Source organism: Musca domestica, unplaced genomic scaffold (genome assembly GCF_030504385.1).
Source record: "Musca domestica strain aabys unplaced genomic scaffold, Musca_domestica.polishedcontigs.V.1.1 1, whole genome shotgun sequence".
NCBI lineage: Eukaryota > Metazoa > Arthropoda > Insecta > Diptera > Muscidae > Musca > Musca domestica.
In genome coordinates this window covers 27,919,593-27,991,681 of record NW_026712114.1, presented here as the reverse complement: position 1 = coordinate 27,991,681, position 72,089 = coordinate 27,919,593, and the positions used below count along the sequence as shown (strand labels likewise).

Genomic DNA, 72,089 nt, shown 5'->3' with positions numbered 1-72,089 from the left:
GGGTGTATTAAAGCCTTGGGCTCGCAAACATTTTGGTCGCAGACCTTGGACATTCCAACAGGACTCAGCACCATGGCAATTAGCACGCGCCAAACAGAATGGTTACAAAATTTCATTTCTAGCGCACAATGGCCACCAAAATCTCCGGATACCAATCCGTTGGAGTATTGTGTCTGGAGAATTTTGAAAAGCAAGGTTGGCACTGAAAAATACCAAAAAGTCGATCACCTCAAGCAAGCGCTTCGCCGGGAATGGGCCAAAATACCGCAGAGCAACTTTCGGGTAGCGTGTGACGGTTTCTTTGCCAAAGGCGATCAACTGAATGTTTAAAAATCCAACTTTTCTGAGGTTCAAATTTTAATAGTCCTTAATATTTTTTTAAATCGAATTAACGTTGAGTCATCCAAACAATAAAAAATTCCAAAATATTTAAAAAAGTTAACGTGTACTCCTTCAAAAAATTTTAGAAAAAATCCACTTTTCAGCAATTAGAAAAAACCCAATTTTAATCCAAAAAAATATAAAAGAAATTCACGTTCAGCCCTTCAAACAATATAGTATTTAATCCATCAAAAACATTTACAAAAATCCACGTTTGGTCCTTCAAAAAATATTTAAAAAATAATATTTAAAAAAATAATGTTAGTCCTTCAAGAAAAATTTAAAAAAAAAATAAAATTTAAAAAATTTAAAAGAAATCTACGTTTAGTTTTTTAAAAAAATATTTAAAAAGATGAACGTTTAGTCTTTCCAAAAATATTTGAAAAATCCATGTTAGTCCTTCAAGAAATATTAAAAAAAAGCTTTAAAAGATGTGAAAGAAATCTACGTTTAGTTTTTTAAAAAAAATATTTAAATGTCCAAATATCCAAAAATATTTTCAAAAACCCATGTTAGTCCTTCAAAAAGTATTTAAAAAAATAATTTTTATAAATCCACGTTTAGTACTTCAAACAATATTTTAAAAATATCCACGTTTAGTCCTTCAATGGTTACAAAATTTCATAAAAATAATATTTAAAAAAACAATGTTAGTCCTTCAAGAAAAATTTAAAAAGAAAATAAAATTTAAAAAATTTAAAAGAAATCTACGTTTAGTTTTTTAAAAAAAGATTTAAAAAGATTAACGTTTAGTCTTTCCAAAAATATTTGAAAAATCCATGTTAGTCCTTCAAGAAATATTAAAAAAAAGCTTTAAAAGATGTGAAAGAAATCTACGTTTAGTTTTTTAAAAAAAATATTTAAATATCCAAATATCCAAAAATATTTTCAAAAACCCATGTTAGTCCTTCAAAAAGTATTTAAAAAAATAATTTTTATAAATCCACGTTTAGTACTTCAACCAATATTTTAAAAATATCCACGCTTAGTCCTTCAAAAATATTAGAAATCATCCAGGTATATTCCTTCCAAAAATATTAACATCTAATCGTAGATTAGCACTTAAAAATGTATTTACAAAAAATCTACTTTTAGTCCTTCAAACAATATTTACAAAAATCCTCTTTTTGGTCCATGTTTAGTCCATCAAAAATATTAGAAAAAAAATACGTGTATATACCTTCCAAAAATATTTAAAAAATCAACGTATATTCCTTCCGAGAATATTAATAAAATCCACAACTTGCAATTCAAAAATATTAAAAAATCACTTTTGGTCCTTCAAAGAATATATTCCTTCCACGTATATTCCTACCGAAAATATTAAAAAATCCACAAGTAGCACTTCAGAAATATTAAAAAACACTTTTGATCCTCCAAGAAATATTTAAAAAAATCCACATTTATATAGTTCTTCAAAATATATTAAAGAACATGATTAGTCCCTCAAAAAATATTTTAAAAAGTCCATGCCCTTCAAGGAATCTGTTTTGAAGCTAAGTCCTTTAAAATTTTAAAAACTTGTCCTTGAAAATACTTAAAAAATGTGCGCCCTTAAAAAAAAGCTCTAAAAAATCATGCCCTTTAAAATTAATTTAAAGCATTTACAATTACCCTCCTCAGAAAATAATTTCAAACAATTGTGTCCTTCAAAAAATTTAATGAAGAGTTTCAAAAATATGTGACCTTCATCATATTTTTCAAAACATCTTCGTCCTTTTTTTTTTTTTGACAATCCACGACCTTCAAAATGTTGAAAGCAATCACGTTCTTTAAAAAATATTCCTTAATAAAAAATCCACATCTTTCAAAAATATATAAAAATTCATATTGTATTTTTTTGTTCGTAAGCCAAGCTATAGGGGAGCGGAGGATCAACAATTTGTCCATCGAAAACAAAGTAAGTTATAAAACAATTTTTATTTTACATAAATTATAATTTTTTGTTTTTAAATTTTTTAATCGCCAAGTGTGTATTTGCAATTAATTGGCGCGAAAATAAGCGCGATCACAAGATAAACCGATCAACCTCGATTATGTTATTTTTATTAATAACTAGCTGGCCCGGTCCGCGTTGCCGGCCAGTAGTTTTTGTCTATTATGCATATTTGTCAAAGCATAATTATTCACAGATATGACTGATATAAGTGTTCCCGTACTGGTCGGTTAAAAGTGTTTTAAAATACCTGTACCCATATTTAAGCCGTGGGCTTCAAAGGTGTGGATGTGCTATACAAATCTATTAAAAAGTATATATCAATCTTATCCCCATGTAAAGGATCAAATTAATTTTTAGTATGATAAAAATCGTAGCAAAATTTTCCAGTCAAATGAGCAGTAATTTGGAATTTGCTGTATTTGGAAAACCTCATAATTGAGCGCTGAATGAATTAAGAATAGCCAAAGTTAAATAGAGACCAAATCAAAAATTTAACAGAACAACATAGCATGTCAAACTGAAAAAAATTTCGCGTGATTTAAATGAGTAAAAATAGTTTTATCCACCATATTATCATATAGATGTATATCCCAAATCTACGTTTCCAACCAATATTCTCTTGAGAGTTACAAATTCAATAGAATACAAAATTTTCTTTTCTGACCACACATTATATGTGAAAGTGGACTTGGGGATACTCCAATGTGGGGACTTTACTTAAATAAATTCCTATGTGGCAATTATCTGTATGATGGTTCCCTAACCCCTTAGAGACAAAGATGCCAAATAAGGGCCAAGCAATGAAAAAAGTGGCCAAGACCCCAAAAATAGCTTAAATCATATGATGATTATATAAATATGAAATCGGGATGTACCCTTATCGTGAGTTATGATCGATATCATGACCTGCAAAAGTGATTTAAGGTATCTTGAATGTTTGTGAAGAATTTCTGGAAGGATAGAAATCCTTTTCTTACTAAGAGTCTCATTCGCTCTACTATTTTCCGTCCTTTATATTTGGTATTTTACTGATTGTACTCCCAAAGAATTTTGCATTTTGAGCTCTCATAGGACGGATTATTGTCACATGAAAGAAGTAGGTCCACGCTTTGAAATGAGCTCCATTAGGCTTTTTCTGTCATTTTTGGTTGTTTAAATGTGTTCGCATCTTCCATCTGAACCACAATGTCGGCCCTATAGTTGAAAGGTAGATGTCAGTTAACATCGTATTTCGCACTTATTTCAGTTCTTTGTTGAAAAATTGAAAAAATTATTCTTTATTTTGTTCACAAAAAAATCCACTGAATTCAATATGATAATACAAATTAAAAAAAAAATGCAAAAGAAGAATAACAAATTGAAAAAATCTTCAACTTGTTCGCTGATTTATTACAGCAAATGTTTAAAGACCCTTACTATTATTTTAAAATTCGATTCCACTGAAAATCTTTTCGATTTTTTCCCGATTTGAGAATTTTTGCAATGAGATCCCTTTTTCGTGATTTTGTTAGCGAATTTGAAAAAGTAATTATCTTTTAATTTATAATTATCTTTCTTTTGGTGTGACCGCGTTAAATCATTTCGATATCATCTATTCCGTTTCGCCACCATATAATTCGGTATTACACTTCCATGTAACCCGCCATCAATTTCAGTTCTCAAGAAATCAAGTCAATTAAATAAATTGGTTTTGTTATTCGAATTCAAAAATAAAATATAAAAAACACTACAAATGTAAATTAGAAAAAAGCCAGTCAAAATAGAAAAAAATCATGCAAAATAAAACATTACTATTGTACGTTTGAAAAGTCAAAATGAAAATGTTAATATATCACATTTTTACGCGATTTTTTTTTGGATATTATCCTTTTCGGAGAGGAGACAACTCCGAATTTGTGTGAATCGTTAAAATCAGTCCAGTGGTTCTTAAGTTATAAGCGTAGTAACTAACACAACTTACATTTATATATATAGATAACATTCAAAGATTTAATGTAAGGTGAGAAACAAAAAAAATCCTATTCGAATCATTTGTCATGCGATCTATTGACTCTGAACGATTGTGACATGAAACAAATAACAGTTGTACAAATCTACAAATGTCCATGCCTAAGCCATGGCTATGATTGTTTATTTATTTATTTATTTTTGTTGGTTTGTTACCACAACTTTGTTGTTGTTGTTTTCTTTTTATGATAACGAAATAACACAAATTAAAATGCATTTGGAACAAATATTCGAGCAAATCTCAATGACATGGCCCAAGTGTAAATTTCAAAAAAAAAATTATTTTAAATTGATATCCATGCAGCAATTGAATCAATGAAATGTTGTGGCATTTGAAAAAATTACCATTCATGCGAAATGGTCAAAATTTGTTTTTTTTTTTATTTGCATAACATTCAACCAAACAGAAAGTCTGATAACATTGAACTAACGATCTGCGTTGTATTTTTTTTTTGGTTTAGCAATGAAATCACTCCCTAAGGCTGGATGAGAGGGGGTGCCATGACCATTAACAAATTGCAAATTAATTGTCATCAATTATTTTGTGCGTACTCGCTCATTGAATTGATTATTTTCTGCGAAACGCATATTTACCATGCATATTTATGGTTAATTATGAATTTAATTCAATTAGATTGGAGTTGAACAAAATTAAGTCATTAACTAGGCAAAGAGGCAAATATTTTAGATACTTTGCATAAAATCAGAATATTATTTTGCAAATAATTAACGCAATAATGACCAATCACACATATATCTCCAATATACAAGGTGAGATGAAAAAACTGCAGCCAAATTCAAACTGCTGTCATTTCTAAGTCACTCGTCCGAAAACTGTTAAAATTATTCCAGTGATAGCTCATTATATTGTTTACAAGCGTACAAAAGCATTTTTTCAGCAATTTTTCCAGAAAAAAGCTATTCGTGATGGAATTCAAGCGTGATAGCGTGAATTCTTTATATTCAACTTGAAAACCACAAGCGGCTATCGTTAGAACACTACAGCATTTAAATGTGAATAAATCTTTGGTGTCTCGTTGCCGTGATACTGGTAGCGTAGCCCGACGTCAAGGAAGTGGACAGAAGAAAACAGCAACATCAGCAGAAAGGGTTCTAAAAGTAAAGAAGCGACTTGATGGAAACCCGTGTCGCAGTGGCCGAAAAATGCCTCGCTAGCTGAACATATCTCAATTTTCCATTCGGCAAATATTGAAAAATGAGCTCGGGGTAAGGCCATTGAAATTCCAAAAAGTGCAAGAACTTACACCGCAACAGAAAGAAAATAGACTCAAAAGAGCTAAAGAGGTTCTTCGCTTGGCCGAAAGTGGTGAACTGCCGAATTTGTTTTCTCCGATGAGAAAACATTCCTTCCATCCAGTCAGTAAACAAACAAAATGATCATGTTTACTTGCCAAAGCGGTCAGCTGAAAATGTGCACCTTCGGTTGGCCACCAGAACTTAAGCGCCAGCCATGGTGATGGTGTGGGCCGCCATAACAGCCGATGGTCGCTCTCCGCTCGTATTAATTATAGCGAAAATATTAATTGGCTTCGTAAAACATCGGCTTCAAAAAATCCGAAAGAACAAATCTAAAGGTATTAAATCTACTTTCGGAAGTAAAGTTGATACAAGCAAGTGTTTTTGGAAATGTGTACTAATTGGTACTAAATTCGGTAAAATTTGGTTTTGGTTGAACGGATTGATCTGGATATTTAAAATTTTGGTATTGGGGGTCTCTGCGGGTGGGTAGGATAAAGATAAAGTACAAAATGATATTAAATTTTGTTATTGCGTGAACGCATACTGCTTGAAATCTGAAATTTAGCATTAGGAACACTGTTAGTGTGTAGTGTTGAGATTTGGAGGTGATTTTGAAAATACGTACTAAAAGTACTTAATTCGGAATTTTTTGGTAAAGGATTGAGTTGGACCACTAGGACCATCTTTTTGCGGTTGGGTTGATACCTGGCGGGAGATGAAAAGTACTAAATAGTCTTAACTTTGATATTTTGGATGTAATGGAGCTAGAAATCTTAAATTTAGAGTGATAGCCTTTGATTTTGTGAACCAAATTAAACAGCAACATCCGCAGAAATGGTTCCAAAAGTATATAAGCGACTTGAACATATCGCAATATTCCATTGGGCAAATATTGAAAAATGAGCTCGGGGTAAAGCCATTGAATTTCCAAAAAGTGCAAGAACTTACACTGCAGCAGAAAGAAAATAGAGTCAAAAGTTGTTTCGCTTGGCCGAAAGTGTTGAACTACCGAATTCGGTTTTCTCCGACTAGAAAACATTCGTTGTCCAGCAGTTTGTAAACAAAAAACATGATCGTGTTTACTTGCCAAAGAGGTCAGCTGAAAATTTGCCTCTTCGATTGGCCACCAGAACTCAAGCGCCGATGGTCGCTCTCCGCTCGTATTAATCGACCGTGGCATTAGAATAAATGCCGAATATTATCGCGAAAATATTCTGTAGGGTGTATTAAAGCATTGGGCACGCAACCATTTTGGCCGCTTACCTTGGATATTCCAACAGGACTAAGCACCATCGCACTCAGCACGCGCCACCCAAGAATGGTTACAAAATGAAGTTCCTCGCTTCATTTCCAGCGCGAAATGGCCACCAAAATCTCTATTGTGTCTGGAGTATTTTGGAAAGCAAGGTTGACATTAAAAAAAATACAAAAGTATCGATCACCTCAAGCAAGGGCTTCGCTGGGAATGGGACAAAATAGCGCAGAGCGAAATTCGGGCAGCGTGTGACGGTTTCATTGTCCGTTTGAAGGCCATAATTCGTGCCAAAGGTGACCAATTCGAACAAATCTAAACTTATTTTAAAATTTTATGCTATTTCCGAAATTTTTTGCTTTCATGCAATAAAATTTTTTAAAAAAAGAGTAAAAATGATGGCGTTTGACTTTGTTGTAGTTTTTTTACCTAACCCTGTAAAGTTTCCCATGTCGGGGACCAATATTTCGAGGTGTTACATAATTTTAGGCTCACACATACTGTTGTAGGGTATAATTATTTATGTGCAAAGTTTTAAAGATTCAGCTTTAAAAGTTCAGTATTTTTGCAGTTTTTTTATTTGAAATGCCTTAGAAAGTAGTTTCCCCCAAAAAATCACAAATTGAATTAACATGAATGGACAATTGTTAGCAGAACAAACACTTTCCGCTGAACAACTGACTCGATTTTTTGCTAACGAAATAACATAATTAAAAATGAATTACGAAGATATTTTTATGCCCCCCAAATAGTCAACAATTAAATGTAACTGTTTTTATCGTACATCCGCCCTGAAGAGAAGGAATTGTTTTATGTGACCAATGAATGCAAAGAAAATATGGTACCAGCCATCAATGCGTCAGTCAGTCAGTCAGCCAACACCTAACACCTTCTGACGTCGATCGCCGGTACTTTGGCATGCGTTAATTACTTTCAAATTGAACAGTTGTTTCGTTTTTTTGAAGGCCTTGATCTGCTTTTGTTAATAGCAAAACCGTACTAACATCACATGTACGGCCTGGCCAGACCAGACCAGACATCTACATTTGTTTTTGTAGACCATATTGACAAAAAACAACAACACAACTTTGATTTTAAAAAAAATAATTGCTTTTTATTGCAGAATTGAAGTTGTGTTTTCTTTTTTCGTTTTTTTTGTTTGTTTTCTGAGCAATTTAGGATGAATACAATTTGACATGGCCAGAAGCCTAGTCATTTTGGGTTGACCATTATTTGGTGATTTTTTATGCGTTTCTTATGTAATTCACTGATTGCTTTCAGAGGCATAAGTAATGGCGAAATAAAAGAAATATTTCAGATGGAGCCTTAGGCCTTTCTAATACAAATTTATTTGATTTAAAAGTGATAACAATTGGATCAAATGTTGGGTGAATGTTAAATGAAACACCTATCGGTGAGTTTGTGAACGTGATGAATAATATGTATTTTTATACCCTACACCACAAGGTGGTCAGGGTATTATGTCTTTGTGCATTTGTTTGTAACAGGCAAAAGGAAACGGGATAGACCCATAGTTCCTTTTGATGATGTGCATAGAATCAAATTCTGAGTCGATTTATGCATGTCCGTCCATCCGTCTGTCCATGTATTTTTGTAAACAAAGTACAGGTCGCATTTATTGCCCCATCCAGATGAAAATTTGCATTTGCTTGGCCAAAGGACGAACCCTATTGAAATTGGAGATAATCGGTCAAAACTTAGATATAGCTCCCATATATATCTTCGTCCGATATTATCAGCCCGAATAGTATGGAATTTTGCATATAGATCCAAATTAGGCCTAAAAATAAGTATGCCAAATTTGATCGAAATCGGTTCAGATATAGCTATAGATCTCATATATATTGTTCATCCGATTTGTTATTTTTGTCCTTCATAGCCGTAATATGTACTCTGCAACAACAATATTTTGGGATATATATCAAATACAGCTCAGAAATATCTTTGCCAAATTTTATCGAGACAACACATGTCCGAATCTAAAAGATACAAATGCTTCGGCATATTTAGTCCTTTGAATATTAAATTATAATTATAATCATAGGGTGTATGATTGAATTCTCCCATAAAAATTTTTAATTGTTATGATTTTCACAATTCTCATCAATCCGGAATGGTCTCTTGCCAGAAAATGATAAAATCTAAGAAAATCGCGTATAAATATTCCAATAAAAAAACTGAATTTGACTTACAATTTTGAGTTGTACATTTTCTAAAGTTTTTGTACACCCCCAAAACTATGCGTTGAATGTATTATTTACAGGTCGCAATAATTGTCCGATCCTTACGAAATTTTGCGTGGGGTAGCGTTAGGTTAGATATGTAAATTTAGTGGTTCAATGGACAAAAAAAAATCCTGATTTTGCAGTCGCTGTACATAAGGTAAAGTTAGTTAGAGGAAAGAAGTCGAGCATTTTGGATGCCCATTGGATTGTATGTAGGGTAAGTGTACCAGTACTCGGCACTTTTAGGATTTTCGCGTTTTTAATCGCTCACCATTCAGAGTGGAACTTTTCAATTATTACAAAGTTAATTTATTCAGATTCGAAATTTTGTATAGTGTTTGCAATAATAAATAAAGTTTTAATAACTTTTTATTAAATTTCATAAATTTGTAGTTTTATTAAAACAATGCTTTTTTGCCAGTAGTCGGCACCACTTGCCAATTGTCGGTATGGCATGTTCCAACAGTCGGCATATTAATTTTTTTGTAACAATAATTAATAATAATAATAAATTAATTCATTAAAATATAATATTTTTGTTTAGTTAAACTGATTCGACGTCTTTATTGTACTTTTCTTAAGAATATATATTGTTGAGGACCTTCACAGACAAAAATTTATTTTTTTATTAGAATAAACCATCTTTTCTTAGCGAAATTGTACACAAAGATAGCTGACAATATATTTGAAGTAAATAAAATACATTTAGTTATAAAAGTTTCATTTATTTGGGCTTAAAAATAAAAAGTGCCGACTACTGGGACATGCCGAACTTAGGCACACTTACCCTAGCTATAAAATGGATCACGACTTTTGTGAATTTTTTTCCGAATACATAACAACTCGATGGAGTGCGTAAAAAATTGTAACATCAGGGCAGGGCTCTATGACATTATTTCAAAATCGAAATTAATTTGGGGGCTTCTAACATATTGTTGTAAGGTATCACATGATCGGCCCCGCACGACTTTTGCTTACCTATTGGTAAATTTGTTATTTCCGATTTAAATTAGTATCAGCCAAATACAGGGTGAGATAAAAAACTGCAACAAAGTCAAACGCCATCATTTTGACATTTTTTTTAATTTTATTGAATGAAAGCAAACAATGTCGGAAATAGCATTAAATTTTAGAATAAGTTTAGATTTGTTCGAATTGGTCACCTTTGGCACAAATTATGGCCTTCAAACGGCCAATGAAACCGCCACACGCTGGCCGAATGTTACTCTGCGGTATTTTGGCCCATTCCCGGCGAAGCGTTTGCTTGAGGTGATCGACACTTGGGTATTTTTTAGTGCCAACATTGCTTTCCAAAATACTCCAGACACAATAGTCCAACGGATTGGTATCCGGAGATTTTGGTGGCCATTGTGCGCTGGAAATGAAGCGTGGAGCCTCATTTTGTAACCATTCTTGGCGCGTGCTGAGTGTGATAATGCTGAATCCTGTAGGAATGTCCAAGGTATGCGGCTAAAATGTTTGCGTGCCCAAGGCTTTAATACACCCTCCAGAATATTTTCGCGATAATATTTGGCAATGTTTTCTCATCGGAGAAATCCAAATTCGGCAGTTCAACACCTTCGGCCAAGCGAAGCAACTCTTTAGCTTTTTTGAGTCTATTTTCTTTCTGTTGCGGTGTAAGTTCTTGCATTTTTTGAAAATTCAACGGCTTGGCCCTGAGCTCATTCTTTCAATATTTGCCGAATGGAATATAGAGATATATTTCGGCCACTGCGACGCGGGTTTTGATTAAGTCGCTTCTTTACTTTTCGAACCATTTCTGCTGATGTTGCTGTTTTTTTTTTCGGCCACTTCCTTGACGTCGGGCTACGCTACCAGTATCACGGCAACGAGCGATGGTACGAGACACCAAAGATTTATTCACATTGAAATACTGGAGAGCTCTAACGATAGCCAATTGTGGTTTTCCAGCCAAATATAAAGAAATCACACTATCACGCTTGAATTTCATCACGAATCACTTTTTTTTTTGTGGAAAATTCTCATCAAAATGCTTATGTACGTTTGAAAACAATATAATGAGCTGTCACTGGAATAATTTTAACAGCTGTGGGTCGAGTGGCTTAGAAGTGACAGCAGTCTGAATTCTGGTTGCAGTTTTTTCATCTCACCCTGTATGTATATTTACGTTAAAAAAGAATAAAAAACCAGTAAAGAAAGTCCTAAAGTCGGGCGGGGCCGTCTTTTTGATACCCTACACCACTTTGCTAATTTAGTAGAGATCCACATAACAATTAAAAGTTTTTATGGGAAAATTCAATCATACACGCTATGATTATAATTATAATTGAAAGTTCAAAGGACTAAATATGCCGAAGCATTTGTATCTTTTAAATTCGGACTTGTATTGTCCATGTGGTGCTTAATTAATTTAAAATCGGATAAAGATATATATGGGAGCTATATCCAAATCTGAACCGATATCGATAAAATTTGGCAAAGATATTTCGAGCTGGATTTGATATATTTCCCGAAATATTGTTGATACAGAGTACATAATACGGCTGCCGAGGACAAAAATAACAAATCGGATGAACCATATATATGGGAGCTATAGCTATATCTGAACCGATTTCGATCAAATTTGGCATACTTATTTTCAGGCCTAATTTGATATATTTCCCTGAATATCGTTGTTACGGAGTGCATATTACGGCTGTGGGTAACAAATACAAATCGGATGAACAATATATATGGGAGCTATAGCTATATATGAACCGATCTTCACCAAATTTGAAATACTACCTTTTAGACTCAATTCGGTTGTAAGTACCAAATTGCATCCCATTTGGGCAAATATTAGACGTTTGGTGCACAATAAAAAGTAAATCGGACGAAGTTATATATGGGAGCTATATCCAAATCTGAACCGATCTCGAAAAAATTTAACAAAGGTATTTCTGAGCTGCATTTGATATATTTCCTCAAATATTGTTGTTACAGAGTGCATATTACGGCTGCGGAGGACAAAAAGAACAAATCGGATGAACAATATATATGGGAGCTATAGCTATATCTGAACCGATTTCGATCAAATTTGGCATACTTATATTTAGGCAAAATTCTATACTATTCGGGCTGATATTACACGTTTGGTGCACAATAAAAAGCAAATCGGACGAAGATATATATGGGAGCTATATCTAAATTTTGACCGATTATCTCCAATTTCAATAGGGTTCGTCCTTGGGCCAAACAAATGATATGTGCAAAATTTCATCTCAATCGGATAATAAATGCGACCTGCATTTTGTTCACAAGAATACATGGACAGACGGACGAACGGACGGACAGACGGACGGACATGCATAAATCAACTCAGAAAGTGATTCTATGGAGATCCTCAAAAGTAACTATGGGTCTATCTCGCTTCCTTCTTCATGTTATAAACAAATGCACAAAGACATAATACCCTTACCACTATGTGGTGTAGGGTATAACAAGTAAAGAAGCAACTAAGATCGGTGGGGACGAACTTTTATTATGTTAAGAAAATGTCTTTGAAAAGTACCGTTTAAATGAAAAACTTTATATGAAGGCTATACGAAGACGAGGACCTGCGTACGCAGTTTTTTTTTTATCATAGGTTGAAGTATTCACTACGAACTTCAGGTATTGAATTTCCTACAATTCCATTGAATAATATGTCTAAAATCATCAAAATACCGAATATCGGAAGGTACCGTTAATTTTGAATTTTTATACCCTCCACCCTACTAGGGAGGGTATAAAAATCCAAATTTGCCATAACCTATCTATCCGTAACAAAACTTAACATCTAACATATTCAGAATAATGAACGATTTTTATTAATAACAGATGTAGCCCAAAGTCATCTGCACCAGTCATTGCTGAGAATTTTTGATAAAATCATTCCCATAACCCTTAAATGATATTATCATCCTTTCATAAGAAAAAACATGTTTTAAGCTCAATCAAAAAAATCCTTACAAATGAACTCATATTGCATTTCTTTATGCTGCGAATATTGACACTTGCTACTGTGTGCGCCACCAAAAGTTGCAAAACACCGCATTCTCACATCGTGTTAATTTCTTATCGATTTTCATTTACTTTTTAGTCGCCTTAGTCAAAGTCAGACGGCGAACAAATATTGCGCAATATCTCAAAACGATAATAAACAACGAACAGTGGACAGACAGAACGACACATAATTTAAAAAAAACAGATTTTTTCAATAAACAAATAACAAAAAATTGCACCCCACCAAACCAACCTCTGGTTGGTAATCTTTTTTTTTGAAAATCTGGCGAAAAAAATAAAATTATCACTAAGAAACCGCAACAATAACAACAACAAATTGCCTCTGAACCCATACTCGTATTTCGGGCCAAACCATTCACAAGTTGGGGGCAACAAGAAAACAATTTTGCGAAACTCGATGCCGGGGCAGAAACACAGATTTCCATTATGTTGCACTTGATAAGAGTTGAGTGTGCGGCAGACAGAGAAATAATAAAGCTCACAGCCAAAGGCAAAACTAGCCGGCCAAACATTGTTCGAAATGAAAAAGTGCAGCATTTTTGTGAGTAAATAAAAAAATATGCGTACGAAATGAATAAATGTTCGAAATGATAAATGAAAATAATAATTTAAGGTGCAAAAGACAAGTACAGGCTCAACCAGCAACCAACACTTTTTGTACTTGAATCTTGAAAGAGGGGCGTCGTACGCACTTGCATTTCTTGACTTGAGTCAAATCAAGTCGATTTTCATTCAATACTTTGCACGATCTTAAGTCAATAACATTGTCAGTTGGCTGAACACAAAAAAGACATCAAAAAGCGGTAAGGAAAGGACAAAATTTGTGTGAGGTCGACTTTATGGTACCCTACCCATTTTACATATTATACAAAGCGCTTCGTAGCAAATGTACGTTTGAATTGAAGATTTGTGCAAAGACATAAAATGGTAAAGACTAGACAAAATGCATTCTGAGCAAAAGGTTTGTGGCTATACTACCTTGAATAACAGCTCATGACAGAGGCAAGTTAATATAAAAAACACAATTATAGGAAAGAATGACAAATAAAAATTTGAATAATCCAAAATATTGGTTTCAAAGTTCTATTCCATATACCTTCCCAAATAATTGCATACTGTCTTAGCGGTTTAAATTGCTTAACATTGGTAACTATGTTGTTACGATATCATAACAACAGAGGCATTTTTCACAGGGTTGCCATATTTTACTCTGTCTTGTCCTATCTTTACACTTCTATGTCTTTGATTTGTGTAAAGTAAGTCATACCAAATACAGGTTTGCCCATATTCGACGGACCAATCGACGAGGCTTGTCCGCAGGCAACATTCTTTGCGTCAATTGAATTTTGTACGGGAAAAAATGCAAATCAATGCGAATAATCCGTGTAAAGTGGACCGAGCCATGCCCAAATGCTGAGAACGGCGTTTTTGGGATGTTCTTGGGGACCTCTCAACACTGCAGCGATATTCTCGGCCGATCGCCTTGGTCGACTTTTATATGGCCTCTTCGGATTAGAAATAGCCTTACCAGTCGAAAATGTTTCGTATAAACGCTTAATGGTGTTCTTAGAAGGCGCACTTCTCACATTTTTTAATGTTTTAAAAGCACGTTGAGTTTTCACAATTGACTTCTTGTAAATTTCAACTATTTCAGAGCACTCGCATGGCGTGTATTGGTTCATGATAAAAATCTGCTTGGACTGACGCTTCAAACGCGGTATGTCATTAAGCGATGTGACATTTCTGTCAAAAGTTATGGCGTTGCCAGATGGGTCCGTCGAATATGGGCAACCCTGTATGATCGTTAGTAAATTAATATTACGACTTTAGGGTGGTGGAAATTTGAAATCGAATGGACGTAGCCCGATGTCAAGGAAGTGGACGGAAGAAAACAGCAACATCAGCAGAAATGGTTTGAAAATTAAAAAGCGAGTTGATCGAAACCCACGTCGCAGTTGCAGAAAAATGGAGTGTGAGCTGAACATATCGCAATATTCCATTGGGCAAATATTGAAAAATGAGCTCGGAGTAAAGCCATTGAAATTCCAAAAAGTGCAAGAACTTACACCGCAACAGGAAGAAAATAGTCTAAAAAGAGCTCAAAAAGCTAAGGAGTTTATTCGCTTGGCCGAAAGTGGTGGTTTTCTCCGATGAGAAAACATTCGTTTTCCAGCATTTTGTAAACAAACAAAATGATCGTGTTTACTTGACAAAGAGGTCAGCTGAAAATGTGCACCTTCGGTTGGCCACCAGAACTCAAGCCCCGGCCATGGTGTCAGTGTGGGCCGCTATAACAGCCGATGGTCGCTCACCGTGGCATCAGAATAAATTCCGAATATTATCGCGAAAATATTCTGGGGTGTATTAAGGCCTTGGGTACGCAAACATTTTAGCCGCAGACCTAGGACATTCCAACCGGACTTGCACTCAGCACGCGCCACCCAAGAATGGTTACAAAATGAGGTTCCTCGCTTCATTTTCAGCGCACAATGGCCACCAAAATCTCCGGATACCAATCCGTTGGACTATTGTGTCTGGAGTATTTTGGAAAGGTTGGCACTGAAAAATACCAAAGTGTCGATCACCTCAAGCAAACGCTTCGCCGGGAATGGGCCAAAATACAGCAGAGCAACATTTGGGCAGCGTGTGACGGTTGCATTGGCCGTTTGAAGGCCATAATTCGTGCCACAGGTGACCAATTCGAACAAATCTAAACTTATTCTAAAATTTGATGCTATTTCCGATTTTTTATGCTTTCATTCAATAAAATTTAAGAAAAAAATTTATAAATTATGGCGTTTGACTTAGTTGCAGGTTTTTCTCTCACCTTGTTTAAGATATTGGAAGGGCTATAGGAAGATGAGGATCTGCAAACGCAATTTTTTGTGATAAGCTGTAGTACCTATTTCGAACTTTAAATACGAGATGTAAAACAACTCCGGTGAATATTGTCGCTAAAATCATCAAAAGCGAATATCGGGGGTACCATTGTATGGTGGCAAAACACAATTAAACAATTTTCAACTTTTTTGGCTACAATCATCGAAATGCCGAATATCGGGAGTTACCATTAAATGAGGCCTATACGATATTGTGGTCTGATATAGCCCATCTTCGAACTTGGCCTGCGTACTGGCAAAGTACACATTTGTGAAAAATTTTAGCCTTCTACCTCAACTTGTTCGAAAGATACTGCGACAGGCGGACATCGCTAGATCGTCTTAGAATTTTACGCTGATCCAGAATATGTATACTTTGTAGGATAGCGTGGTCTGATATAGCCCATCTTCGAACTTGACCTGCGTACTGGCAAATTACACATTTGTGAATAATTTTTAGCCTTCTACCTTAACATGTTTGAAAGATACTGCGACAGACGGACATCGCTAGATCGTCTTAGAATTTTACGCTGATCCAGAATATGTATACTTTGTAGGATCTATTATGAATATTTCGAGTAGTTACAAACGGAATGACAAAGTTAATATACCCTCCATAGTATGGTGGATGGTATATAAATATAGAGTTTGTTTTTGTTCAATGCAACAAGTTTCGGAACATGTTCACCATGAATTCACCAACAACCAATATGGCCTGCCACACTTTTCCGCCAGCCTTTTAAGGTTTTCTTCTTATCTGCAGCGACAACTGAAAGTGAAGTTATTTATCATAAAATGAATTAAAGCGGTTAATGGATACCAACCATCGAATGACAGGTGGTTGGTCGGTAGTTGGTCATATATTCTGCCCAATGCTGTTAGCGAATTAAGATTGATTCAATGGACAGCTAAATATTTGTTTGTTGCTATGTAAATAGATACTTCTAATTTGAATATTAATGCGATCATTAATAAATTTGGATTTTATTAATGCAAGTGACTAAATTTTGGGTAGCAAATATTAATTTTTGTTCGGTTTGACAATGGACAGGTTAAGAATCCTTTGCAATGTGTTTCTAAAAAGTATAAATTTACCCCACATTATTAATACATATTTACAAAGGAAGGGGATGTTAGCTAAGATGCTTATATCTCAAGAATGGCTGGACCGATTTTGACAAATTTTGTTAATTCAGAATGCCCTCTTGGGATAAGAGAATAAAATCTAAAAAAAATCCCATAAAAATGTGCCAATAATGGTGTTATTATAGATTTTGTAGCATATTGTCACATATTTTTTATACCCTACAACACTATGTTATAAGTTTGATTGGGCCAAAAATTATGTAACACCACGGAATATTGGTTTCCCACATAGAAAAGTATATATGGATCTTCCTATCTCGCCGAGCTGAGTCGATCTAGCTATGTATGTCCGTCCGTCCGTCTGTCCGTCTGTCCATGTTAATTTGTAATCACTCTACAGGTCGCAATTATGACCCGATCTTCACGAAATTTAGAATGGAGTTGATGGTCATCGGGTAATATTTAGTGGGTGAAATAGGCCACAACATTTGTGTTAAATAAAAGTAAAATTTTCCATTAAACCGCGAATATTTTAAATCCCTACGAAATCACAAATAGACGAATAGGTCAATTCTGACTTTTACTTTAGTAAATATATCGGTTATATATAGCGAAATATATACAATGTGTATATACAAAGGAAGGGGATGTTAGTTAGAATGCCTATATCTCAAGAATGGCTGGACCGATTTTGACAAATTTTATCAATTCAGAATGCCCTCTAGACCTAAAAGTATAAAATCTAAGAAAATCGCAGAAAAATAGGCCAATAAAGATGTTAATATAGATTTTGTAGTATTTTGTGACATATTTTTATTTTTTATCGCATGCGATTCTTTCAATTTGACTTATAATATTTTGTAATATTTTTTCACCTTACAACACTGGTTGGGGATATTATATAAGTATTGCAAATATCGTCCGATCCTCACGAAAATTTTCACAAGGGTAGGGTAAGGCTCAGAAGTGCTAGGCCTATTGTTTTCAAAGATGTTCGTAATATATTAGGGGGTTGAGATGGACCAAAAACTAAAAATTTTCCTGATTTCGCAACCGTTATGAAGGTCAAAAATAGAAACCAAAGGACACGAAATCTCGCATAAAGTTAGAGTTAGGACAGCGGGTACAATGGACCACTAATTTTGTGTGAAAAAATACCAGCATTACTCACAGGCGATATCCGAAATACACAAAAGGCGAATTTCTGGCTTTTTTATGCTGGTTTCTTTGACGAATATAGCCAAATATCGTAGACAAGCAAATCATATAGATAAGTCTAAATATGGAGATACAGAGGGGCTCCTTGCTTTTGGAGATGATTGCAAAATATTTAAGGGTCAAATTAACCAAAAACAGAAATGTTTTTCCGATCACACAATTGAAGCCAATCGACACTCCTGCGAAGAGAGTTAAGGACATGGAAGAATTCTAGCATTTTGGATGACCATTTGATTATATTTATCTGTAAAATGGACTACAACAACTAACAGCCCGACGAGGTCCATAAATGTTGGGCAAATGTCTCTAGTCAAAATCCTAATTTCAAAAGCGAAATCTTCCAATATGGATTTGGACATAAGGGGGCTTCTATCATATTGTAGTGTTGTGGGGTATAATATAGTCGGCCCCGCTCGACTGTAGCCTATGCTTACTTGTTTTTTGTTCGGTTTGACAGGGACATGTTAAGAATCCTTTGCAATGAGTTTCTAAAAAATGTATAAATTTACCCCACATTAATACATTTTGGTTGGAAAATTAATTGAAACAAGTAAAAACTATTGTAAGTTGGAAGGGTGGTTAAAATTTCAGCAGCCGTTAGATCACTTTTAATAGCCTAGGCTCTTTGTATAAATTTTATCTGGGGTCCAAAAGTTCGTTAATATTGGTATAAGTTCCAAATAATCAATGATTTTCGATCAAGAGATCTTTGTATAAATATCCTCTAGATATGATTAGGAAATTCTCAGAACATTAAAACTCGATTTTTGGTTGTAGACAAAATTCTTAAAAAATTACTGATTTTTTCCTGGAAGGCATTCAATTTTTTATACCCTACAACACTATGTGTTGGGGGTATTATAAGTTTGATTGGGCCAAAAATTATGTAACACCTCGAAATATTGATTTCCCATAAAGAATATATGGATCTTCCTATCTCGCCGAGCTGAGTTGATCTAGCTATGTATGTCCGTCCGTTAATTAATTTGTTAATTTGTAATCACTCTACAGGTCGCAATTATGGTCCGATCTTCACGAAATTTAGAATGGAGGTGTGGTTTGGGCCAGAATAGAACCCTATTTCATTTGGAGATGATCTCATAAAATTTAGGGGTTGAAATGGACCAAATACTGAAAAATTTCCTGATTTTGCAGTTGCTCTACAGGTCGCAGTTATAGACCAATCGACGCGGAAGTTAGCATGTGGCCAGAGCTTAAGGCTGGGTAGAAGTCTTCCAATTTTGATGGTAATCGGGTAATATTTAGTGGGTGAAAAGGCCATGACACTTGAGTTAAATAAAATAAAATTTTCCATTAAACCGCCAATATTTTAAATCCCGGCGAAATCACAAATAGACGAACAGGTCAATCCTGATCGTTACGTAGATGCCCATAGTAAATATATCGGATATATATAGCGAAATATGTACAATACATATATACAAAGGAAGGGGATGTTAGCTAAAATTCTTATATCTCAAGAATTTCGGGACCGATAATGGTGTTATTATAGATTTTGTAGCATATTGTGACATATTTTTTTTTATTTTTTTATCGCATGCGATTTTTTCAATTTGACTTATAATATTGAAATGTACATTTTGTAAATTTTTTTCACCTTACAACACAGGTTGGGGTTATTATGTACAGGTTTCAATTATCGTTTTCACAAGGGTAGGGTTAGGCTCAGAAGAGCTATTGTTTTCAAAGATGACCGCAATATATTTAGGGGTTGAAACGGACCAACCACTAAAAATGTTCCTGATTTTGCAGCCGTTATAAGGTCGCAAATAGAAACCAAAGGACAGCAGGTAGAATGGACCTCTACTATTTTTTGTAAAAAAAAATACCAACATTACTTACAGGCGATATCCAAAATACACAAAAGGCGAACTTCTGGCTTTTTTATGCTGATTTCGTTGATGAATATAGCCAAATATCGTGGACAAGCAAATCATATAGATGGGTCTAAATTTGTAGATGCAGAACGGCTTCTTGCTTTTGGAGATGATCGCAAAATATTAAGGGGCTCAAATGAACCAAAACAGAAAAAAATTACTGATCACACAATTAAAGCCAATCGACATGCCTGAAAAGAGAGTTAAGGATAGGGACGAATTCTAGCTTTTTAGATGACCATTGGATTATATTTAGCTGTAAAATGGACCACAACAACTAACAGCACGACGGAGTGTGCAAATGTCCCTGGTCAAAATGGTAAGGGCAATATCTGGGCAGTGCTCCATGACAAAATTTCAAAAGCGAAATCTTCCAAAATGAACTTGGACATAAGGTTGCTTCTAACATATTGTAGTGTTGTAGGGTATCACATGGTCGGCCCCGCACGACTATCGCCGTTGCTTACTTGCTTAATCCATATTCTTGATTAGCATGAAATTCTATGTCGAATTAGCGGTGTCCGTCCATTCGTCTATGGAAATCACTCTATTTTTTGAACGAAATGAAGTAGGTTGATAAAACTTTTGGTATTGAAAATTGACCATGTAGGTCCACGTTTTGGTAAAGCCCCATATAATTGTAGCTCCCTATTACCGGTATTTTGGTGATTTAAGCGATATTTCTCATCGAAATTGTTTCAAATTCGGTATTAGAAGTTCTTAATGGATACTACGGCATATGACAGACCGGTTCTTCGTATAGCCCTCAGGTAATGGTATCTTCTTATATTCGGTATTTTGATGATTTTAGCGACATTATTCACCGGAATTGTTTCAAATTTGGTATTTAAAGTTCGCATGCCCACGTTTTCGAATAGCTATAGCTTCATTATTTTTCAAGTTTTGCATTTGAATATTGTAATGGCTTATGAAAAAAGTTGCCTATGCAGGTCCACGTCGTCGTATAGACCCACATATAACGGCTACTTTCAGTAGTTTTAAGATTTTAACAGAATTTTTTAACGGATTTTTTTTTTTTGAAAATTTCTAAATTCGTTCCAAATGGTGGAGGATATTAAGAACTTGGCACGGCCGAACTTATAGCTTTTTTACTTGTTTTAATCTTCTCTTGTCTTTTTAACCTATTTTGTAAGATGAATTGAGATTTAACCACTCAACAATATGATATTTCCAGGAATAAGAAATTTTTAACCTAATGTATTAAAAATCATTTTTTCCACGCTCTTGTCAATAGATAATAGTTTATAGTCTGAAGTGTTACTCCGGAATATTGGTATCTCTGCAAATATAATGTTTTTGAAAAAAGGGATCAATAAATTAAACCATAATCTATATCCATCCCGACTGGCAGATATATATCATCAACATATTTCAGGACCTGATTCCGTTTATATCGCGTTGTACAAAGTTCGTATTAAATCATATCTCTCTCCGCTCAAATCATAAGTAATTTATAATTTTTCAAAATCATTGACCTTTGTCTGGGAGGTACCAAAAAGAGCAGAAATAATGTGATGTAACTTAACACTAATTTCACATTTGATGAGAGTTGTTATTCAATATTTTAGGCATTTCTAAAGAGGGCACGGAATGGTGTAGCTCAGTATTGCCATTTTAAATTTCTGACCAAAACTTAATTCAAACATTGCGATGTGTATGTATAAAGTTGGATAAGATACTCGATTGTCTTTCTATAAAAATTTTTTCATTATGATTTTTCTTGACCGAAAAATTGGAAGTCTAAAGTTTGAGGAAAAGCTGAAACTAAAGTTCTATTTAATAAGAAATATGATTATTTAAAATGGAGGTACCTGAATGAGGGGATATGTTTCATTTTCGGTCCTGAGCTAACTTCTACACAAACATTACGATTTGCAAAGTTTAGACTTAGACAGACTACTTGATTATTAATCAATGACTGAGATTGATACTACACACACGGATGAGAATTGTGAAAATCAGTCCAGCTGCTCTTGGCTTATAAGCAGAACAACTAACATCAATTTCTTTTACAATTGATTTTAACTATATAGCTACATATCCGATATCTTGGCTATCAGCATCACTGTAAGGGTCAGAAGTGGCCTTTTAATGTATTTGTGATTTTGCCGGTATAAAAATATTCATTATGGTTTATTTTACCCGCTAAATATTGTCCGATTAAGTTGATGATTTTTTTCCGTTTTTGGTCCATTTCAACTAATTATTTTGCGATGATCTCCAAAAACAATAGGCTCCTATTCTGACCCTAACCCCACCTCTATTTTCAATTTCGTGAGGATCGGGCCATAATTGCGACCTGTAGCTTGATTACAAAGTAACATGGACAGACGGACGGACATACATAGCTAGATTGACTCAGCTCGCGAGATAGGAAGCTCCCCCAAAACATAGTGTTGTAGAGTATAAAAAATATCTGCCTGATTGATCAAAAAAAAAAAAAAAACCAGTTAAGAAAGTCTTAAAGCCGGGCGGGGCCGACTTTATGATACCCTACATCAGTTTGCTAATTTAGTAAAGCTAAATTAAAAGTTTTTATCGGAGAATTCAATCATTCACGCTATGATTATAATTTAAAGTAAATATGCCGAAGCATTTATATCTTTTAAATTCGGATTTGTATTGCCCATTTGGTGCACAATTAATTTGAAATCGGATAAAAATATATATGGGAGCTATATCCAAATCGGAACCGATCTCGATAAAATTTGGCAAATGTATTTCTAAGCTGTTTTTGATATATTTCCCTGAATATCGTTGTTACGGAGTGCATATTACGGCTGTGGGTAACAAATATAACAAATCGGATGAACAGTATATATGGGAGCTATAGCTATATCCGAACCGACCTTCACCAAATTTGACATACTAGCTTCTAGACTCAATTCGGTCGTAAGTGCCAAATTTCATCCCATTTGGGCAAATATTAGACGTTATATACGGGAGCTATATCCAAATCTGAACCGATCTGGATAAAATTTAGCAAATGTATTTCTAAGCTATATCTGATATATTTCCCGGAATTTTGTTGTTACAGAGAGCATATTACGGCTGCGGGGGACAAAAATAACAAATCGGATGAACAATATGTATGGGAGCTATAGCTATATCTGAACCGATATCGATCACATTTGGCATACTTATTTTCAGGTCCAATCTGATCGTACGTGCAAAATTCCATACTATTCGGACTGATATTACACGTTTGACCGATTATCTCCAATTTCAATAGGGTTCGTCCTTGGGCCAAACAAATGATTTGTGCAAGATTTCATCTGGATAGGGCAATAAATGCAAAATTTACTTTGTTTACAAAAATACATGGACAGACGGACAGACGGACGGACATGCATAAATCGACTCAGAATGTGATTCTATGCAGATCATCAAAAGGAACTATGGGTCTATCTCGTTTCCTTTTGCCTGTTGCAAACAAATGCACAAAGACATAATACCCTGGTGTAGGGTATAATGACCACCTTACACCTTGTGGTGTAGGGTATAAAAAAATCTGAAAATTTATCTAATTTTATTTGATCAGAAATTTTTCCTTGTTACGAACCCTTTTCCACCCCAATTTCCAATTAAATCAGCTGTCATTTTATGTTTCGGTTTTTTTTTGTTGGGTGTGTTAATTCAGTTATATATTTACTATATCTACAGACCCCTCTAACGAAACTTTAAATTGTTTACATATGGCCGATTTCGCTATGAGTAAAGTTTGTACATGGTATGGAGAAAAAAAAAAAACATCGAAAGAACCGAACAAAACATCGTTTGAATTTATTTTTGAATATAAAATTACAAATAGATTTTACAAAAATAATCTCAGAAAATACCCACTTGTTACAAAGACAGAATTTTGCTTTGGAAAACTCTGAGAAAGCTTTGTCCCAATAACTCGAAATTGACATAAGACATGTTGTGATTATTAAGCTTAAAATTACATATGTATATACATGGTACAATAAGGCAGTAGGACAGCTTCGTAAAACTACAGAAATACAGCCCTGAGGCTATGCCCGCTTCCTGTCAGAATTATTCAAAATTATATCCAACAAGTTGTTTTCATTTGTTGTGGTTATTTTTCAAATGCATCGAATAGCGCGAAAGATGAATGAAATGCCTAAATGTTCTTTCAAAAATATGATCCTAAATGTTCAATCTTTCAATTCCGTCGCAAATTTGGTTAATATCATTAATGCGCGTCTGTTTCTTTCTATAATTGATTTTGAAAAGATTTTGTTTTTATACCCTACAACACAATGTGTTGGGGGTATTATAAGTTTGATTGGGCCAAAAATTATGTAACACCTCGAAATATTGATTTCCCACATAGGAAAGTATATATGGATCTTCCTATCTCGCTGAGATGAGTCGATCTAGCTATGTATATTCGTCCGCCCGTCCGTCTGTCCATATTAATTTGTAATCAAGCTACAGGTCGCAATTATGAACCGATCCTCACGAAATTGAAAATGGAGGTGGGGATAAGGTCAGAATAGAATCATATTTCTTTTGGAGATGATCACACGATATGTAGGGGTTAAAATGGACCAAAAACTTAAAAATTTCCTGATTTTGATATGAACCAAACGACGCGGGAGTTTACATGGAGTTAGAGATTAGACCTTGGCAGAAGCCTACCAATTTAGCCATCGGACAATATTTAGCGGGTAAAATAGACCCTAACTTTTATGTAAGTAAATAGGAAATTTCCATTAAACCGCGAATATTTTTAACCCCAGCCAAATCACAACTACATTAAAAGGTCACTCCTGACCATTAAAGCGATGCTGTTAGCCAAGAAATCGGATATATACAAAATAGGAACAATATATATGTAAAAGAAAGAGATCTTATTTATTCTGCTCATAAGTCAAGAACCGCTGGGTTGATTTTCACAATTCCCACCAATTCTGAATGGTCTCTGGCCAGAAAAGGATAAAATCTAAGAAAATCGCGGAAAAACATACCAATAAATGAGTGAATATCTCTTGTTCCATTTTTTTCAATTTATGTCATATTTTTTATCGCATGCGATTTTTTCAATTTGACTTACAATTCTGAATTGAAAATTTTCTGAATTTTTACACTCCTCAACACTACGCTTTGAGGGTATTATATGTATATTGCAATTATCGTCCGATCCCCACGAAATTTTGTATTTGGGGGAAGCGTTAGGCTCAGAATTAAAGCCTAGTGTTTTCTTTTGTTCTTCTATAGAGTTTCAAATGGACTAAAAAATTAAATTTTTCTAATTTGTAGTCGCCAAAAATTGAAAACTAATCGACACGGAATTTCGCATCAGAAGAGAGTTAAGGACAGGGAAGAGGTCTAGCATTTTGGATGACCATTTCGTGTGAAATTGTTTTGAATACAACACGACGGAGTACGTGAATATTGGCCAAATTCTCCGCGTCTGGGCAGAGCTCCTTGACATTATTTCAAAACGAAACCTTCAAAAATGGATTTGGATATAAGGAAACTTCGAACATATTGTAGTGTTGTAGGGTATCACATGGTCGGCCCCGCACGACTATAGTCTTTGCTTACTTGTTATTTTTCAAAATAATAAATTCATACACAATATTGACAGAAGTCGGGTACACTTAGAAAAAAATGTAATCAGCTTTTTATTGTACCATGTGTATATACCAGTATTTTATAGTCGTACTCTTACTGACTTGCAGCTTTTCACTTTTAATATGCATCGAAAAATATCTCATTAAAAATTAAATTTATAATTAAAATAATTTATTCGGCTACCAGCTTAAGAAAATACTGATAAAGCCAACTAAATTATTAGGCCCCAATTTTGGTTTCTTCGAATCCATAAGAATATTCTAAATAGGTGTGAATTTCAATTAAGTACTTAACAGATTATAACAACATTTATGTTTGTAATTCAATATCGGTGTTGACACATGTGTGGTATGTTGATTGAATTATTTCGCAAGACTCTAATTATGAGTTTTGTTAGAACAGAAGTTGCATGTGTATGTGTGTGTGAGTGTAAATGTAAAGCATACACACTCTAAGCCATATTGTATGTAATTTTGTAATTTGTACGCGAAAAAAGAGAAAAAACTGGTGCAAATTATTTTAAACAAAATGTAGAACGTCCACTGTTTTGCCTCCTTCCCATGCCACAGCCAAAAGAAACAAATCGTTATGCTGCGTTACATTGTAGTTTTCGACTTGTATTTGTAATTTTGTTCTGTGACTGTTGGACCCGACTAAATACCTTTCAAATTTTTAATTGACACAATTTTATTTTTAAAACGCCAGTACCAAAAAGCTGCTACACATTCAGTACATACTTGATATACGTACATACATTCATTCATTTACATACATAGGATTTCATTGCGTGAATGCAAGTTTATGATAATAGAAAAAAACAGAAATACGCCCCCTATAGTATGGAGCGTTTTTTGGTAGAAATATGCATGTCTTAGACATGTCTTGTTGGTTTCACTGCACCACATCTGAGGGGATAGCAACCAAGCTGTAATTAATTGCTGTTCATTTCGAGAGGTGAATTTTAAGAAATAAATTTATTTTAACATGATAATGCGTAGTATAGGCAATATTGTTGTCTTGGATAAAAAATCATAAGGCACATAACAAACAGTTTGGAATTTATCGGTTCACTTTTCTCGGTACCTTATACACAAGAGGGTTTATCTTCGATTGATTGGGCCAACAATTTTGTAACACCTCGAAATATTGATGTTCGACATAAGAAACTATGTATGGAAATTCCTATCTAGCTGAGCTAAGTCGATATCGGAAGTTGAAGAGAGAAATGATTACCACTATTATACCCCACAACACTATGTGTTGGGGGTTCAATTGGACCCAAAATTATATAACACCTCGAAATATTGATGCCCGACAGTGGAAACTATGTACGGAAATTCCTATCTAGCTGAGCTGAATCGATCTAGCTATGTACGAGTGCAGTTCGGAAACTTCTTAGCCTAGAACAAAAAGCGCGGTATAAACAGAAAAAAGTTTAGTATTTTGGAAACTTCCATCTCTGTTATGAACACATGTTAAATTTTATTTTGATCTGGCAGCTCCTTTATACAGAAAAGAGTGTTCAAAAAAAGACAGATCCGCAATTTTTTACAACGGAAAAATTAGAAATGTGTGCTGTCATTACTCGTAAATATTTACATAACCAGTAAAGAAAGTCTTAAAGTCGGGCGGGGCCGACTTTATGATACCCTACACCACTTTGCTAATTTAGTAGAGCTCCGCATAACAATTAAACTTTTTAATGGGAGAATTCAATCACAGACGCTATGATTATAATTATAATTTAAAGTTCAAAGGACTAAATATCCCGAAGCGTTTATATCTTTTAAATTCGGACTTGTATTGCTCATTTGGTGCACAATTAATTTGAAATCGGATAAAAAATATATATGGGAGCTATATCCAAATCGGAAACGATCTCGATAAAATTTGGCAAAGATATTTCTGAGCTGTATTTGAATATCGTTGTTACGGAGTGTATATTACGGCTGTGGGTAACAAATATAACAAATCGGATGAACAGTATATATGGGAGCTATAGCTATATCTGAACCGATCTTTACCAAATTTGACATACCAGTTTCGGTCGTAAGTGCCAAATTTCATCCCATTTGGTGCACAATAAAAGGTAAATCGGACGAAGTTAAATGTGTGTGCTATATCCAAATGTATTTCTGAGCTGTATTTGATATATTTCCCCAAATATTGTTGTTACAGAGTGCATATTACGGCTGCGGAGGACAAAAATAACAAATCGGATGAACAATATATATGGGAGCTATAGCTATATCTGAGCCGATTTGGCATACTTATTTTTAGGCCTAATTTGGGTGTATATGCAAAATTCCATATTGTTTGGGCTGATATTACACGTTTGGTGCACAATAAAAGGCAAATCGGACGAAGATATATATATGGGAGCTATATCTAAATTTTGACCGATTATCTCCAATTTCAATAGGGTTCGTCCTTGGGCCAAACAAATGATTTCATCTGGATAGGGCAATAAATGCGACCTGTACTTTGTTTACAAAAATACATGGACAGACGGACGGACGGACATGCATAAATCGACTCAGAATGTGATTCTATGCAGATCATCAAAAGGAACTATGGGTCTATCTCGTTTCTTTTTGCCTGTTACAAACAAATGCACAAAGACATAATACCCTGACCACCTTGTGGTGTAGGGTATAAAAAAGGTTTATCGGGACAAGAAATGCATAATGATAAGGTGAAAGTGCTCCTTCATATGCAACAGTAGGCCACGTCCAAAAACAGCAATAGTAACAGATGATTGCAACAAATGATCGACGAATAAAAGTTTGTAAAATTGCTAATATCATGGGTATCTCAAATGATCGAGTCCTACTGTTGATGAGACATGGACCCACCACAATAGTCCAGACACAAAAGAACAATTCAAACAATGGCCTGAAGCTGGAGGAAGTGCCTCAAGGAAGACAAAAACAATTCAATCGGCTGGCGAGGTTATGGCAACGATTTTTAGGGACTTCAAGGTAGGGTCAAACAATAAATACAGAGTACTATTCGAACCCTTTTGGATCAATTAAATGTACAAATTTGAGAAAAAAGTCCTGGCTAACAAAACCAAAAAATCGTTTTTAATCAAGACAACGCATCAGCGCACAAGAGGGTTTTAACAATGGCTAAAATCTACGAATTAAAGTACGATTTGGTTGACCACCAACCTTATTCTCCTGATTTAGTTCCCAGTGACTTTTACTTGTTCCCAAATCTAATTGCAGTTGTAAACCACTATTTTGAAGGCCTTTAGGAAAATAATTTTAATCGAGGGATGGAATTGCTAAAAAAGTGTTGGACTAAGTGCATTGAAGTTTCAGGAGATTATATTGAAAAATAAAAACATTTTTGAAAAAGTAACAATTCTTTTTCATTTATAGGCTAAGAAGTTTCCGAACCGCCCTCATATGTCCGCCTGCCCATGTTAATTTGTAATCACGCTGCAGGTCGCAATAATGGCCCGATCCTCACCAAATTGAAAATAGAGCTGGGGATAGGGTCAGAATAGAAGCATATTGTTTTTGAAGATAATCGCAAAATATGTAGGGACTGAAATGGACAAAAAACAGAACATTTTCCTGATTTTGATGTTGCTCTACAGGCCACAATTATAAATCTATCGACGCGGAGTTTTTTGCATGGAGTTAGAGTAAAGGGCTGGGCTGAAGCTTACCAACTTATAAAGTCATCGGACAATATTTAGCGGGAAAATAAAGTATAACTTTTATGTACAAAAAAAAAAAAAAAAAAAAAAAAAAAGCGCATATATTTGTTAACTCGCCAAATCACAAATACATTAAAAAATTTTTTTATTCGTTTAAATGGACCAAAAAAATAAAATTTTTCTGATTTAGAAGACGCTCTACATGTCACAATTGAAATACAATCGGCACGAAATTGTGCTTGAGAAGAGAGTTAAGAACAGGGAAGAAGTCTAGCATTTTGGGTGACCATTGGATTATATTTAGCTATAAAATGGACCACAACTTTGGTCAAATGCACCCTATCAAAAAGCCTAGGGTAACATCTGGCCAGTGCTGTATGACATAATTTCAAAAAACCAAATCTTCCACAATGGATTTGGACATACAGGGTGATTTCTAGGCCACTCGTCCGACAGCTTTTAAAGTTATTCCAGTTACAGCTCATTATATAATTTACAAGCGTACGAAAGCATTTTGGTTAGAATTTTCTAGAAAAAAGTTATTCGTGATGGAATTCAAGCTGTGATATGGTTTATTTCTTTATATTTGGCTGGAAAACTACAAGCGACTATCGTTAGAGCACTCCACTATTTAAATGTAAATAAATATTTTTTGTCCCGTACCAGCAACATCAGCAGAAATGATTCGAAAAGTAAAGAAGCGACTTGATTGACTTGATCGAAATCGCAATATTCCATTCGGCAAATATTGAAAAATGAGCTCGGGGTAAAGCCATTGGTATTCAAAAAAGTGCAAGAACTTAAACCGCAACAGAAAGAAAATAGATTCAAAAGAGTTAAAGAGTTGCTTCGCTTGGCCGAAAGTGGTGAACTACCCCATTTGTTTTCTACAATAAGAAAACATTCGTTGTCCAGCAGTTTGTGAACAAACAAACAAAAACTTGCCAAAGAGCTCAGCTGAAAATGTGCACCTTTGGTTGGCCACCAGAAATCAAGCACCGGCCATGGTGATGGCGGTGTGGGCCGCCATAGCAACCGATGGTCGCTCTCTGCTCGTATTAATCGATCAGAAAAAATACCGAATATTATCGCGAAAATATTTTGGAGGGTGTATTAAAGCCTTGGGCACGCAAACATTTTGGCCGCAGTCCTTGGACATTCCAACAGGACTCAGCACGCGCCACCCAAGTATGGTTACAAAATGAGTTTCCTCGATTCATTTCCAGCGCACAATGGCCACCAATATCTCCGGGTAACAACACGTTGGACGTGCTTCGCCGGGAATGGGCCAAAATATCGCAGTGCAACATTCGGGCAGCGTGTGACGGTTTCATCGTGCCAAGAGTGACCAATTCGAATAAATCTAAACTTATTCTAAAATTTGATGGTACTTCCGACATTGTTTGCTTTAATTTAATAAAATTAAAAAAAAAATGTAAAAATGATGGCGTTTGACTTTGTTGCAGTTTTTTTCATCTCACCCTGTATATTAACAACACCTTTAAGGGTTAAAGCTGTAGTTTATGCGAGTTAATGCAAAATTCCTCTGCAAACCATCATTAGAAGGATCATATTTCACTGTAAGTGACCAAGGAAACAAAATCTCCGTTTCCATTAAATCAAAAGAAAATATTTGCCTAAAATCGAAAAAAAATGAAGATTAAAAAAATAAAGAATTTTTTTCCGACCTTTTTTGAGTTAACGCATGAAGTAACATAAAATTTCGTTTAAAGCCCAAAGTTTCGACAATAGAAATTTTATACACAAATGTTTGCTTTAAATTTCAGAATAAACTTTATGATTAGATATTATAGTTTTTGGGAAAAAGTTACATTCATAGTTATATATGTCTAGAGAATATTCAAAATATTTTTTAAAAATTCCCTTCGTCCTAGAGAACAAAAGTTTAAATGTCCATGTTTTATTCTTGATCTACCTTTATTATCCTCTTTATCGTAGAGAGAAATTCTTGAGGAATCTACGTTTGGTAAAAAAAAATACTTAAAAAATCTGCTTTTGTCCTTGAGCAAAAATAATCTGTAAAAACCCACACTTATGGCTAATAGTAATACAAATTCCATTTTCTTGACTTGTGCATTATTTTTAAACCTTTGTGGTCTTAATTCACTTAAATCTTTATTAATCATAACTTTTTTTCATACAGCCAATCAATATCAGATTTCTATAAATGAATCGCCTATTAATATCGATCCTTAACCACAAAATGTTGACTATAAAAACTCAGCACCGATTTCAGAATCTTTAGTAAAAATATCATCGTTCTCTTGTTCTGAACTCTATTTCGTAGAAAAAAAAAACAACCCGATTCGAAATGAATTTTCTGCACATTTTCGCTGTGGTAGCCCTGATCTTGGCTTTGGCCACTGGACAAATTGAAGCCAAAGGTCGTGGTGGTGGCAACAAGGGTCACTACATTAGGGGTGGTGTAAGTTAGAGCTGCGATGTGTTTTTTATTGTAAATTTTCTTCATAAAACTGCTTTTCTTTCCTTCGACAGGCTCATGTGGCCGGCAAGGCTGTTGAAGGTCTTGGTGCTGCCGTTGTTGATAAAATTGGATAGATTCCAGGACATCGTTAATCTTATTCTAAATTGTATAAAATCAAGAGAAGACAATAAAAACTTCTTAATATTGTGGTACAATAAATAACAATTAAAAATAAAACCAAGCACTGAAAACTTTTTTTCTCAAGGACCTTCCAGCCGGTAAACTTGGACAAAGAACTGTTTTTAGGTGGGTCCTACGAGCCAATAAATTTTGATTTTTCAAGGTGCTTCAAGTTAATTAACGTGGATTTTTAAAGAGGTTTTTAAGGATATACAGGCCAATAAACGAGGATTTTAAAATAATTTTTTCAAGGACATTAGGTCAATAAAGCTGTATTTTTAAAGAATTTTTTCAAGGGCATAACGGCCAATAAACGTTGATTTTTAATGATTTTTTTTAAGGACATACTGGCCAATTAACTTGGATTTTTAAAGAATTTTTGTTAAGGACATAATGGCCAATAAACTTGGATTTACGAATGTTTTTTAGGACTAACAGTCTAATAAGCCTGGATTTTGAAATATTTTTTTTTCTAGGACATACAGGTTAATTAAACTGGATTTTGAGTTTTTTTCAAGGACTTACAGGCTAATAAACCTGGATTTTTGAAATATATTTTTTTTCAAGGACATAAACGTTGATTTAAGATTTGGTTCAAGGACATAACGGTCAATAAACTTGTACTTAAGCTTTTTTTGTTTTTCAACGGCATACCGGCTAAAGATTTTTAATAAAGGACCTACAGGCCAATCAATGTAGATTATTAAAGAATTTTTTACAAAGGATATACAGGCCAATGAATGTGTATTATAAAGAATTTTTATAGAAGACATTCACGGATTTTTAATGATTAGAAATATGGAAAGGGCTTACAGGCCAATAAACTTGAATTTAAAAAAAAAAAAAAATTGTAAAGGACTTGAAGGCCAATAAAAGTTTATTCTAAAGATTATTTATCGAGGACCTACTGGCCAATAAAGTGGATTTTTAAAGAAATGTTTTTAATAAGGACGTCCTGAATGTGAATTGTTAAAGAATTTTTCTCAAGAACAAAACCATGGTTTTAATAATTTTTTTTCTAAATGACCTTCTAGCCAGTAAACGTTGATTTGTAAGGAACTGTTTTAACTGATCTACAGGCCGATATAAATTTTATACACAAATGTTTGCTTTAAATCTCAGAAAATATTTTTTAACAAAATATTTTTTAACAAGTAAGCAAAGACTACAGTCGAGCGGGGCCGACCGTTGAATACCCTACAACACTATAATAAACCATACGGTTTATATAGGCGAAATACTCGACAGAATTCCACAAGATATTGTGACAAATAATTAAAGAAAACCATCAGGTTTCGTTCTCTAATTTGCGAAAAATAACAACTTAAACTAATTTGCTCATTTCCAATTTTGTTGGTCTTTCTAGATCTGGAACCAATATTTCCCAAAGACCTATAATCTCTCAAAAGACAAAAGATTAACATTTATTATTGGTTTTTGACCGAAACGCATCTATATGAGATACAGACATTTGACTATATTCTTCAACGAAATAGTCAGAAGTGCGTCTTTCCTGCATTTGTGAATTCTCCAAAAAGTCTCTGGAATGGACATTTTCGTATTTTGTCTACAAAAGTTGGCAAACTATTTCACACATTGAATATTTTTGGATGGCCACTGCTTGGCTTTTGCAATGTGCGGTAACCCCCATTCAAATGTGCGTGAGGATTACGACCTGCCGATAATATTGCAGTTTTTTGGTCCATTTCAACCCCTAAATATATGGCGATCATCTCCAAAAAGAGTAGGCTTCTATTCTGACCCTCATCTTATCCCCATGCAAAATTTCGTAAGGATCGGGCCATAAATGCGATCTGATATCCTGATATCCCAACTACTTAGTTTTGTTAGCTGTAGAAATATTAACAAATGTTTAATTCAAAATGAAAATATGACAAAATTGAAAAAAATATGAGAAAATTTTACAAAATCAATATTTTCATCTTTAGAGAGATATTTTTATGCGATTTTTTTAGACGTTTTTTCTTTCCTGCCAAGAGGCCATTCTGAATTGTCGAAATCAGTTCAGCCGTTCTCGACATATAAGAGATCTTTCAAGCATCTCTTCTTTGATAGACATATATATCGCACATATTTTGCTATATATCCGATTTGATGGATGTTAATATCAATGTAAAGGTCAGAAGTAACCTTGTGATTTCTTTGTGATTTTGCCGGGATTTAAAATATTCACGGTTTAATGAAAAATTTTGAACACAAAAGATATGGTCTATTTTACCCGCTAAATATTATCCGATCCCAAATTGGTAGGCTTCTTCCCCTCCCTAAACTCCAGCTACATGCGAAATTCCGCGTCGATTGGTCTATAATTGCGATCTGTATAGCTACTGCAAAATCCGAAATTTTTTCAGTATGCTGTCCATTTCAACCCCTAAACATTTGGCGATCATCTCCAAAAGCAATGGGGTTCTATTCAGGTCCAAGCCCCACCTACATTCTAAATTTCGTGAAGATCGGACCATAAACGGACGGACGCACATACATAGCTAGATCGACTCAGCTCGGTGAGCTAGGAAGATCCATATATACTTTCCTATGTGGGAAACCAATATAACGAGGTGTTACATAATTTTTGTCCCAATCAAACTTATAATACCCCCAACACATAGTGATGTAGGTTATAAAAATCCCCTTCGTCCTAGAGAACAAAAATTTAAATGTCCATGTTTTATTCTTGATCTACTTTTATTATCCTCCTTATCGTAGAGAGAAATTCTTAAGGAATCTACGTTTGGTAAAAAAATACTTAAAAAATCTGCTTTTGTCCTTGAGCAAAAATAATCTTTAAAAACCCACACTTATGGCTAATAGTAATACAAATTCCATTTTCTTGAATTGTGCATTATTTTTAAACCTTTGTGGTCTTGATTCACTTACATCTTTATTAATCATAACTTTTTTTCATACAGCTAATCAATATCAGATTTCTATAAATGAATCGCCTATTAATATCGATCCTTAACCACAAAATGTTGACTATAAAAACTCAGCACCGATTTCAGAATCTTTAGTAATAACTTCGTCGTTCTCTTGTTCTGAACTCTATTTCGAAGAAAAAAAAGACAATTCAAAATGAATTTTCTACACATTTTCGCTGTGGTAGCCATGATCTTGGCTTTGGCCACTGGACAAATTGAAGCCAAAGGTCGTGGTGGTGGCAACAAGGGTCACTACATTAGGGGTGGTGTAAGTTAGAGCTGCAATGTGTTTTTTATTGTAAATTTTCTTCATAAAACTGCTTTTCTTTCCTTCGACAGGCTCATGTGGCCGGCAAGGCTGTTGAAGGTCTTGGTGCTGCCGTTGTTGATAAAATTGGATAGATTCATCATCGATTCAGCATCGTTAATCTTATACTAAATTGTATAAAATCAAAAGAAGACAATAAATACTTCTTAATATTGAGGTAAAATAAATAACAATTAAAAAACAAATTCAAGGACTGAAGAATTTTTATGAAGCACCTAAATTCAGGAACTCCAGGCAAAAATGTGATTTTTTACAGAATTTTTCTTAAGGACATAAACTTGTTTTTTTCTCAGGATCTTCCAGCCGGTAAATGTGGATAAAGAACTGTTTTAAGTTATCAAATGGGATCTACAAGCCAATAAATCTTGATTTATCAAGGGCCTTCAGGTTAATTAGGATCAGGATTTTTAAAAAGTTTTTTTTTTATCAAGGATCTACAGGCCAATTATTTATGGAATTTTCAAGAGTTTCTTTATCAAGGATCTACAGATCAATTACCATGGATTTTTAAAGTTTTTTTTATCGGGGATCTACAGGCTAATTAACGTGGAATTTTCAAGAGTTTCTTTATCAAGGATCTACAGGTCAATTACCGTGGATTTTTAAAGAATTTTTTCAAGGACATAAAGTGAAAAAACGCGCATTTACGAATGCTTTTCAAGGGCATACCGGCTAATACACCTGAAATTTGAAATATTTTTTTTGCAAGGACATACCTGCTTGTAAACGTTGATTTGACTTTTTTGTTTTTCAACGACGTACCGGCTAAAGATGTTCTATAAAGGATTTCAAGTTCATTTTGAAGAATTTTTTTTATCAAGGACCTACAGCCAGTAAAGTAAATTTTTAAAGAAATGTGTTTAATAAGGAACACAAGGACAATATGTAATGTGGTTTTTATCAATTTTTTTCTAGCCAGTAAACGTAGATTTTTAAAGAACTACTAATGTAGGGCCTACAGGCCAATAAACGTGAATATTTTATGAATGTTTTATGAAGGACATACAGTCCAATAAATTTTGATTTTCAAGGATTTTTTATCAAGGACCTACTGGCCACTTAACGTGGATTTATAAATTTTTTTAGGGATATACAGGTGAATGTTGTTCTGCGGTATTTTAGCTCATTCCAACCGATTGGAATCCGGAGATTTTGGTGGCCATTGTGCGCTGAAAATGAAGCCAGGAACCTTATCTTGTGCGATGGTGCCGTTGGAATGTCCAAGGTCTGCGGCCAAAATCTTTGCGTTCCCAATGCTTTAATATAGCCTTCAGAATATTTTCGAGATAATATTTGGCATTTATTCTAATGCCACTGTTATGGCGGCCCACACCATCAACATGGGCGTCGCTTGAGTTCTGGTGACCAACCGAAGGTGCACATTTTCAACTGACCTCTTTGGCAAGTAAAAACGATCATTTTGTTTGTTTACAAACAGCTGGACAAGGAATGATTTCTCATCGGATAAACCCCAATTCGGCAGTTCACCACTTTCGGCCAAGCGAAGCAATCCTTTAGCTGTTTTGAATATAGAATAGTGTTGGCTTGTTTGTTCGGGATACTGTAGTATTTTGTTGTTGCAAAATGGTCAGGCTTTATCCCTTTATTGTTGTTTTTATAAAAACAACGTTTGTTTATTAGTGGAGAACGATGGTAAAGTTTACCAGGGGGTAATAAAGCCTGACCATTTTGCAACAACAAAATACTACGGTATCCCGAACAAACAAGCCAACACTGTTCTATTAATAGACAAGGCACGGTCGACGAAGGGTTTTTTTGTTTTAACAGACAAAATCAACTTACATGGTTATGCTACTTCGTTCAGGTTGAACGACAGCATAACAAGTGGAGAAAGATGTAAATGTTTATAAGTGCGGTTGTAAGATTTAGAAGACTTTCCAAAAGAATTTTAGTTTTATTTAATTCTTTGGTTCCTCTTCTATTGAGCTTACGATCTTGTCACTTGGGTAAAAAATGTTTTTTGTCATAGAAGTTATTTTAAAAATAACTTCTGGGGAGAATATCCCAGACAAAAAACAAGGGAACTGATGAGGATTGGTGGCTCTTTCCGAAACCTAGGTATTCCCTGCCTTACCCCCTGGTAAACGTTTTGAATATATTTTCTTTCTGTTGCGGTGTAAGTTCTTGCACTCTTTAGAATTTATGGCCTTACCTCGAGCTTATTTTTCACTATTTGCCGAATGAAATATTGCGATATGTTCAGCTCACGAGCAGTTTTTCGGCCACTGCGACGCGGGTTTCGATCAAGTCGCTTCTTTACTTTTCGTACCATTTCTGCTGATGTTGCTGGTTTCTTCCGTCCACTTCCTTGACGTCGGGTTGTACTACCAGTATCGCGGTAACGAGAGATGGTACGAAACACAAAAGATTTATTCACATTTAAATGCTGGAGTGCTCTAACGATAGCCACTTGTGGGTTTCCAGCCAAATGTTAAAAAAATCACACTATCACAACTGAATTCCATCACGAAAAACTTTTTTTCTGGAAAATTCTCACCAAAATGCTTTTGTACGCTTGTAAACAATATAATGAGCTGTCACTGGAATAATTTTAACAGCTGTCGGCCGAGTATTTTAGAAATGACAGCAGTCTGAAGTTGGTTGCAGTTTTTCATCACACTGTGTTGATTGGCCTGTAGGTTCTTCACAGGACCTACAGGACCATCAACATAAGTTTTTTAAGAATTGTTTTATGAAGAACCTACTGGCCATTAAACGTGGATTTTTAAAAGATTTTTTTTCAAGGATATACATGCTAATAATCGTGTATTTGAAAAAAAAAAAAAAATATCGAGTACCTATAGGCCAAAAAACCTAGATGGTTAAATACTTTTTTATAAAGGACATACAGGTAAATAAACTAGCTTTTTTTTTTAAAAATTTGGTTTTTTTTTTTAAGAAAATTTGAATTCCAAAGAATCTTAATTCGCCAAATTTAAAAAAAATTAGAAGAGTGGGTAAGTTATGCTCCTACTATTTAGTTTAATTTTCGTTATAGGTGTCCTCCATATTTAGTCTACATTCTTTATCTACCAGAGTTATTGAAAATTTGGAATTTTATCGCACAATGTTGTTAGACTTCTTATTTTTGTGTTATACACGTCATCGATAATTTTTAAATTCAGTCTGTAAGTTAGTGATATGCTCCCCTGCGGAGAAAAATGATTTCACAAAAAAAAAAAAAAAAAAAAAAAAACATCTACATATATTAAGAAACCTATACCATCAACTAATCCACCTGTGCTTTGCAAAACTAAATAAACAAAGTCGATTTGTTTACTAATACACAAATATAAAACGAAGAAGATTTGAGAAAAAATTATTCAATCAAGTTTCTACTCTCGTCAAGAACAGATATAGAATTTTCTTCTTCGATAATGATGTTGTTTAGGTGCTGCCTTACTTTTTTATTCATTGTGATTTTGGCCATTTCTTTGCCAAACATTGCTGCAGCCCAGAGACGTAGGCCAGGGCAAGAGAACAGTTCGTAAGTATTTAAAATTCCTTTTTTATTGTTTTTTTCTATTAATAATTATGTTATGATTTTATTACAGCTGGAATTCGTTCTACCCAACCAGGACAATGTTAAGTTTTTACTATTTTAAAATTTATAAAAAAAACTATTTAGCCAATAAAATGTGTGTCAAGAACAAAATAAACTTCATCATTGGTCTTTGCATTTCACATTAAATAAACTGGGCAAAAAATGTATTCCCTCAACCTTTGTTACATAACATTGTATGGTCTTTGCATTTGGTTTAATTTTGGTAATTCATTTGGGAACTTTGGAGTATAAAGGATAATTTTGTTTGGACGAAATCAAGGACTGAATTCGCCTTTCATGCAAAGAAACCGCCTATGAGAGTTATGATTATTGAATATAAAATCATTTCTTGGCGAGCTACTAAAAATACTCGATTTATATTGTCCTGGCCATAATACACATTTTGCGAAGTGTAAAGTTTGGATGGCAAATAAAAATTTAAAATTTAAAAATTTAGTAAAAAATGTGGATTTGAAGAAAATATGTGCAATAATTTAGATTTTATAAGAATTATAATTATTCCAAAGTCTAACCCTTTGTGAAGAGTTGGGTTTCAGACTCTGTGTAAGTCAAAAGAGTAAAGTGAGTCAAAATAAAACTAATTCGACGCCTGACTTAGGCAGTTATAGGTTTTTCAAGTTTTCCCATTGTTTTGGCTACATGTAAATCTTCTTGCTGGAAGCATCATCTTTGGAGATAAATGAGGAGTAGAAATTGACAATTAAATTTTCTTTTAAAACATATTGACCCAATGTTAATCGACTATAATGAAACAACAAGAAAGCAAAGGCTAAAGTTGTGCGGGGCCGACCATGTGATACCCTACAACACTTATGTTCCCACTTATGTTCCCTTATGTTCCAATGCATTTGGAAGATTTCGCTTTTGAAATTATGTCATAGAGCACTGCCCTTAGCTTTTTGGCCAGTTTTTGACTTCTAGTTGTTTTGGTCCATTTTACGGCTAAATATAATCCAATGGTCGTTCAAAATGCTAGACTTCTTCCCTGTCCTTAACTTTCTTCTCATGCAAAATTCCGTGTCTATTGGTTTCAATTGTGTGATCAGGAACAATTTTCTGTTTCTTTGGTTCATTTGAACCCTTTAACATTTTGCGATGCATCTCCAAATTTAGATTTATATATTTGCTTGTCTACGATATATTCGTCAACGAAATCACCATAAAAATCAAAAAGTTCGCCATTTGGGTATTTTGCATATAATGTAATGTATTTTCAGCGTTTCGGTAGAATGGAAATGTTGGTATTTTTTTCACACAAAAGTAGTAGTCCTTTGATTTCTATTTGTGACCCTTAGTTCAAGAACATTTTAGTTGTTGGTCCATTTCAACCCTTATCACATCATTAGAAACTGTCATAATTGACCTTTTCGTCCATATGTGATTTCGTCGGAATTAAAAATATTTTAATGGAATATTTTATTTAACACAAATGTTATGGCCTATTTCACCCACTAAATACTACCCGATGTCCATCCAAATTGGAAGGCTTCTGTCCAGCTCCAAACTCTAGCCCCATGCTAACTTCCGCGTCGATTGGTCTATATTTACGAATTAAATATTATGTGATCATCTCCAAAAATAATAGGCTTCTATTCTAACCGTAACCCCACCTCCATGCAAAATTTCGAACGATTGGAAGATTTATACATACTTTCCTAAACCAATATTTTGAGGTGTTACATAATTTTTTTATAATGCCCTCAACACATAGTGTTGTAGCAATACACTTGAATATTTAGAAATGAGTCTACATTCGGGCATTGTTGTTTATTTATATGTAAACTACTCAGAACTCCGAAATACTCGTTCGAATTCAAGTATAGAGAGAAACTCGCTCGACGCCAAACGGCAGCGATTGAGATGAAATTTTCCAAACAAAATTTGTTTGACCTCGTCCTTGGGCCTTATTCAAATTGGTGAGAATCGGTTTAAATTCAGATATAGCTCCCATATATCTTTAACCGATTTCGAATTACTTCTGCGAATATTATTCACTATACTGCAACAAAGTCAGGCACCACAATTTTTACATTTTTTGCAACATTTTATTGAATGAAAGCAGAAAATGTCGAAAATAGCATCAAATTTTAGAATAATTTTAGATTAGTTCGAATTGGGCGCCTGTGGCACGAATAATGGCCTTCAAACGGCCAACGAAACCGTCACACCATTCCCGGCGAAGCGCTATCTTGAAGTGAACGACACTTTGGTATTTTTTAGTGCCAACCTTGCTTTCCAAAAAATTCCATTTCTGTTGATGTTGCTGTTTTCTTCCGTCCACTTCCTTGACGTCGGGCTACGCTACCACAATCACGGTAAAGAGCGATGGTACGAGACACAAAAGATAGCCACTTGTGATTTTCTAGCCAAATATAAAGAAATCACACTATCACGCTCGAATTCCATCACGAATAACCTTTTTTCTGGAAAATCTCTCCAAAATGCTTTTGTACGCTTTCAAACAATATAATGAGCTGTCACTGGAATAATTTTAACAGCTGTCGGACGATGTTGGTTGCAGTTTTTTCATATCACCATGTATATTGTACCTATTTTGACATATATCCGATATCTTGGCTATCAGCAAAACTCTATTGGTCAGCAGTGACTTTTTAGTAAATTTGTGGTTTGGCAGGGCTAATAAATATTCGTAGTTTAGTGGAGATTTTCGTATTTTTTGACATAAGAGTTATAGTTTATTTACCCGTTAAATATTATCCGATGACCATGCAATTTGGTGGGCTTCTCCCAGCCCCAAACACGAAATTCATGCAAAATTCCGTCCATCGGTTCTTAATTGTGGCCTGTAGAGCAACATCAAAATCTGGAAATTTTTCAGTTTTTATGCGAAATATTTTAGTTTTTATACTAAATATATACTGATTTTCTATTCTGGCCCTCGCCCCATTCCATTTCGTGAAGATCGGGCCATAATTGCGACCTGTAAAGTGATTATAAATTAACATGGACAGACGGACAGGTGGGCAGACGGACGGACGGACATACATAGCTATATCGACTCAGTTCGGCGAGATAGGAGAATCCATATATAATTTCCTATGTGGGAACCCAATATTTCGAGGTGTTACATAATTTTTGGTCCAATCAAACTTATAATACCCCCCGCACATAGCGGGTAAAAAAATCAGATCAATCGATATAAAGAAATATTCTTGTCGCACCTTTCCATATAAATTAAGCCACTGTGCGACCGTTTAAATAAATATCCTCTATTTACAAAAAGAAACCGGCTTCTGGCCTCATGTAATCAATAATTGTATGTATTCTGAAGTGATTTTTCAAACCAATGTTTTTTTAACCTTTTTATATGTTGGTTCAAGTTTTTATTCAGAAGCGTGCGCTGTTTGATTTTTAAAGAAAACAACAACAACAAAAAAGCTGAGAATTAAGTGGTTTTACTGAATTCATGGGAGATTTCACAGAGCTTGGACTTCCCCGGTGGAAACGAGATGCTAATTAAAACGTTGTTGTTAGACCACACTTAAATTGGACAAACATCATACACTGGGCGGTATTAGAATAAGGAAAAGCATTTCAAAATTTGTCTGAAATATACATAATTTTTAATACCGAAACTCATGGATTGTTTGTCTAATTGCAAGAAAATCTTAAAATTGTTACAGTATTTGTTTCACGTTTCTTGATAAAAATTAATCCTTCATAGGTTTGCAATGTTTGGACTAAAGAAAATTGGACACTATTTTCACATTTTTTTGAAATTATTATTATTAATTAATGTTTCGATCTTTTGCGGGGGAAGTATGAGAAAGAGTTGATAATTAATTACATTGCCCGCCTTCAAACTTCGAATCTAAATACAGGGCGAGATGAAAAAACTGCAACCAACTTCAGACTGACAGACCGACAGCTGTTAAAATTATTCCAGTGACAGCTCATTATATTGTTTACAAGCGTACAAAAGCATTTTGGTTATTTGTGATGGAATTCAAGGGTGGTAGTGTAATTTCTTTATATTTGGCTGGAAAACCCCAAGTGGCTATCGTTAGAGCACTCCAGCATTTAAATGTGAATAAAGCTTTTGTGTCTCGAACCATCGTTCGTTACCGTGATAATGGTAGCGTAGCCCGACGTCAAGGAATTGGACGGAAGAAAACAGCAACATCAGCAGAAATGGTTCGAGAAGTAAAGAAGCGACTTGATCGAAACCCGCTTCGCAGTGACCGAAAAATGGCTTGTGAGCTGAACATATCGCAATATTCCATTGGGCAAATATTGAAAAATGAGCTCGAGGTAAAGCCATAGAAATTCCAAAAAGTGCAAGAACTTACACTGCAGCAGAAAGAAAATAGAGTCAAAAGTTGTTTTGCTTGGCCAAGGTGATGGTGTGGGCCGCCATAACAGCCGATGGTGGCTCTCCGCTTGTATTAATCGATCGATCAGAATAAATTATCGCGAAAATATTCTGGAGGGTGTATTAAAGCCTTGGGCATGCGAACATTTTGGCCGCAGACCTTGGACATTCCAGCAGGATTCAGCACCATAGCACTCAGCACGCCAAGAATGATTACAAAATGAGGTTCCTCTCTTCATTTTCAGCGCAACCAAAATCTCCGGATACCAATCCGTTGGACTATTGTGTCTAGAGTATTTTGGAAAACATGGTTGACACTAAAAAATATCAAAATGTCGATCACCTCAAGCAAGCGCTTCGCCGGGAATGGGCTACAATACCGTAAAGCAACATTCGGGCGCCGTGTGACGGTTTCATTGGCCGTTTCAAGGCCAAAGGTGACCAATTCGAACAAATCTTCAAAAGCAAGAAGCCCCTCCGTATCTCCGAATTTAGACTCATCTATATGATTTGCTTGTCTACGATATTTGGCTAAATTCGTCAACGAAATCAGCATAAAAAAGCCAGAAGTTCGCCTTTTGTGTATTTCGGATATCGCCTGTAAGTAATGCAGGTATTTTTTTTCACACAAAATTAGTGGTCCATTGTACCCGCTGTCCTAAACTCTATTTGTGACCTTTACAACGGCAGCAAAATCAGGAACATTTTTAGTTGTTGGTCCATTTCAACCCCTAAATATTTTGCGGACATCTTTGAAAACAATAGTCCTAACCCTTCTGAGTCTAACCCTAAACTTATGAAACACATAGTGTTGTAGGGTATAAAAATGCCGAATATCAGAAGGCACAGTTATATGGAGACTATACCAAAATATAGACTTATATTGACAGTTCTCCGCGAGGATGTTTCTCAGATTGTTCCCACTATTCGGGTTAACATTGGCAATTTGCCAATTACAGCAAACATTGCGCAAAAAAAAACCCACAAAATTATAAATCTGTCGGTAAAATTATATGGGGGCTATACCTGACGTGGACCTATATAGCCTATTTTCAATACTAAAAATCCTGCAGACCTTATACACATCTGAGTAAAATGTTATCAACCTACTTTATTTCCTTCGGAGCCTAGAGTGATTTCCATCTACATAGAATTTTATGCCGATCAAGAATATATATACTTTGTGAGATGTAAAATTTATATATTTATATATTTATATATATACCCTCCGTGTTAAAAAAATTGAAAATAAGTCGAGTTTGCCGACTCACATTTTATTTTCGCAACAGTAGCTGAGTGTATGGATGACCAAACTAGCCATCTGAAGAATGCAAGTCAAACCACACAATCGATCAAAATTACTTGTAGAAAAATGAAGTGTGGTGAAATTGAAAACAAATTCACCTCTAGTTTTTTTTAACCCTTGGTGTTAACATAATGGGTTAATAGGCTGTTTTGTAAGTAGTTTCATATGTTACTAAAATTTTCGTTTGGAGGCCATTAAATAACGATTATTGTTCCTGCCAGTAGCTGAGTGCATGGAGTGTCAAACTGCCAATTAAAAGATCGCAAAGTCCATTCGCTTAAACATAATAAATAATATGTGGTAGAATTAAAAATACAATTTTAAATCTAGTGCTCAAAGAAGAAATATATAGTTTTTTGATCTTATTTAGTGGTTCTTGGAGGTAGTTCGGTAAGAAATTACTTCCCAAGTTAAAATAAGGAGAGTTGACTCAACATAATAATACAATCAGTAACAGCTATCGTTTCAATTATTTATCTTTGCACCACACTGTATATATTTAAGTTGACCACACTGTATGCCAGCTGCAGCAGCAACCACATTTATTTTTTATTGATAATATTATTAATAATATGTATTTCATTTTCGTTTCTGTATCTTCGTATCTATAAATTCGTGAGATCTCACAAAACAAAAGTCAATCTGATTTTAAGTTTGTTAAAGAAAAGATATTAACGTATTTATCTAATTCGATGAAAATGGCATCTTCCAAGTGGATCTTTACCATCGCATTGTTCGTTATCGTCGCCGCTGTCTTACCAAATGTTGCTGAGGCCCAAAGAGGTCGACCCGGCCGACCAGGAAGGCCCGGACAAGGAAATCAAGGTGCTGCTGATTGCCCACAAATTTGCCCTGCACTTTACAGTCCCGTGTGTGTCACTCTGACAAATGGCAGTAAAATGTCTTTCTCGAATTCCTGTGAACTAAATGTTGCCGTTTGCACAAAGCGAGTTCGTAAGTATTTAGTGGGGTGTTTATAGGTTTTACGACTTTGCTTTGATTAAATGTTTTCATTTTTTTTTTTTTGCAGCTGGAGTTAGATCTCAACAGCCTGGTGATTGCTGATACTGATACTTGATCAGTTAATTAAGCAATATTTATAGAAAATATTTAAATCATATGCGCATAATTTATTAAAATAAAGAAATTTGATACCGAACTTTTAAGTGGACGTCATTGTGGATTTATGTGATGATTTGATGATTATAGTATTAAACATTAATTTGAAATTTAGTTGGCTTCATTTTCTAGCATTATCAAAAAAAAAAAAAAAAAAAAAAAAAAAAAAAAAAAAAAAAACTAAATATACAAGTTAAATGGAATCAGTCGGTATTGCGAACAGATGCATCCCTCAGCCAATATTCGGTTTTTAAAATATATTTTGACTTGCGTTATAAATGTTCAAACTGTTGACCCTTCATAGGAGCAGTTCCGAAGGAGTTAGCCAATATCTTCCATTTCGTATCTGACATAGGTTTGATAAAAATTATTTAAAAACAAGTAAAAAAACATTAAGTTTGGCCGGGCCAAACTTTTAATATACCCTCCACCTTAGGGTAAATGAAACATTAGAAGAAATGTGGCAAAAAATGCCGAATATCGGGAGGTATCGTTATATGGGGGCTATACCAAAACGTGGACCTAAAATTACAATGAATCGCCACACGAACTGGGACCCATTATGATCTACAACCACAAATTTTCAGGGAAATTCTTGAAAAAATGTGTCAAAAATCATCAAAATACCGAATATTGGGAGGTACCGTTATATGGGGACTATATCAAAACGTGGACCTATACACACAAACCAGGATCCATTATGACCTACAAATACCAATTTTCAGACAAATCCGTGAAAAAACGTGGCATAAATTATCAAAATACCGAATATTGGGAGGTACCGTTGTATGGGGACTATACTAGAACGTGGACTGATATATCTCATTTTCAATACCAACAAAATTTTGACGCTCTACGTCTAATAATGTGGGCTATATATATATATATATATATATATATATATATATATATATATATATATATATATATATATATATATATATATATATATATATATATATATATATATATATATATATATATATATATAAATTATTATAATTATGGCATAAATTATCAAAATACCGAATATTGGGAGGTACCGTTATATGGGGACTATACTAGAACGTGGACCGATATATCTCATTTTCAATACCAACAAAATTTTGACGCTCTACGTCTAATAATGTGGGCTATATATAAATATATATATATATATATATATATATATATATATATATATATATATATATATATATATATATATATATATATATATATATATATAAATTATTATAATTATGGCATAAATTATCAAAATACCGAATATTGGGAGGTACCGTTATATGGGGACTATACTAGAACGTGGACCGATATATCTCATTTTCAATACCAACAAAATTTTGACGCTCTACGTCTAATAATGTGGGCTATATATATATATATATATATATATATATATATATATATATATATATATAGCCCACATTATTAGACGTAGAGCGTCAAAATTTTGTTGGTATTGAAAATGAGATATATCGGTCCACGTTCTAGTATAGTCCCCATATAACGGTACCTCCCAATATTCGGTATTTTGATAATTTATGCCATAATTATAATTATTTATATATACTGTATAATTTATATATACTTTATGGGGTCTACGACGAATATTTAAGGATGTTACAAACGGAATGACAAAGTTAATATACCCAACTTTCCAAGGTGGAGGGTATACAAATTTGACATGTTTAAATCATTTATTTCAATGTTTAAATCATTTAACCACTGTCCACCACTACTGTACATATTCAAATCATGCTCACTGTATGTTAAATATCAACATCACGGACCATCAAATTTTATTCTTTGTTTACAATAACATTAACGCTTTAGATTCGCTTTCCACTTATTGGTAACTATAAATTGTTAGGATTTCTCAGATGTGATGTCAAATAAGTTTTCAGCATTGTAAAGAACAGACACAAACTTCGCTTCAATCTATTCAATCAAAATGGTAACACTCAAGTGGATCTTCGCCATCGCATTGATCGTGATCGCTAGCAATGCAGATGCCCGTAGTCCGCCTAGACCAAGCCCGGGTCAAGTTGATGAAAGTGCTGCTGATTGCCCCCAAATTTGCCCTGCTCTCTACCGTCCCGTCTGTGCCACATTGCCCAATGGCAGTAAAATGTCCTTCTCTAATTCCTGTCAATTGAATGTTGCCGTTTGTTCGAAGCAGATACGTAAGTATATGGTGTGAGGATTATGATAATTTAGTTTAAATAAATGTATTCTTTATTTTACAGCCGCCGTTCGTTCGCAACAGGAGGGAGACTGTTAATTATGCTGCAGATACTTGAAAAATTAAAATAGTAAAGAGTTATTTTTCCAATTGTTAAGTTAATGAGAACAGAATAAAATTTCTGATAAATTAAAATTTGGGTTAAGTTGAGCAAATGGAGCCAGAATTTTGAAATGTTGATATTGGATACTTCGCTGTGTTTTTGATTTGAGGGTGGTTTTGGAAATATTTACTGAAAAATTTGGCAACTTTCAATGAAATAAAATCCGCTAAAAATTATGTTAAAATCTTAAAAATACCGAATGTAGCCGTCATATTACGGCCACAAAACTACGTGGACGTGCATAGGCAAATTTTGTCATAAGCCATTGCAATATTTAAATGCGAAACTAGAAAAAAAATCGCTGAATAATGTAGCTAAAATCATAAAAATATCGATGTGGGCCATTATATATGGGCTATACCAAAACGTGGGCCTGCACACACAATTTTCTGTCACAGGATGTAGTATCCATTACGAACTTTAAATACCAAATTTGAAACAATTCCGGTGAATAAAGTCGCTTAAATCGCCAAAATACCTATTATCGGGAGTTTTCCATTTTCTATACCAGTCCTGCAGGCATAATATACATTTGAGAAAAATTTTATCAACCTACTCCATTTCGTTCGGTAGCTAGACTGATTTCCACAGACGGACGGAAATCGCTAAATCAACACAAAAATGTGTGCTGATCAAGAATATATATACTTTGTGGGGTCTAAAATGTATATTTCGAGGTGTTACAAACGGAATGACAAACTTAATATAGCCTCCCTACTATGGTGGAGGGTATAAAAAGCCAGAAGTTCGCCTTTTGTATTTTAGATTTCGCCTGCAAGTTATTTTCAGCGTTTCGGTAGAATTAAAATATTGGTATTTATTTCACACAAAAGTGTGGTCCATTCTACCCGCTGTCCTAAATGCTAATTTCAAGCAAGATTTCGTCTGATTGTCTTTATATTTGTGACCTTTATAACGGCTGCAAAATCAGGAACATTTTTAGTTGTTGGTCCATTTCATCCCCTAAATATATTGCAGACATCTTGACAGAGGTATTTTTGAGCTCCATAAGTTATCTGGTACCTAGGATCATTGTTGTGGGGTGCATATTACGCATGTGAGGGACTTAAAACTCCAAATCGGATGAAACATATATATCGGAGCAAATTTGGTGAATTTACTTCTTCAAACTTCAGGTCATTTGGACTGATATTGCCCATTTGGTGCACGATTAACTCGAAATCGGTTGAAGATAAATATAGGAGCTATAATAAATGCAATCGTATTATAAATGCAACCCTCAATACATTGACAGACGGACGGACAGAAGGACTGACATACATAAATCTAATCAGAAACTGATTCTATGATTATCTTCAAAATGTCGCCAATTTCTATAGAGTTCGTCCTTGTTTGAAAAATTGTATCTCAATCGCATAATAGATGCAACCTGCAATACATTGACAGACAGACGGACTGACATGCATAAATCGAATCAGAAAGTGATTCTTCTATGGGTCCATCACGCTTCCTTCTCCACGTTACAAATAAATGCACAAAGACATAGTACCCTTCCCACCATGTGGTTCAGGGTATAAAAACACAACACCTACTCTGACATCTTTTAAAAATAGTGATCTACATTCCTTGAAGATTCTACTCGCAAAAGTAAAACTTTTTTTTCCCAAAATTACTTTTTCCCCCTATGGTTCTCAAGAAACATTATATTTGATAGGGTACATTTTTCATCCATACTTTTTTACCCTCAGCCATATGGCTAGAGAGGGTAAACATCATTTGTTACGGCCAAAATGTGCCTTTTCGAAATAACGGTTTTAGACCTTAGGTTTCTTTGGACCAAATCCCTTTCAGGACATTTGGAGTCAATCTTGCGATGTCCGTCTGTCTGTCTGGTTGGTGCGCACGATAACTGTCGAAGGAAGTATCCGATTTAATCCAAACTTGGTACATCGTAAAATTATTGTCAAACTTAGATCGAGTTCGGAGATGGGCAATATAGGTCCACTCCTTCTAGTACCTCCCTCACAAAATGTCAACATTTTCAAAGAAAATAATTTACTGCATAGAAATTAAAATAATAATCCGATTTGGCTCCAACTTAGCAAATCCTAATATTAGGATCAGTGCTAGTTCAGGTGCGAAAATGGACAATATAGGTCCACTCCAACAAGTACCTCTCCCACAAAGGGTAAAAATTTGGAATAATTTTAACTCTTATAAGATGCGAAATAAGCATCTGGTTGTATTCAAATTGCACACATCGCAATATTTTAATTAATGCAAGTTCTGGTGGGAAGATAAGACATATTGGCGCACTCCATCTGGTAACTCCACCCACAAAGGGTCAACATTTTTAATATCCACGAATCTCATAAAACACGAAATTCACATCCAATTCCATTCAGACTTATCACATTTCCATATTTCCATAAACACAAGATCTGTTATAAAGATGGTAGAGATCGGACCATTCCTTCAGGTACCTCCCCCGCAAAGGGTCAAAGTTTTGAATAACCAAAACGACCATAAAATCCGAAATTAGCATCCGGTTCTCTTTAAATTACACACATCACAACATTTTTATTATATCAAGGTCTCGTGTAAAGACCTTGAAGACCACAAAGGGTAAAAATTTTGAGTATCTATGAAGCTCATAAAACACGAAATTTACATCATTTTATCCAGACTTGGTACATCTCAATATTTCCATCCACATAAGAACTGTTATAAAGTATCCATGAAGCTCATAAAACACGAAATTTACAACCGATTTCATCCAGACTTGGTACATCTCAATATTTCCATCTATATAAGATCTGTTATAAAGATGGTAGAGATTTCTTCTAGTACCTCAACATGCCAACCCCCTCTGGTACCTCACCCACAAAGGATCACAATTTCCCACACCTTTATCTGTCATAACTTGCGAAATCTGTCAACGATTCGTTAAAACTTGTTATATTTAAATATTTCTCCTAACCAGAAATCTGATATCGTTCTTTAATCAGGTTTCGTTCTCTAATTTTCGAATAATAGCAACTTAAACTAATTTGCTCATTTCCAATTTATTGGTAGATGTTGCACTTAAATGGTCTTCCTAGATCCGGAACCAATATTTCCCAAAGACCTATAATCTCTCAGAAGTGGCAAAAAATTAACATTTATTATTGGTTTTTGACTGAAACGCATCTATATGAGATACAGACATTTGACTATATTCTTCAACGAAATCAGCGTTAACGAAATAGTCAGAAGTGTGTCTTTCCTGTATTTGTGAATTCTCCAAAGAGTCACTGGAATGGACACTTTCGTATTTAGTCTACAAAAGTTGGCAAACTATTTCACACATTGAATAATTTTGGATGGCCATCCAAAACTGCTTGGCTTTTGCAATGTCCGGTAACCCCCATTCAAATGTGCGTACGGATCGGGCGATAATTACGACCTGCTGACAATTTTGCAGTTTTTTGTTCCATTTAAACCCCTAAATATATGGCGATCACACCAAAATGAGTAAGCTTCTATTCTGACCCTCATCTTATTTCCATGCAAAATTTCGTAAGGATCGGGCCACAAATGCGATCTGAATATGATGTCCTAACTACTTAGTTTTGTTAGCTGTAGAAATATTACCAAATATTTAATTCAAAATGAAAATATGCCAAAAATATGACAAAATTGAAAAAATATGAGAAAATGTTACAAAATCAATATTTTTATGTTTAGAGAGATATTATTATGCAATTTTTTTAGAAATGTTTTCTTTCCTGCCAAGAGGCCATTCTGAATTAATGAGAACTGTCAAAATCAGTTCAGCCGTTCTCGACATATAAGAGATTTCTCAAGCATATCTTCTTTGATAGACATATATATCGCACATATTTTGCTATATATCCGATTTGTTGGATGTTAACATCAATGTAAAGATCAGAAGTAACCTTGTCATGGCTTTGTGATTTCGCCGGGATTTAAAATATTGGCGGAATACCCAAATTGGTAGGCTTCTTCCCCGCCCTAAACTCTAGCTACATGCGAAATTCCGAGTCGATTGGTCTATAATTGCGACCTGTATAGCTACTGCAAAATCCGACATTTTTTCAGTATTTGGTCCATTTCAACCCCTAAACATTTGACGATCATCTCCAAAAGATATATGCTTCTATTTTGACCCTAACCCCACCTTCGTGCAACATTTCGTAAGGATAGGGCAATAATTGCGACCTGTAGCGTAATTACAAATTAACATGGACAGACGGACATACATAGCTAGATCGACTCAGCTCGGCGAGCTAGGAAGATCCATGTATACTTTCCTATATTGGAAACCAATATTTCGAGGTGTTACATAAATTCTGGCCCAATCAAACTTATAATACCCCCAACACATAGTGTTGTAGGGTATAAAATTTTTCACCTATCACATATAAAGTATAGGAAGTAGTCGATGTAGTCCAAATCTGGCGCGTTGTAATATTTATATCAGTCTTAGATCAGATACGAATTAGTCAATATTGGCCAAGTACTTCGAAATCTCCCCCAATAAAGGGTTAACAGTTGTCGTCGGCAAAATCTACTAATATTATTTTACTTGTAACTGCTTTGTTAGTTAGTTCATATGGCATTTCAAAACACACATTTCGATCCCCCTTGGGAGTCAATAATAGATTATTTCCAATGATAATAAACCGGTTCAAAACCGAAGACATAAAACGACTACTGTTTGCATACACAATGTAAATTCGATGCATAGTATCATATTTTCTACAAACATAATGCTACTAAGATTATCGCATAATTTAAATGTCGATAACTTAAACGTATTTAAATTGAGTTTTGGCAAACACATCTCAAAGACCAGAAAACAAAGTAGAGATAAAGTCACACACAAAATGTAAATAACTGTTCAGATGTGGGCAATACAAGTTAAATACTGAGAGAGATCATCTCTGTTTACATGCATTCACAGTTGAGAGTTAAAATTTTACCCAACACCGTAATGATGAAGTTTAGAATTTAAAACAAAAGTTGCTGGTGATTTCCCATTTCCATTCAGTTGTTGTTAAACCACTCAATTGATCGGCTGTTATTTGTGAGGGTGTTTACAAAAATGTTTTCATTAAAATTAATAATGTCATTGTTAGCCGTATCATTTGTGGCTAAGAAATTTCCTCCACATCGGTTCCGGATCCATGCCTAGCCCAACGTAGATGTTCCACAACCGAAGAAATCGTTTATGCCGTCGATACTCAGCAATGCTATTTGTTCCGAAACCTTTGTCTTTATGAGAACGACTACTGCCAGCGAAGGGAAAAGAAAGAAGAAGGTATGAATGTCCTGAAAACATATTTGACATTTTTGTGACAACGAATGATTTTTTTCTTTGTAGAATTGAAAATTGTTTCAAAAGAGGCGTGTCTCGCAAAATGCCGAGATTTTTGTACTGAAGAATATTTCCCGTTATGCGCGGAACACAATGGCACATTTGAAACGTTTACCAATAAGTGTGAATTACACAGAAATAGCTGTCAGAAGAATAAATGTAAGTTGCCTATAACTTGATAACTTACAAAATGTTGGTTCTCTTTTTAAATTAAAAATAAAAAAATTAAATTTTTAATTTTATATATTAATTTGTATTTCCTTTTAGCCTACATTTTCAACCACTATGGAGCCTGTGAAGCTTAAGGGAGATTCAACTCAAAATGCAACTGTTACCTCAAAATTGTATTGGTTTGTTAATTTGAAATAAAATTGTCGTATAAAAATCTTTAACTAGTAATTAATAATTGATCTTATTTGTTCTGCTTATAAATCAAGAACCGCTGGGCCGATTTTTACAATTCCCATCAATTCGGAATGGTCTTTTGCCAGAAAAGCAGAAAATCTAAGAAAATCACGGAAATATATACCAATAAAAAGGTGAATATTTTTTGTTCCATTTTTTTTTCAATTCTTGTCATGTTTTTTATCGCATGCGATTTTTTTCAATTTGACTTACAATTTTGAATTGAAATGTTTGAAATGTTTACACCCTTCAACACTACGTTTTGAGGGTATTTTATGCATGTCGCAATTATTGTCCGATTCTCACGAAATTTGGCATGGGGTAGGGTTAGGGTCAGAATAAAAGCATATTGTTCTTAAGAAGTACATTTAAAGGTGCAAATGGACTAAAAATTTTATTTTTTTTATATTTTGTTGTTGCTCAATAGGCCACAATTCAAAGAATCGACACTGAATTTCGCATCAGAAGAGAGTTAAGGACAGGGAAGAATTCTAGCATTTTGGATGACCATTGGATTACATTTAGCTGTAAAATGGAACACTACTATCACAACTTTTGTCAAATTCTCCGGGCCAAAAAACTAAGGATAACCTCTGGGTGGCGCTCTTTGACATTATTTCAAAAACGAAATCTTCCAAAACGGCTTTGGATATAAGGAGACTTAGAACATATAGTAGTGTTGTAGGGTATCACATGGTCGGCCCCGCACGTCTATAGCATTTGCTTACTTGTTTTTACATGTTTTTTAAATTTTATTCAATGAACGCAAAAAATGTCGGAAATAGCATCAAATTTCAGAATAAGTTTAGATTTGTTCGAATTGGTTACTTTTGGCACGAATTATGTCCGTCACACGCTGCCCGAATGTTGCTCTGCGGTATTTTGGCCCATTCCCAGCGAAGCGCTTGCTTGAAGTGATCGACACAGACACAATAGTCCAACGGATTGCTATCCGGAGATTTTCGTGGTCATTGTGCGCTGGAAATGAAGCGAGGAACCTCATTTTGTAACCATTCTTGGGTGGCGCGTGCTGAGTGCGATGGTGCTGAGTTCTGTTGGAATGTCCAAGGTCTGAGTTCTAAATGTTTGCTTGCCCAAGGCTTTAATACACCTCCCAGAATATTTCCGCGATAATATTCGATAAATACCAGCGGAGAGCTATCATCGACTGTTATGGCGGCACACACCATCACGTCGGCGCTTAAGTTCTGGTGGCCAACCGAAGGTGCACATTTTCAGCTGACCTCTTTGGCAAGTAAACACGATCATTGGCAAGTAAACACGATCATTTACAAACTGCTGAACAACGAATGTTTTCTCATCGGAGATAAGCAAATTCTGTCAAGCGAATCAACTCTTTAGCTCTTTGGAGTCTATTTTCTTTCTGCAGTGTAAGTTCTTGCACTTCTTGGAATTTAACCTATATTTTTCACCCAAATTGCATGTGCTTTAAAATGTTCGGTTCCTAGAAAATAACTTTACTATGGCACGTTAGGGTTTAGCTCTATTTAATCCTACCGCCCGACATTTTATTTTTTAGAATTAAACCACATTTTCTTCTTATAAATGACTAGTACTTGGCACGTCTCCTTCCTAGAGGATAGAAAGCTTTCTGGCAAAGATCTAAAAGTATAGACTTATTTTTCGGTATAGCCTCAAAATAATGCATATTGATGGTTTTAATGGACATTTGCTGTCGAAATTCGGGAAAGATGAAATTTTTCGTTTTAGAGGGAAAAGTTGTAAGGTATTCGGCACTTTAAGAATTTTAACCAAATCTCAATCGTTTTAGTCACTATTGCCGACTCATTAGTTATGTTGAAAATCAGTAAAAATTCTATCTTTTCAAAATTAACCTCGCAATGTGATCAAGAATACTACAAGATGGGTCTAGGGTAAATATTCACATTCACAGTGCTACAAACTTTTGAGCCGAATCTAACTTGTACTACTCTAGCCACGTAGTGGTATAATTACAACTGAACTAGCATTGTTGCTTTTAATATACTAATACCTTCCTCATTTGTTTAAAAGCTTACTCATATTTCACACTTATCACACGCTTCGCTCATAGCTTAGCTATGGCAGAACTAAATATACTAACGTATGTTTGAGGTAATATTGGTTAAAAAAATCCCCCTCGTTTTCATGATTGTTTATAGAATTATTAATTATTATTCACTTTGTTAAATACATATTCAGTTGTTGTCCGACTTTCAACAAAAGCACGTCTCGTTGTTAAATATTTAAACATGAATTCAAAGCAACTGTTAATTTCATTATGTTTGTGTTTATTCGTAACACTGATGATGACGGCTGCGACAGCTTTAGCAGATAATTGTTCCATAACCCGTAAATGTTCTACGTTCGAAGAAACCGTTTATGCTGTCGATAAGCATCGCTGCTATTTGTTTCGAAATCCCTGCATATTTAGTCTGGAGCAGTGTCGTCGTAAGGAAAGGAAGCAAAAAGGTAAATTATAACCAGTAAAGAAAGTCTTAAAGTCGGACGGGGCCGAATTTATGATACCCTACACCACTTTGCTAATTTAGTAGAGCTCCGCATAACAATTAAAAGTTTTTATGGGAGAATTCAATCATACTCGCTATGATTATAATTATAATTTAAAGTTTAAAGGACTAAATATGACGAAGCATTTGTATCTTTTAAATTCGGACTTGTATTGACCATTTGGTGCACAATTAATTTGAAATCGGATAAAGATATATATGGTAGCTATATCCAAATCGGAACCGATCTCGATAAAATTTGGAAAAGATACTTCTGAGCTGTATTTGATATATTTCCCTGAATATCGTTGTTACGGAGTGCATATTACGGCTGCGGAGGACTAAAATAACAAATCGGATGAACAATATATATTGGAGCTATAGCTATATCTGAACCGATTTCGATCAAATTTGGCATACTTATTTTCAGGCCTAATTTGGGTGTATATGCAAAATTCCATACTATTCGGGCTGATATTACACGTTTGGTGCACAATAAAAAGCAAATCGGACGAAGAGATATATGGGAGCTATATCTAAATTTTAACCAATTATCTTCAATTTCAATAGGGTTCGTCCTTGGGCCAAACAAATGATTTGTGCAAAATTTCATCTGGATCGGGCAATAAATGCGAACTGTACTTTGTTTACAAAAATACATGGACAGACGGACGGACGGACATGCATAAATCGACTCAGAATGTGATTCTATGCAGATCACCAAAAAGAACTATGGGTCTATCTCGTTTCCTTTTGCCTGTTACAAACAAATGCACAAAGACATAATACCCTGACCACCTTGTGGTGTAGGGTATAAAAAGATAGTAAAAAACACGTAAGCAAAGGCTATAGTCGTGCGGGGCCCACCATGTGATACCCTACAACACTACAATATGTTAGAAGCCCCCTTATGTCGACATCCATTTTGGAAGATTTCGTATTTGACATTATGTCACAGAGCACTGCCCAGATATTATCCTTAGCTTTTCGACCAGAGACATTGAGCAATACTTACGCACTCCGTCGTGCTGTTAGTTGTTGTGGTCCATTTTACGGCTAAATATAATCCAATGGTCACCCAAAATGCCAGAATTCTTCCCTGTGCTTGATTCTCTTCTCAGGCGTGTCGATTGGCTTCAATTGTGTGACCGGGAAAATTATTCTATTTTTGATTCATTTAAACCGCAAAATAGTTTGCGATCGTCTCCAAAAAGCAAGACGCCCCTCTGTATCTCTAAATTTAGACTCATCTATATGATTTGCTTGTCTACGATATTTGGCAATATTCGTCAACGAAATCAACATAAAAAAGCCAGAAGTTCGCCTATTGTGTCGGTGGAATGCTCCGTTCTACCCGCTGTCCTAAACTCTAATTTCATGTCCTTTAGTTTCTATTTGTGACCTTTATAACGACTGCAAAATCAGGAACATTTTTAATTGTTGGTCCATTTCAACCCCTAAATATATTGCGGACATCTTTAAAAAAATAACAACAGGCCTTGCCCTGCTCAGCCTTACCCTCTCCTTACGAACATTTTTGTGAGGATCGGACGACAATTGCAATCTGCATATAATAACCCCAACCTGTGTTGTAAGGTAAAAAAAATTACTTACTTCAAATCGCATGCGATAAAAAAATATGAGAAATAAAACATATATCACAAAATACTACAAAATCTATATTAATATCATTATTGGCTTCTTTTTATGCGATTTTTTTTAGATTTTATTCGATTATGTCAAGAGGACATTCTGAATTCACAAAATTTGTTAAAATTTGGTCCAACCATTTGTGAGATTTAAGCATTCTAGCTAACATCCCTTTCCTATGTATACATTTCGCTACACACATCCGATATATTTGCTATCGTAACGGTCAGAATTGACTTTTTGTCTATTTGTGATTTCGCCGGAATTAAAAATATTTACAGTTTAAGGGAAAATTTAACACAAATGTTATTGTCTCTTTCACCCACTAAATATTTACCGATGACCATCCAAATTGGAAGGCTTCTGCCCAGCCCTAAGCTATAGCCCCATGCTAACTTCCGCATCGATTGGTCTATAATTGTGACCTGCAGAGTACCTGCAAAAGCAGGATTTTTTTCTGTTTTTGGTCCATTTCAACCCCAAAATATTATGCGATCATCTCCAAATTCAAACCATACAATAATTGCGACTTGTAGTGTGATTACAAATTAACATGGAAAGACGGACGGATGGGCATACATACAAAGCTAGATCGGCTCAGCGAGATATGAAGATTTATATATAGTTTCCTATGTCGGAGACCAGTATTTCGTGGTGTTACATAATTGTTGGCCCTATCAAACTTATAAATCCGCTTTTTCGTTTTAGAACTGAGTGTAGTTTCTAAGGAGGAGTGCCTCAAGAAATGTAGCGATATGTGTACTGAGGAATATGCTCCCGTTTGCGGTGAATTTAATGGATCCTTGAAAACATTCCCCAATAAATGTGATTTCTACCGATATAGTTGCAAAAATAATATGTGTAAGTATGCATATATATATGAAATTAATTTCGATTTATGTAATTTTTTTTTTAATTACAGCTTATATGTTCGTTGATAACGGCGCCTGTAGAGCATAGGAATGTCCAAGAGCAAAAATGCTGCAAGATTATTTGAAATCCATTGATTATTATATTTATTTATTAAAACAAAAAATATTGTGCCTAAATTAAAAAAATGCATATTGAAATTGCAACCAATGTCTCCTTTCGACTTAATTGCTTAGTTATCTCCTCGCTTACACGTTTGTACATACATTGGTACAAAGGTGGAAAGAGTTTGTGTACATGTTAATGGTCCGCATTTGTCGAATTATTGGTCGGTTGGTATATATAACATTTTTTTGCATTATTTTATACGAAATTGAACATGTCGGAGTACGTAAGTATTGGGAAAATGCCCCTGGTCAAAAAGCTACGGGAAACATCTGGGCAGTGCTCTATCACATAATTAAAAAACAATATCTTCTAAAATGGATTCGAACATAAGAGGAATATTTAAGGAGTTATGGTCATTTTAAAATATTAAGGAATTCATGCATTAAAAAGTGATCACACATAATAGCTAAAAACGCCGAAAACACAAAATTTAAGGAGTTATGGCCATTTTAAAATATTTAAGAATTCATGCCTTAAGACGTGATCACAAATAATAGCTAAAAACGCCGAAAACTAAATATTTAAGGAGTTATGGCCATTTTAAAATATTAAGAAATTCATGCCTTAAAAAGTGATCACAAATAATAGCTAAAAACGCCGAAAACTCAATATTTAAGGAGTTATGGCCATTTTAAAATATTAAGAAATTCATGCCTTAAAAAGTGATCACAAATAATAGCTAAAAACTCCGAAAACTCAATATTTAAGGAGTTATGGTCATTTTGAAATATTAAGAAATTCATGCCTTAAAAAGTGATCACAAATAATAGTTAGAAACGCCGAAAACTCAATATTTAAGGAGTTATGGCCATTTTAAAATATTAAGAAATTCATGCCTAAAAAATTGATCACAAATAATACCTAAAAACGCCGAAAACTCAATATTTAAGGAGTTATGGCCATTTTAAAATATTTAAGAATTCATGCCTTAAGAAGTGATCACAGATAATAGCTAAAAACGCCGAAAACTCAATATTTAAGGATTTATGGCCATTTTAAAATATTAAGAAATTCATGCCTTAAAAAGTGATCACAAATAATAGCTAAAAACGCCGAAAACTCAATATTTAAGGAGTTATGGCCATTTTAAAATATTAAGAAATTCATGCCTTAAAAAGTGATCACAAATAATAGCTAAAAACGCCGAAAACTCAATATTTAAGGAGTTATGGCCATTTTAAAATATTAAGAAATTCATACCTTAAAAAGTGATCACAAATAATAGCTAAAAACGCCGAAAACTCAATATTTAAGGAGTTATGGCCATTTTAAAATATTAAGAAATTCATGCCTTAAAAAGTGATCACAAATAATAGCTAAATACGCCGAAAACTCAATATTTAAGGAGTTATGGCCATTTTAAAATATTAAGAAATTCATGCCTTAAAAAGTGATCACAAATAATAGCTAAAAACGCCGAAAACTCTATATTTAAGGAGTTATGGCCATTTTAAAATATTAAGAAATTCATGCCATAAAAAGTGATCACAAATAATAGCTAAAAACGCCGAAAACTCAATATTTAAGGAGTTATGGCCATTTTAAAATATTAAGAAATTCATGTCTTAAAAAGTGATCACAAATAATAGCTGAAAACCCCGAAAACTCAATATTTAAGGAGTTATGGCAATTTTAAAATATTAAGAAATTCATGCCTTAAAAAGTGATCACAAATAATAGCTAAAAACGCCGAAAACTCAACATTTAAGGAGTTATGGCCATTTTAAAATATTAAGAAATTCATGCCTTAAAAAGTGATCACAAATAATAGCTAAAAACGCCGAAAACTCAATATTTAAGGAGTTATGGCCATTTTAAAATGTTAAGAAATTCATACCTAAAAAAGTGATCACAAATAATAGCTAAAAACGCCGAAAACTCAATATTTAAGGAGTTATGGCCATTTTAAAATATTAAGAAATTCATGCCTTAAAAAGTGATCACAAATAATAGCTAAAAACGCCGAAAACTCAATATTTAAGGAGTTATGGCCATTTTAAAATATTAAGAAATTCATACCTTAAAAAGTGATCACAAATAATAGCTAAAAACGCCGAAAATCCAATTTTTAAGGAGTTATGGCCATTTTAAAATATTAAGAAATTCATGCCTTAAAAAGTGATCACAAATAATAGCTAAATACGTCGAAAACTCAATATTTAAGGAGTTATGGCCATTTTAAAATATTAAGAAATTCATGCCTTAAAAAGTGATCACAAATAATAGCTAAAAACGCCGAAAATCCAATATTTAAGGAGTTATGGCCATTTTAAAATATTAAGAAATTCATGCCTTAAAAAGTTATCACAAATAATAGCTGAAATCCCCGAAAACTCAATATTTAAGGAGTTATGGCAATTTTAAAATATTAAGAAATTCATGCCTTAAAAAGTGATCACAAATAATAGCTAAAAACGCCGAAAACTCAACGTTTAAGGAGTTATGGCCATTTTAAAATATTAAGAATACCTTAAAAAGTGATCACAAATAATAGCTAAAAACCCCGAAAACTCAATATTTAAGGAGTTATGGCCATTTTAAAATATTAAGAAATTCATGCCTTAAAAAGTGATCACAAATAATAGCTAAAAACGCCGAAAACTCAATATTTAAGGAGTTATGGCAATTTTAAAATATTAAGAAATTCATGCCTTAAAAAGTGATCACAAATAATAACTAAAAACGCCGAAAACTCAACGTTTAAGGAGTTATGGCCATTTTAAAATATTAAGAAATTCATGCCTTAAAAAGTGATCACAAATAATAGCTAAAAACGCCGAAAACTCAATATTTAAGGAGTTATGGCCATTTTAAAATATTAAGAAATTCATACCTAAAAAAGTGATCACAAATAATAGCTAAAAACGCCGAAAACTCAATATTTAAGAGTTATGGCCATTTTAAAATATTAAGAAATTCATGCCTTAAAAAGTGATCACAAATAATAGCTAAAAACGCCGAAAACTCAATATTTAAGGAGTTATGGCCATTTTAAAATATTAAGAATACCTTAAAAAGTGATCACAAATAATAGCTAAAAACCCCGAAAACTCAATATTTAAGGAGTTATGGCCATTTTAAAATATTAAGAAATTCATACCTTAAAAAGTGATCACAAATAATAGCAAAAAACGCCGAAAATCCAATATTTAAGGAGTTATGGCCATTTTAAAATATTAAGAAATTCATGCCTTAAAAAGTGATCACAAATAATAGCTAAATACGCCGAAAACTCAATATTTAAGGAGTTATGGCCATTTTAAAATATTAAGAAATTCATGCCTTAAAAAGTGATCACAAATAATAGCTAAAAACGCCGAAAACTCTATATTTAAGGAGTTATGGCCATTTTAAAATATTAAGAAATTCATGCCTTAAAAAGTGATCACAAATAATAGCTAAAAACGCCGAAAACTCAATACTTAAGGAGTTACGGCCATTTTAAAATATTAAGAAATTCATGTCTTAAAAAGTGATCACAAATAATAGCTAAAAACCCCGAAAACTCAATATTTAAGGAGTTATGACCATTTTAAAATATTAAGAAATTCATGCCTTAAAAAGTGATCACAAATAATAGCTAAAAACGCCGAAAACTCAATATTTAAGGAATTATGGCCATTTTAAAATATTAAGAAATTCATGCCTTAAAAAGTGATCACAAATAATAGCTAAAAACACCGAAAACTCAATATTTAAGGAGTTATGGCCATTTTAAAATATTAAGAAATTCATAGCTAAAAAAGTGATAACAAATAATAGCTAAAAACGCCGAAAACTCAATATTTAAGGAGTTATGGCCATTTTAAAAATTTTAAGAAATTCATCTCTTAAAAAGTGATCACAAATAATAGCTAAAAACCCCGAAAACTCAATATTTAAGGAGTTATGGCCATTTTAAAATATTAAGAAATTCATGCCTTAAAAAGTGATCACAAATAATAGCTAAAAACGCCGAAAATCCAATATTTAAGGAGTTATGGCCATTTTAAAATATTAAGAAATTTATACCTTAAAAAGTGATCACAAATAATAGCTAAAAATGCCGAAAACTCAATATTTAAGAAGTTATGGCCATTTTAAAATATTAAGAAATTCATGCCTTAAAAAGTGATCACAAATAATAGCTAAAAACACCGAAAACTCAATATTTAAGGAGTTATGGCCATTTTAAAATATTAAGAAATTCATACCTAAAAAAGTGATCACAAATAATAGCTAAAAACGCCGACAACTCAATATTTAAGGAGTTATGGCCATTTTAAAATTTTAAGAAATTCATTTCTTAAAAAGTGATCACAAATAATAGCTAAAAACGCCGAAAACTCAATATTTAAGGAGTTATGGCAATTTTAAAATATTAAGAAATTCATGCCTTAAAAAGTGATCACAAATAATAGCTAAAAACGCCGAAAATCCAATATTTAAGGAGTTATGGATATTTTAAAATATTAAGAAATTCATGCCTTAAAAAGTGATCACAAATAATAGCTAAAAATGCTGAAAACTCAATATTTAAGGAGTTATTGCCATTTTAAAATTGTAAGAAATTCATCTCTTAAAAAGTGATCACAAATAATAACTAAAAACCCCGAAAACTCAATATTTAAGGAGTTATGGCAATTTAAAATATTAAGAAATTCATGCCTTAAAAAGTGATCACAAATAATAGCTAAAAACGCCGAAAATCCAATATTTAAGGAGTTATGGGCATTTTAAAATATTAAGAAATTCATACCTTAAAAAGTGATCACAAATAATAGCTAAAAACGCCGAAAACTCAATATTTAAGGAGTTATGGCCGTTTTAAAATATTAAGAAATTCATACTTTAAAAAGTGATCACAAATAATAGCTAAAAACGCCGAAAACTCAATATTTAAGGAGTTATGGCTATTTTAAAATATTAAGAAATTCATACCTTAAAAAGTGATCACAAATAATAGCTAAAAACGCCGAAAACTCTATATTTAAGGAGTTATGGCAATTTTAAAATATTAAGAAATTCATGCCTTAAAAAGTGATCACAAATAATAGCTAAAAACGCCGAAAACTCTATATTTTAGGAGTTATGGCCGTTTTAAAATATTAAGAAATTCATGCCTTAAAAAGTGATCACAAATAATAGCTAAAAACGCCGAAAACTCTATATTTAAGGAGTTATGGCCATTTTAAAATATTAAGAAATTCATGCCTTAAAAAGTGATCACAAATAATAGCTAAAAACGCCGAAAACTAAATATTTAAGGAGTTATGGCCATTTTAAAATATTAAGAAATTCATGCCTTAAAAAGTGATCACAAATAATAGCTAAAAACGCCGAAAACTCTATATTTAAGGAGTTATGGCCATATTAAGAAATTCATGCCTTAAAAAGTGATCACAAATAATAGCTAAAAACGCCGAAAACTCAATATTTAAGGAGTTATGGCCATTTTAAAATATTAAGAAATTCATGTCTTAAAAAGTGATCACAAATAATAGCTGAAAACCCCGAAAACTCAATATTTAAGGAGTTATGGCCATTTTAAAATATTAAGAAATTCATGCCTTAATAGCTAAAAAACGCCGAAAACTCAATATTTAAGGAGTTATGGCCATTTTAAAATATTAAGAAATTCATGCCTTAAAAAGTGATCACAAATAATAGCTAAAAACGCCGAAAACTCTATATTTAAGGAGTTATGGCCATTTTAAAATATTAAGAAATTCATGCCTTAAAAAGTGATCACAAATAATAGCTAAAAACGCCGAAAACTAAATATTTAAGGAGTTATGGCCATTTTAAAATATTAAGAAATTCATGCCTTAAAAAGTGATCACAAATAATAGCTAAAAACGCCGAAAACTCTATATTTAAGGAGTTATGGCCATATTAAGAAATTCATGCCTTAAAAAGTGATCACAAATAATAGCTAAAAACGCCGAAAACTCAATATTTAAGGAGTTATGGCCATTTTAAAATATTAAGAAATTCATGTCTTAAAAAGTGATCACAAATAATAGCTGAAAACCCCGAAAACTCAATATTTAAGGAGTTATGGCAATTTTAAAATATTAAGAAATTCATGCCTTAAAAAGTGATCACAAATAATAGCTAAAAACGCCGAAAATCCAATATTTAAGGAGTTATGGCCATTTTAAAATATTAAGAAATTCATACCTTAAAAAGTGATCACAAATAATAGCTAAAAACGCCGAAAACTCAATATTTAAGGAGTTATGGCCATTTTAAAATATTAAGAAATTCATGCCTTAAAAAGTGATCACAAATAATAGCTAAAAACACCGAAAACTCAATATTTAAGGAGTTATGGCCATTTTAAAATATTAAGAAATTCATACCTAAAAAAGTGATCACAAATAATAGCTAAAAACGCCGAAAACTCAATATTTAAGGAGTTATGGCCATTTTAAAATTTTAAGAAATTCATCTCTTAAAAAGTGATCACAAATAATAGCTAAAAACCCCGAAAACTCAATATTTAAGGAGTTATGGCAATTTTAAAATATTAAGAAATTCATGCCTTAAAAAGTGATCACAAATAATTGCTAAAAACGCCGAAAATCCAATATTTAAGGAGTTATGGCCATTTTAAAATATTAAGAAATTCATGCCTTAAAAAGTGATCACAAATAATAGCTAAAAATGCCGAAAACTCAATATTTAAGGAGTTATGGCCATTTTAAAATTTTAAGAAATTCATCTCTCAAAAAGTGATCACAAATGATAACTAAAAACCCCGAAAACTCAATATTTAAGGAGTTATGGCAATTTAAAATATTAAGAAATTCATGCCTTAAAAAGTGATCACAAATAATAGCTAAAAACGCCGAAAATCCAATATTTAAGGAGTTATGGCCATTTTAAAATATTAAGAAATTCATACCTTAAAAAGTGATCACAAATAATAGCTAAAAACGCCGAAAACTCAATATTTAAGGAGTTATGGCCGTTTTAAAATATTAAGAAATTCATGCCTTAAAAAGTGATCACAAATAATAGCTAAAAACGCCGAAAACTCAATATTTAAGGAGTTATGGCCATTTTAAAATATTAAGAAATTCATGCCTTAAAAAGTGATCACAAATAATAGCTAAAAACGCCGAAAACTCAATATTTAAGGAGTTATAACCATATTAAAATATAAAGAAATTCATGCCTTAAAAAGTGATCACAAATAATAGCTAAAAACGCCGAAAACTCAATATTTAAGGAGTTATGGCCATTTTAAAATATTAAGAAATTCATACCTTAAAAATTGATCACAAATAATAGCTAAAAACGCCGAAAACTCAATATTTAAGGAGTTATGGCCATTTTAAAATATTAAGAAATTCATGCCTTAAAAAGTGATCACAAATAAGAGCTAAAAACGCCGAAAACTCAATATTTAAGGAGTTATGATCACAAATAATAGCTAAAAACGCCGAAAACTCAATATTTAAGGAGTTATGGCCATTTTAAAATATTAAGAAATTCATGCCTTAAAAAGTGATCACAAATAATAGCTAAAAACGCCGAAAACTCAATATTTAAGGAGTTATGGCCGTTTTAAAATATTAAGAAATTCATGCCTTAAAAAGTGATCACAAATAATAGCTAAAAACGCCGAAAACTCAATATTTAAGGAGTTATGTCCATTTTAAAATATTAAGAAATTCATGCCTTAAAAAGTGATCACAAATAATAGCTAAAAACGCCGAAAACTCAATATTTAAGGAGTTATGGCCATTTTAAAATATTAAGAAATTCATGCCTTAAAAAGTGATCACAAATAATAGCTAAAAACGCCGAAAACTCAATATTTAAGGAGTTATGGCCATTTTAAAATATTAAGAAATTCATGCCTTAAAAAGTGATCACAAATAATAGCTAAAAACGCAGAAAATCCAATATTTAAGGAGTTATGGCCATTTTAAAATATTAAGAAATTCATACCTTAAAAAGTGATCACAAATAATAGCTAAAAACGCCGAAAACTCAATATTTAAGGAGTTATGGCCATTTTAAAATATTAAGAAATTCATGCCTTAAAAAGTGATCACAAATAATAGCTAAAATATTAAGAAATTCATGCCTTAAAAAGTGATCACAAATAATAGAAAAAAACGCCGAAAACTCAATATTTAAGGAGTTATGGCCATTTTAAAATATTAAGAAATTCATACCTAAAAAAGTGATCACAAATAATAGCTAAAAACGCCGAAAACTAAATATTTAAGGAGTTATGACCATTTTAAAATATTAAGAAATTCATGCCTGAAAAAGTGGTCACAAATAATAGCTAAAAACCCCGAAAACTCAATATTTAAGGAGTTATGGCAATTTTAAAATATTAAGAAATTCATGCCTTAAAAAGTGATCACAAATAAGAGCTAAAAACGTCGAAAACTAAATATTTAAGGAGTTATGGCCATTTTAAAATATTAAGAAATTCATGCCTTAAAAAGTGGTCACAAATAATAGCTAAAAACCCCGAAAACTCAATATTTAAGGAGTTATGGCAATTTTAAAATATTAAGAAATTCATGCCTTAAAAAGTGATCACAAATAATAGCTAAAAACGCCGAAAATCCAATATTTAAGGAGTTATGGCCATTTTAAAATATTAAGGAATTCATGATTTAAAAAGTGATCACAAATAATAGCTAAAAACGCCGAAAACTCAATATTTAAGGAGTTATGGCCATTTTAAAATATTAAGAAATTCATGCCTTAAAAAGTGATCACAAATAATAGCTAAAAACGCCGAAAACTCAATATTTAAGGAGTTATGGCCGTTTTAAAATATTAAGAAATTCATGCCTTAAAAAGTGATCACAAATAATAGCTAAAAACGCCGAAAACTCAATATTTAAGGAGTTATGGCCATTTTAAAATATTAAGAAATTCATGCCTTAAAAAGTGATCACAAATAATAGCTAAAAACGCCGAAAATCCAATATTTAAGGAGTTATGGCCATTTTAAAATATTAAGAAATTCATGCCTTAAAAAGTGATCACAAATAATAGCTAAATACGCCGAAAACTCAATATTTAAGGAGTTATGGCCATTTTAAAATATTAAGAAATTCATGCCTTAAAAAGTGATCACAAATAATAGCTAAAAACGCCGAAAACTCTAAATTAAGGAGTTATGGCCATTTTAAAATATTAAGAAATTCATGCCTTAAAAAGTGATCACAAATAATAGCTAAAAACGCCGAAAACTCAATATTTAAGGAGTTATGGCCATTTTAAAATATTAAGAATACCTTAAAAAGTGATCACAAATAATAGCTAAAAACCCCGAAAACTCAATATTTAAGGAGTTATGGCCATTTTAAAATATTAAGAAATTCATGCCTTAAAAAGTGATCACAAATAATAGCTAAGAACGCCGAAAACTCAATATTTAAGGAGTTATGGCCATTTTAAAATATTAAGAAAATCATGCCTTAAAAAGTGATCACAAATAATAGCTAAAAACGCCGAAAACTCAATATTTAAGGAGTTATGGCCATTTTAAAATATTAAGAAAATCATGCCTTAAAAAGTGATCACAAATAATAGCTAAAAACGCCGAAAACTCAATATTTAAGGAGTTATGGCCATTTTAAAATATTAAGAAATTCATAGCCTTAAAAAGTGATCACAAATAATAGCTAAAAACGCCGAAAACTCAATATTTAAGGAGTTATGGCCATTTTAAAATATTAAGAAATTCATGCCTTAAAAAGTGATCACAAATAATAGCTAAAACGCCGAAAACTCAATATTTAAGGAGTTATGGCCATTTTAAAATATTAAGAAATTCATGCCTTAAAAAGTGATCACAAATAATAGCTAAAAACGCCGAAAACTCAATATTTAAGGAGTTATGGCCATTTTAAAATATTAAGAATCATGCCTTAAAAAGTGATCACAAATAATAGCTAAAAACGCCGAAAACTCAATATTTAAGGAGTTATGGCCATTTTAAAATATTAAGAAATTCATGCCTTAAAAAGTGATCACAATAATAGCTAAAACGCCGAAAACTCAATATTTAAGGAGTTATGGCCATTTTAAAATATTAAGAAATTCATGCCTTAAAAAGTGATCACAAATAATAGCTAAAAACGCCGAAAACTCAATATTTAAGGAGTTATGGCCTTTTAAAATATTAAGAAATTCATGCCTTAAAAAGTGATCACAAATAATAGCTAAAAACGCCGAAAAACTCAATATTAAGGAGTTATGGCCATTTTAAAATATTAAGAAATTCATGCCTTAAAAAGTGATCACAAATAATAGCTAAAAAACGCCGAAAAACTCAATATTTAAGGAGTTATGGCATTTAAAATATTAAGAAAATTCATGCCTTAAAAAGTGATCACAAATAATAGCTAAAAACGCCGAAAACTCAATATTTAAGGAGTTATGGCCATTTTAAAATATTAAGAAATTCATGCCTTAAAAAGTGATCACAAAAATAGCTAAAAACGCCGAAAACTCAATATTTAAGGAGTTATGGCCATTTTAAAATTAAGAAATTATACCTAAAAAGTGATCACAAAATAATAGCTAAAAAACGCCGAAAATCATATTTAAAAGTTATGGCCATTTTAAAATTAAGAAATTCATGCCTTAAAAAGTGATCACAAATAATAGCTAAAAACGCCGAAAACTCAATATTTAAGGAGTTATAGCCATTTAAAATATTAAGAAATTCATGCCTTAAAAAGTGATCACAAATAATAGCTAAAAACGCCGAAAACTCAATATTTAAGGAGTTATGAACATTTAAAATATTAAGAAATTCATGCCTTAAAAAGTGATCACAAATAATAGCTAAAAACGCCGAAAACCTCAATATTTAAGGAGTTATGGCCATTTTAAAATATTAAGAAATTCATGCCTTAAAAAGTGATCACAAATAATAGCTAAAACGCCGAAAACTCAATATTTAAGGAGTTATGGCCATTTTAAAATATTAAGAAATTCATGCCTTAAAAAGTGATCACAAATAATAGCTAAAAACGCCGAAAACTCAATATTTAAGGAGTTATGGCCATTTTAAAATATTAAGAAATTCATGACCTTAAAAAGTGATCACAAATAATAGCTAAAAACGCCGAAAACTCAATATTTAAGGAGTTATGGCCATTTTAAAATATTAAGAAATTCATGCCTTAAAAAGTGATCACAAATAATAGCTAAAAACGCCGAAAACTCAATATTTAAGGAGTTATGGCCATTTTAAAATATTAAGAAATCATGCCTTAAAAAGTGATCACAAATAATAGCTAAAAACGCCGAAAACTCAATATTTAAGGAGTTATGGCCATTTTAAAATATTAAGAAATTCATGCCTTAAAAAGTGATCACAAATAATAGCTAAAAACGCCGAAAACTCATATTTAAGGAGTTATGGCCATTTTAAAATATTAAGAAATTCATGCCTTAAAAAGTGATCACAAATAATAGCTAAAAACGCCGAAAACTCAATATTTAAGGAGTTATGGCCATTTTAAAATATTAAGAAATTCATGCCTTAAAAAGTGATCACAAATAATAGCTAAAAACGCCGAAAACTCAATATTTAAGGAGTTATGGCCATTTTAAAATATTAAGAAATTCATGCCTTAAAAAGTGATCACAAATAATAGCTAAAAACGCCGAAAACTCAATATTTAAGGAGTTATGGCCATTTTAAAATATTAAGAAATTCATGCCTTAAAAAGTGATCACAAATAATAGCTAAAAACGCCGAAAACTCAATATTTAAGGAGTTATGGCCATTTTAAAATATTAAGAAATTCATGCCTTAAAAAGTGATCACAAATAATAGCTAAAAACGCCGAAAACTCAATATTTAAGGAGTTATGGCCATTTTAAAATATTAAGAAATTCATGCCTTAAAAAGTGATCACAAATAATAGCTAAAAACGCCGAAAACTCAATATTTAAGGAGTTATGGCCATTTTAAAATATTAAGAAATTCATGCCTTAAAAAGTGATCACAAATAATAGCTAAAAACGCCGAAAACTCAATATTTAAGGAGTTATGGCCATTTTAAAATATTAAGAAATTCATGCCTTAAAAGTGATCACAAATAATAGCTAAAAACGCCGAAAACTCAATATTTAAGGAGTTATGGCCATTTTAAAATATTAAGAAATTCATGCCTTAAAAAGTGATCACAAATAATAGCTAAAAACGCCGAAAACTCAATATTTAAGGAGTTATGGCCATTTTAAAATATTAAGAAATTCATGCCTTAAAAAGTGATCACAAATAATAGCTAAAAACGCCGAAAACTCAATATTTAAGGAGTTATGGCCATTTTAAAATATTAAGAAATTCATGCCTTAAAAAGTGATCACAAATAATAGCTAAAAACGCCGAAAACTCAATATTTAAGGAGTTATGGCCATTTTAAATATTAAGAAATTCATACCTTAAAAAGTGATCACAAATAATAGCTAAAACGCCGAAAACTCAATATTTAAGGAGTTATGGCCATTTTAAAATATTAAGAAATTCATGCCTTAAAAAGTGATCACAAATAATAGCTAAAACGCCGAAAACTCAATATTTAAGGAGTTATGGCCATTTTAAAATATTAAGAAATTCATGCCTTAAAAAGTGATCACAAATAATAGCTAAAAACGCCGAAAACTCAATATTTAAGGAGTTATGGCCATTTTAAAATATTAAGAAATTCATGCCTTAAAAAGTGATCACAAATAATAGCTAAAAACGCCGAAAACTCAATATTTAAGGAGTTATGGCCATTTTAAAATATTAAGAAATTCATGCCTTAAAAAGTGATCACAAATAATAGCTAAAAACGCCGAAAACTCAATATTTAAGGAGTTATGGCCATTTTAAAATATTAAGAATTCATGCCTTAAAAAGTGATCACAAATAATAGCTAAAACGCCGAAAACTCAATATTTAAGGAGTTATGGCCATTTTAAAATATTAAGAAATTCATGCCTTAAAAGTGATCACAAATAATAGCTAAAACGCCGAAAACTCAATATTAAGGAGTTATGGCCATTTTAAAATATTAAGAAATTCATGCCTTAAAAAGTGATCACAAATAATAGCTAAAACGCCG

The 72,089-nt window shown here is 33.3% G+C and overlaps 4 protein-coding genes and 2 long non-coding RNA genes across 6 annotated transcripts; all 6 read left to right on the top strand.

Moving 5' to 3' along the window:
* The first annotated feature begins 31,652 nt into the window (after positions 1 to 31,652).
* Positions 31,653 to 32,152, top strand: LOC131802020 (uncharacterized). The gene is made up of 2 exons (XR_009342012.1): positions 31,653 to 31,915; positions 31,987 to 32,152. It is a non-coding gene; the product is annotated as an uncharacterized LOC131802020 (long non-coding RNA).
* A 2,961-nt stretch (positions 32,153 to 35,113) lies between these two features.
* Positions 35,114 to 38,952, top strand: LOC131802019 (uncharacterized). The gene is made up of 3 exons (XR_009342011.1): positions 35,114 to 35,302; positions 35,374 to 38,870; positions 38,938 to 38,952. It is a non-coding gene; the product is annotated as an uncharacterized LOC131802019 (long non-coding RNA).
* A 6,263-nt stretch (positions 38,953 to 45,215) lies between these two features.
* LOC101897660 (vasotab) lies at positions 45,216 to 45,746 on the top strand. The gene is made up of 2 exons (XM_005190910.4): positions 45,216 to 45,541; positions 45,618 to 45,746. The coding sequence occupies exons 1-2, from the start codon at positions 45,280 to 45,282 to the stop codon at positions 45,650 to 45,652; spliced, it is 297 nt and encodes a 98-aa protein (XP_005190967.1). The 5' UTR covers positions 45,216 to 45,279; the 3' UTR covers positions 45,653 to 45,746.
* A 1,844-nt stretch (positions 45,747 to 47,590) lies between these two features.
* On the top strand, positions 47,591 to 48,086 carry LOC101897488 (vasotab). Its single transcript, XM_005190909.4, has 2 exons — positions 47,591 to 47,892; positions 47,956 to 48,086. Exons 1-2 carry the CDS (start codon positions 47,661 to 47,663, stop codon positions 47,988 to 47,990), a joined length of 267 nt encoding a protein of 88 aa, XP_005190966.1. The 5' UTR covers positions 47,591 to 47,660; the 3' UTR covers positions 47,991 to 48,086.
* Positions 48,087 to 51,524: 3,438 nt separating this feature from the next.
* On the top strand, positions 51,525 to 53,794 carry LOC101897373 (double-headed protease inhibitor, submandibular gland). The gene is made up of 4 exons (XM_059121399.1): positions 51,525 to 51,528; positions 53,177 to 53,338; positions 53,402 to 53,554; positions 53,663 to 53,794. Exons 1-4 carry the CDS (start codon positions 51,525 to 51,527, stop codon positions 53,698 to 53,700), a joined length of 357 nt encoding a protein of 118 aa, XP_058977382.1. The 3' UTR covers positions 53,701 to 53,794.
* A 2,196-nt stretch (positions 53,795 to 55,990) lies between these two features.
* On the top strand, positions 55,991 to 59,040 carry LOC101897194 (U-Kazal-Dg21.2). Its single transcript, XM_005190908.4, has 3 exons — positions 55,991 to 56,272; positions 58,669 to 58,821; positions 58,883 to 59,040. The coding sequence occupies exons 1-3, from the start codon at positions 56,053 to 56,055 to the stop codon at positions 58,918 to 58,920; spliced, it is 411 nt and encodes a 136-aa protein (XP_005190965.2). The 5' UTR covers positions 55,991 to 56,052; the 3' UTR covers positions 58,921 to 59,040.
* Positions 59,041 to 72,089: the final 13,049 nt, after the last annotated feature.

Coding starts and splice junctions, on each gene's coding strand:
- LOC101897660 (XM_005190910.4), top strand. CDS start 45,280: ATGAAAATGGCATCTTCCAAGTGGATCTTTACCATCGCATTGTTCGTT. Junction 45,542..45,617: donor CGTTTGCACAAAGCGAGTTC/GTAAGTATTTAG, acceptor TTTTTTTTGCAG/CTGGAGTTAGATCTCAACAG.
- LOC101897488 (XM_005190909.4), top strand. CDS start 47,661: ATGGTAACACTCAAGTGGATCTTCGCCATCGCATTGATCGTGATCGCT. Junction 47,893..47,955: donor CGTTTGTTCGAAGCAGATAC/GTAAGTATATGG, acceptor TTTATTTTACAG/CCGCCGTTCGTTCGCAACAG.
- LOC101897373 (XM_059121399.1), top strand. Junction 53,339..53,401: donor AAGGGAAAAGAAAGAAGAAG/GTATGAATGTCC, acceptor TTTTCTTTGTAG/AATTGAAAATTGTTTCAAAA. Junction 53,555..53,662: donor TAGCTGTCAGAAGAATAAAT/GTAAGTTGCCTA, acceptor ATTTCCTTTTAG/CCTACATTTTCAACCACTAT.
- LOC101897194 (XM_005190908.4), top strand. CDS start 56,053: ATGAATTCAAAGCAACTGTTAATTTCATTATGTTTGTGTTTATTCGTA. Junction 56,273..58,668: donor TAAGGAAAGGAAGCAAAAAG/GTAAATTATAAC, acceptor TTTTCGTTTTAG/AACTGAGTGTAGTTTCTAAG. Junction 58,822..58,882: donor TAGTTGCAAAAATAATATGT/GTAAGTATGCAT, acceptor TTTTAATTACAG/CTTATATGTTCGTTGATAAC.